The sequence below is a fragment of the Scyliorhinus torazame genome, chromosome 8 (assembly GCF_047496885.1).
Source record: "Scyliorhinus torazame isolate Kashiwa2021f chromosome 8, sScyTor2.1, whole genome shotgun sequence".
NCBI lineage: Eukaryota > Metazoa > Chordata > Chondrichthyes > Carcharhiniformes > Scyliorhinidae > Scyliorhinus > Scyliorhinus torazame.
Window position 1 is genome coordinate 212891058 of NC_092714.1, and position 72089 is coordinate 212963146.

At 49.7% G+C, this 72089-nt stretch overlaps 2 protein-coding genes across 2 annotated transcripts in view; one reads left to right on the forward strand and one right to left on the reverse strand.

Moving 5' to 3' along the window:
* Window positions 1-34640: 34640 nt before the first annotated feature.
* Window positions 34641-47337, forward strand: LOC140428902 (opsin-5-like). Its single transcript, XM_072515550.1, is given in 5 exon segments — window positions 34641-34812; window positions 35308-35343; window positions 35346-35469; window positions 36162-36289; window positions 46982-47337. Coding segments are annotated over 5 exon segments (816 nt in total).
* Window positions 47338-69487: 22150 nt separating this feature from the next.
* The window catches only part of slc9a8 (solute carrier family 9 member 8), a 111638-nt gene continuing 109036 nt past the window's right edge, over window positions 69488-72089 (reverse strand). Inside the window, exon 16 of the mRNA XM_072514757.1 lies at window positions 69488-72089. This exon is cut by the window's right edge and continues 4782 nt beyond it. The gene's annotated coding sequence lies outside the window, so the exon portion shown is untranslated.

Here is a 72089-nt window from a genome sequence, read left to right on the forward strand (position 1 = left end):
ACTGTACATAGAAAGTTTAAATAAAATAGCGTTGTACCATATACAACCCGTGTTGGCTCATCTGTGTGTCAGAACGCCCAACACCACAGACATGATGATTGCATGAGGCAATTTCAACTTCGTTATTTAAATGGACAATCCAAACTTGCAATTTGTTGGGGTTTGAAATTTTTTTTAAAAACATTTTTTTAAATTAAAGCTTTGCAAAGTTTTTCATAATAAATAGTAATAATCCTAACACAGCAAAATAGAGTGAACATTAACATAGTGCAAAAAGAGAATATACAATAGCAATTGACTAGACGTGACCACACGCGCCTCAGTCTTCCCACACCCTCCCAACGGAGCACTCACCCCCACACCCCTATGACGTTTTAATTTTCCCTGAGAAGTTATCGGACGGTATTATGCCCCCGCTCAACAGCAGCAGCTCTGTACACTTGTCAAAATTATTTACACACATAAGTAGGCACCTGTTCGTGGTGTTGTCCCTTGCTTCTCCCAGACGGAGTTCGCTGCCGTTGTTGTCTTGTGCGCAACTCTGCTTCTGCGGCCCTCCCGTCTTCCCTGTTTTCTCTGTTCCTGTGGATGTTAAGTTTGTTACCGTTTCCCTGCCTCCCCCCCTCCCTATCCCTGGCTCTCGTCTATTGTTCCCTGTCTCCTCCCTCTACCCCCCCTCTCCCCGCTTCTACCCCCCCCCCCCCCTCCCCCTGTGGTTCGCCTTTCCTTCCTTTTAGATTTAGCTGTCCCCCGCCCCCCCCCTCTCCCGGTCTATCTCTCCCTCTCATGCTTTGGCTACTTTCCCCTATTTCTTGGCTACCTGGCTATTCTTCTGTTTGTTTGTTGGCCACAAACAGGTCCCGGAACAATTGGGTGAATGGCTCCCACGTTCTGTGGAAGCCGTCGTCTGACCCTCGGATGGTGAATTTGATTTTCTCCATTTGGAGAGATTCCGAGAGGTCGGACAGCCAGTCTGCAGCTTTGGGTGGTGCTGCTGACCGCCAGTCGAACAGGATTCTATGGCGGGCGATCAGGGAGACAAAGGCAAGGGCGTCCGCCCTCCTCCCCAGGAATAGATCTGGCCCCGAAGACCGCCACTTTCGGGCATGGCTCCACCCTTACCCCCACCACCTTGGACATTGCCTCGAAGAAGGCTGTCCAGTACTCCACAAGTCTGGGGCATGATCAGAACATGTGGGCGTGGTTGGCTGGGCCTCCTTGGCACTGCTCACATCGGTCCTCCACCTCCGGGAAGAACTTACTCATACAGGTTCTTGTTAAGAGGGCTCTATGTACCACTTTTAGTTGCGTCAGGCTGAGCCTTGCGCACGTGAAGGTGGAGTTGACCCTATGCAGTGCTTCATTCCAGAGTCCCCACCCTATTTCGATCCCCAGGTCCTCCTCCCACTTCATTCTTGTTGCGTCTAGTACAGTGTCGGCCCCTTCTACTAGTCGGTCATACATGTCACTACAGTTTCCTTTATCGAATATGCTTGTGTCCAGTAACTCTTCCAGTTGTGTCTGTCGTGGTGGTTGTGGGTATGTCCCTGTCTCCTTTCGTAGGAAGTTTTTGAGTTGCAGGTACCTTAGCTCGTTCCCCCTGGCTAGCTGGAATTTCTCTGTCAGTTCGCCCAGTGTTGCGATCCTGCCATCCGTGTAAAGGTCCCTGACTGTCAGTGTCCTTCTGTCCTGTCCCCACCTTTTGAAGGTGGTGTCAGTCAGCGCTGGCGTGAACCTATGGTTGTTGCAGATGGGAGCGTTACCCGACATCCTGGTCAGGCCAAATTGTTGCCGCAGTTGGCTCCAGGACTGGAGGGTGGCTATTACCACCGGGCTGCTGGAGTATTTTTTGGGTGGGGATGGGAGCACCACCGTGGTGAGGGCCCGGAGAGAGGTCCCATGCAGGAGGCCTCTTCCGCGCGCACCCATTCGGCTCCTGGCTCCTTGATCCATCCCCTTATTCGCTCGGCCGTCGCCGCCCAGTAGTAGAATTGTAGGTTTGGAAGGGCTAGCCCCCCCCATGGATTTTGTTTTTTGTAAGACTTTCTTTGGGACCTTCTTTGGGATCCTAGCATTCCTCCGCCGCCCCCCCCCCCCCCCCCCCCCCCCCCCAATACGAACGCCATGATTAGTTTGTCTAGTGCTTTGAAAAAGGCCTTGGGGATGTAGATCGGGATGGATCTGAATAGGAAGAGGTAACTGGGCAGCACGTTCATTTTGATCGTCTGGACTCTCCCCGCGAGGGAGAGCGGGAGTGTGTTCCATCTTTGTAGGTCCTTTTTTACTTCCTCTGTCAGACTGGTGAGGTTCCATTTGTGGATCCCTTTCCAGTCATGGTCTATTTGGATCCCCAGGTAGAGGAATTTGTGTCGGGCTTGTTTAAGCGGCAGTCCCGTTAGGGCTGCCCCACCCACTTGTGGGTGTACCGGGAAGATCTCGCTTTTGCTCATGTTGAGTTTGTAGCCCGAGAAGGCGCCAAACTCTTGCAGGAGCATGATTATTCCGTCCATGCTGCTCTGTGGATCCGAAATGTAGAGGAGCAGCTCATCTGCATAGAGTGAGACTCTGTGCTCTCGGCCTCCCCTTCGGATCCCCCTCCAGCTTTTTGCTGCTCTGAGCGCGATTGCTAGGGTTCGATCGCTAGAGCGAACAGCAGCGGCGACAGTGGGCATCCTTGTCTGGTGCCCCTGTGCAGCTGGAAGTATCGGGAGTTGGTGTTGTTGGTCCGTATGCTCGCCATGGGAGCGTTGTATCGAGGATTTACCCAGGAGGTGAACCCCGTTCCAAGCCCAAACCGCTCCAGTACCTCTATGAGGTATTTCCATTCGACTCTGTCGAAGGCCTTTTCTGCATCAAGGGGGACGATCACCTCTGGTGTTCTCTCCCCGGAGGGGGTCATTATCATGTTCAGCAGGTGCCTGATGTTCGATGTAAGCTGTCTACCTTTGACAAAGCCCGCCTGGTCCTCTGCGACCACTTCAGGTACACAGTCTTCTAACCTTTTGGCTAGGATTTTGGCCAGTATTTTGGCGTCTACATTCAGCAGTGAGATGGGTCTGTATGACCCACATTTCGTTGGGTCTTTGTCTTTCTTAGGTATCAGCGAGATTGAGGCCTGTGCTAGCATGGGCGGCAGTGTGCCCCTAGCTAGCGAGTCTGCGAACATCTCCCGCAGGTGCGGGGCCAGTGCTGTCGCAAATTTTTTGTAGAGGTCCACCGGGAACCCATCGGGTCCCAGCGCCTTCCCCACCTGCATGGAGCTAATGCTGTCCATGATCTCTCCCAGTGCTAGTAGTGCTTCCAAGCCCCGTTTTCTGCCCTCCCCCACGACTGGAATGTCCAGTCCATCAAGGAACCGTTTCATCCCAGACTCCCCCACTGGGGGCTCTGAGGTGTACAGCCCTTGGTAGAAGGCCTTGAAGGTTTTGTTGATCTTTTCTGGTTCTGTTTCTAGCATGCCTCTAGTATCCTTGATTTGTGCAATTTCTCTGGAGGCTGCCTGTTTTCTCAGCTGGTATGCCAACAGGCGGCTGGCTTTGTCTCCGTGTTCGTATAGGGTCCCACGTGCCTGGCGGAGTTGGTGCACTGCTTTCCTGGTGGAGAGCAGGTCAAAGTTCCTTTGTAGCTCTTTCCTCTCCGCCAGGAGCTCTACGGTCGGGGCTTCGGAGTATTTACGGTCTACTCCAGTATGGAGTCGACCAGCTGCTGCCTAGCCACCCTTTCCTCCCTATCTCTTCGCGCTTTGAAAGCGTTGATTTTCCCTCTTAGTACGGCCTTTAGTGCTTCCCAGAACGTGGAGGGTGAGACCTCCCCGTTCTGGTTGTTCTCTGTGTACTCTGCTATGGCCCGTGATAACCTTTCGTTGAAGGCCTTGTCAGCTAGTAGGGCGACGTCCAACCTCCATGTGGGGCGTTGGGCCCTGCCCGTCTCCAGCCTCACGTCCATGTAGTGTGGAGCGTGGTCTGATATCACAATTGCGAAGTATTCCACCTTGTCTATCCCCGGAAGCACCGTTTTCCCCACCACAAAGAAGTCAATTCTGGTGTATACGTTGTGTACTGGGGAGAAGGAGAATTCCTTCTCCCTCGAGTGCGCGAACCTCCAGGGGTCCACCGCTCCCAGCTACTCCATAAAGTGACTGTGGTAGTATGTATTGGGGGTCATGTGGGACTGGAAGCCCTAATGTCATTGGCTGACAGATCCCGGGTCCTGGTTGGCCGTTGACCTCAAGCTCCGCCCTGAAGGCGAAGTATAAGAAGCCGGTGTCTTCCCCCGCATGCCAGTTTACTATCGGGCTGCTGGGGAACAGACACGCTTAATAAAGCCTCATTGACTTCACTATATTCGTCTCATGGAGTCTTTGTGCGCTACAGTGACTGAGTTGAAATGAAATGAAAATGAAAATCGCTTATTGTCACAAGTAGGCTTCAAATGGAGTTACTGTGAAAGGCCCCTAGTCGCCACATTCCGGCGCCTGTTCGGGGAGGCTGGTACGGGCTGGTCCGAGTTCCCTTGCCATGCTTGAGGTTTTCCCCGTTTTGGGGTTTGATCTGTCTGTCTTTGGATCCTGTACACAGTTGAAGTCCCCCCCATGATTAGTCGGTGTGTCGCTATGTCAGGGGTTTCTGCCATGGTCTTCTTGATGAAGCTCGTGTCGTCCCAGTTGGGTGCGTACACATTAACTAGTACTACCGGTGCCCATCCAGGGCCCCGCTGACCATGAAATACCGTCCCCCTGGGTCCGTAACCGTCTTTGTTGCCCTAAACATCGTCCTCTTGCCGATCAATATCGACACCCCCCCTGGCCCTTGTCCCATAGCAGGAATGGTAGGTTTGTCCCACCCAGCCCTTTCTTACCCGCAGTCGGTCCGCTCTCTCAGGTGTGTCTCTTGGAGGAAGACTATGTCGGCCCTCATATTTCTTCGGTGGGTGAGGACTCTGGATCTCTTCAATGGGCCGTTGAGTCCCCTTATGTTCCAGGTGACTATCCTGGTGGGGGCTTCTGCCCCCTCGCTCCTGTGGGATTAACCATACTTACCTAGTGGACGCGCCCCTGCCTTCCGGGGTTTCCCTTTGTTAGGGGGCCATCCAGGATGGCCGCTGTCACTGCTCTCTCCATTCGGTCGGGTCCCTGCGCTCCAGGGTTTCCCTTTGTCCCGGGGGCACCCGACATGGCCGCCCACTGTGCGTCCGCCATGCGGGTAGTCCCCTGCACTCTGGGGTCTCCCTTCGTCCAGAGACCGTACTGGGTGGGTGCTTGCAGCGATTCCTTGTTTCGAGCCCTTGTTTGTGGCACTTTGTAGCCCTATTCCTTTTCTAGCCTTGTTTGTCCCTCCATCCCTGTGTCGCCCCTCCCCGATCTCTCCCTCCCTGTGTTCCCCCCGGTCTCTCCCCTTTCCCCCCTCTCCCTTGTGCCCCTCCTTTGTCCCTCTTTCCCCTGTCCCTGTCCCAGTTTGCTCTCCCGTCTCTGTTGAGTGTTCCCCCCCACCTCCAGCCTGGCACCTTCCCCCCTGTTAGGGGCGTGCTGTGGCCCTGCTTTGTTGCATGCCCCCGGCGCTAGCTTTCCTGCTAGTACGGTGGCCCCCCTCTCGGGAGTTACTGTCTCGCTTCTCCCCTGCCCGGCCTCTGCGGTTTTCTGCCCACTCTTCCCCTATCCTACCCTGCACTCCTCTTGCTTGCTCTCCCTTCTCCGCTACTCTTGTTCCCTCGTGCTGGGGCCTGGCCTCCCACCTGAAACGGTCCCTCGGGCATTGGTTTGTTCTTTGTTCAGGGTGCGCGTGCCGTGATGGGGGCGGGGGGCCTGGCGTTGCCTCACCCCTCCCCTCCCCCCCCATCGGCGTGTTGTTGCCCCCTGCCAGGGGCCCCTCATTTCTACCTTCGCTGGTGGTTTTCCAGCCCGTGTTCCTCGACAAACTAGTTTGCTTCGGCAGGGGCTGTAAAGAAGTATTCTCTTTCTTCGTGTGTGACCCAGAGTTTCGCTGGGCACAGCATACTAAAATGCACATTGCTCTTGTGAAAAGCTGCTTTCGCTCTATTAAATTCGGCCCGTCTCCTGGCTAGGTCTGCCCCAATGTCCTCGTACACTCTAATGAGGTGTCCTTCCCATTTGCAGGTTCTGTTTTTCCTGGCCCAGCGTAGGATTGTTTCCCTATCTTGGTATTGGTGCAGTTTAGCTATAACTGCTCTCATGTGGTCCCCTGCTTTGGGCTTCGGGCGCAGCGACCAGTGTGCTCTGTCCATTTCTGGTGGGCTGGGAAAGGTTTTCTTCCCCACTAAGTTGCCCAGCATCTTGGCCACATATGCCGTGGGGTTTCTAACCTCGATCCCCTCTGGTAAGCCCACTATCCTGATAATTTGCCTCCTCGAGCGGTTTCCCTGGTCGTCCACTCTGCCCTTCAGGCTCCCGTGTGTTGTGCCCAGTCTCGCCACCTCCCTCTCCAGGGCCGTGATCCAGTCGCTCACGTCAGTCGCTGCTTTCTCCAGCTCCTTATTGGTCGCCTCTTGGCTTCCAGTTTCTTCCCTTGGGCGTCCAATTTCTCCTGTGCTCTGCCCAGGGCCTGCTGCACCTCCGTCAGGGCCTTGGCCATTGCTGCCTGCACTGCGGCCTCTATGTCTGCCTTGTTTACCTGCTGATGTTCCCTCAGCGCATCAGCAAAGGCTGCCTTCCAGTTCCAACTCCCCCCTGGCCCCGGGGGAGACGGCACCTGTCTGCCCAGCTCTTTTTGATGCGGCGATACTTCCGTTTTGCCGCTTTGTTCACTGATTGGCTCGTCTGAACTGGCTCGCCCATTGCCCCGTCTGCCTTTGGTGCCCCTTCTCCCTCTGCTTTGGCTCCCTTCTGGCATTTTTTCCCCTTTTTTCCCCCCCCCCCACCTTTTATTTATTTTTTCTCCCCCGCTTTCCCTTTTTCTTCTCCCCTCCCTTCTCTCCTTTACCACTTTATTTTTCCTCTTTTATAAAATTCTTCTCAGGTGAGCTTGTTTTGGGTGAGAACAAAAAAAGTGCAAAAAGAATTTTTTTAAAAGTTGAAAAAGTTTAAAAGTTTTCTTTTCAGAGTTTTGTTTTTGCAAAAGTTCTTTTTTCCTTCCTCTTCCCTCACTCACCCAGGTCGAGAGAGAGAGAGAGAGAGGCTTCTGGTCGGGAGTCCCTCTTTGTTCCTGCCTCGTGGTGGTCGCCTCCGGGAGGGGGGGGTCGTTCCCAGCTTCGTTCCCCGTTGCTGTCCCCGCTGCTCCGTCCGGGCCGCCGCTCGTCGCACCCTGCACTCTCCTGCTGGGGTGAGGGGGGGGTGGTGTCGGTCGCTCCTCCGTTCCTTCCCCCCTGCAGGTTCGGCCCCCGCTTCGGTCCTGGCCACCGCTTGTCCTGCCCTGCACTCTGCTCCGGGGTTTGAAATTGAGAGTACAGCAGCAAGTGCCATTGTCGAATGGAGTCCAGACGTTCAAAGGTTGTGCCTTGTTTTCATGACACCTCCTTGGATGTGCTACTGGGGGCTGTAAGGGCCCGCAGGATTAAAATGTTCATTACTGAGTGGAGGAAGAAATCTGCCGGTGAAACCAAGGAGATGTGGGTGGAGATTGCCCATGAAGTCAATTGCAGGAATGTGGTCCTGTTAATTTGATGTAATGGGCTACTTTACAGTATCTCTGTAGCTGGTGAACTGGGTTTTCCTGACCAGTTCTTTATGTCTCCTGGATTGACAGCAATGGAGGGGAGCCAAGACTGGAACGATTGGCATCATCGTCCTTTGTAATGGCGGTAGAGCAACCTAGTCAGCACCATCACATCAGTCAAGCACACCTTCCACCAACACAGGTACATTCACCTCAGTGGGGCTTAGCACACGTTTAGAGTATGCAGAACATCATAGAGCAGGTGAGAGAGGCAAAGTAAGCTGTGGTAGGTCCCCTCAGGAGGATGGAGGACAGGCACGGCCATGCCAGCTGCACAGAGATGCAAACCTTCGGGAGTCACAGCAGCGGTGGAAGATCTGTGCCCAAATGTTGCTATTGCTTGAGGCAGTGCAGAGTCTTGGGAAGAGTTTGGAGGGGTCCATCCATGACACATGTGTCGCCTTCGCTCAGGCATATGAGTGCATGAGCTCAACCAACCAGAGAGTGACCAACCTCCTGGTGAGCCAGATGTGGTATCAAGCTGTGTGGATGTAGGAGCAGTACACTGACAGGCACAGTTTGTGTACCACATTCTGTAGCATTTAACAGCCAGTGGTACTGATATCCCAGCTGGTGGTTGCCCCTCGAGTTCAAGGGCCACATGAAAGGGCTGACGCAGGTAGGAATAGGGTGGAGGGGCTGCCCCTCATGAGGTATGGTCAGCCTCTGACTGAGGCACCGTAAATGCAGGAAGGCCTAGTGGCTGCTGCAGGTGGGACAGCCTGTTGCCCGCACTGACATCACAATGCTGAGGCCGACTGCTATGGGGTTTTCAGCAATATCCACACACACAAGCGAGCAATCTGCCTCCTCCTCAGTCATTGGGGGAAGATCCCATTGGAGCAGCCTCAAGCGGAGGGTTGTCTCACTTAGCAGCTCAGGTGGATGTCATTTACTTTTAGAAATGATCAGTTAAGATGAATCAGTGTAATGAAAATGTGAGTGGTTGAATCTAGACTTGAGTGATTCTAATGATTGATGGCTATATGGCAGGGATGTGGGAGAGAGGCGCAGGGGTGGATTCTCTGCTGCTTGCTTCTGGTGGCAGATTCCCAATGCAGCGGTGAATTGTGTGTCGGTGGTGCCGATCCCGTTCCGTTGCTCCCGTTCCCTGGGGCCAGATACCTGCTTCTCCATGCCACCTTAAACATAAAGGAATAGAGAGATCTTAGAGTGTATGTCCACCGATCTCTATATGTATCAGCGCAGGTGAATAAGATGGCTAAAAAGGCAGACAGGATATTTTTCTTCATGAGCCGAGGCCTAGAAAACTCGAGCAGGGAGATTATTCTAGGACTATGCAAAATACGAGTTAGGGCAGAGTACTGCCAAGGCTGGAGAAATTTAGCTTCAAGGAAAGACTGGATATGTTGGTGTTGTTAGTGGAGGCTGAGGCAAAGATTTAATTAAGGTGTGAGGGCCCAAGGTTGAGGAAGGATTTAACTCGTTTAGCAGCGAGTTCAGGACTAGGGGATATAGATTTTAAGTAATTTGTGGACGGTTTAGAGGGGTGTTAAAGAGATGCTCATGTGGGTCTGGAACTCACTGCCTGAAAGGGTGGTAGAGGCAGAAACCCTTATCACACTTAAAAAGTACTTGGATTTTCACTTGAAGTGTCAGAGCCCACAAGGCTACGACTGAGAGCTGTAAATAGGGATAACAAGAATCAATATCAAACTGTGTTTCTAATAAAAATTGTTAGAAATGTCGTTCAAGTGCAAAATCTACAGCAACCATCTGGTCATTAAAGGTCCAGTCTACCCACACTAAAACAAAGTGAAATATTTAATTTGTTATTGATTCAGTGATTCCCACTTTGCTAACAGCATATCTATGGGCACATAACTCAACTATTAGTTATGTGCTTAATCATCACTTTATGTCTTTGGCAATTGGATTGAGTAATAAACTGGTTTTCCAATAAAATGACCGTTACTAGTATCCATCTCCAAATGAAATGTCCAATACAGGCGAGGAAGAAACACAAAAAACTTGCATTTATGGAGCATGTTTACATATTAATATGTCCGAAGATGCTTCACAGGTCATTGTTGCTGATGGTTAGGAAATACAGATAGTTTAAACAATTTGTATTTTGTGGACAGGCAATAGAAAATGGACAAGTTAGAAAAGGAGAGACACAAAGCATTCCAGTTTAAAAGGCTGACAATTAAAGGAGAAACACCAGGTGCAGGTGAGGAAGGACTTAGCTCCAGACAAGAACCTAGTGGGGAGATGTTTAAATCTATACAAGCCCTTCCAAAGTTTGAGGAAAAGGACGTGGAGGCATTCCTTATTTTGCTGGAAAAAGTAGCTCAGCAAATGAAATGGCAGAATTCATGAGGTTCGTGCATCATTGTCAGAAGAGATATCTACACAGTATGATGCAGTAAGAAAGCTATCATTAGTGTAAATGAGTTGGTTCCAGAGGCACACAGGCTAAAACTTTGGAATGCAAGGAAACAGCCTGGGCAGACCAATATTGAATTTGAGAGGTTAGAAGTAAAGTAATGTTGACCGTTGGATTTAGGTATTGAAGATGGAGACAACATATGATGCTCTTAGGGAAGTAATTCTCCTAAAAATATTTTTAAATTCACTTCGGTAGTTAGAACCCATGTTGAGGAACAGAGGATTAGACCAGCTAGCCAGGCAGCTGAGATGGCTGATGATTCGGAGGTGGTACATGGAATTATATTTTTCCCCGATACCCTGTTAAGCCTGAGAAGGGTACGGAGTGGAAAGGTGAAAAGAAGGCAAGTAGTCAGGGAAGAGAAGGAACAGTTTGGAATGTTCAGGAAATTTCTCCTCAGACCAGAAAGGAAAGGGCTGATAATGGAAGTGACAGCCAAAAGCCTACGTGTTTCTTCTGTAACAATGTGGTTCATATTTGAACACATTGCAGGAAACTACATGGGAAACCAATTGCAGTGGCAAGAAAGGTAGCACCAGAAAAGGAAATGGCTGTTAAAACTGTAGCAGTAGTACAGGGGAAACATGTTCCCTCAGAACCTACAAGAAAGGGGGATAGGGTTCAGAGTAGGTCAGAAAATTCTTTGATTACTGGTGAAGGAAGTCAGGCTATTAGAGGTTTTGCTTCGAAGGAAGATATGTTCCCTTACTCTTCCATCATGGTAAGTAGTCAATTCAAAATTCTGAGAGATACAGGGACAGATCAATCATTGATGGTGGCTGATGATGTAATTTGTACTCCGTATAGTTTTATGAAGGAAAAGGTAGCAGGGGTTTTAATGGAATTTATGAGCTTGATTTTTAGTGTAAAATTAACTTAAAAAGTGACTTTGTGTGGCACAGTGATTAGCACCGATGCCTTACGGCACCGAAGACCCTGGTTCGATCACATCCCCAGGTCACTGTCCATGTGCAGTTTGCACATTCTCCCCGTGTCTGCGTGAGTCTCACCCCCAAAACCCAAAAGGATGTGCAGGGTAGATGGATTGGCCAGACTAAAGTACCCCTTAATTGGAAAAAAAGAATTAGGTGCTCTGCCAGGGCCCCAGGTTCGATTCCCGGCTTGGGTCACTGTCTGTGCGGAGTCTGCACGTTCTCCCCATGTCTGCGTGGGTTTCCTCCAGGTGCTCCGATTTTCTCCCACAAGTCTTGAAAGGCGTGCTTGTTCGGTAATTTGGACATTCTGAATTCTCCCTCTGTGTACCCGAACAGGCGCCGGAATGTGGCGACTAGGGGCTTTTCACAGTAACTTCATTGCAGTGTTAATGTAAGCCTACTTATGACAATAAAGATTATTATTATTATGGAAAGTCCATTGTATTTATATTATATTAACATATAAGTTTACATTTATCTTCACACTAATTGTACCAATTTTCTGGATGGAAAAAGTAAAAAAAAGTATTTATTTTGGCCGAAAGGTGCGCGATAGCTTGGAGATGAATTGGTTTCAGGCAAACCATGGGGCATAGAACAGTTTCTCACTATCTGAATACTTGCGAAGGATATTAGGAATTTATCTGCTATTTTGATGTGGTTTTATTTTATATTTTCCTTCAAGTTATTCTAAAATTCAAGAGTGTATGATGAATATTACATTAAATGAGTGAATATATAAAGTATGCAATTACTTAAGTGCAGCACAAGTGCTCACAAGGGCAAGAACGTGATCAAAATTCTTATGCATTTTGTGTTTAGATAGCAGGTATTGCAAAAATGTTGGCCTTTTAAGTACTGGCAGTAGGCCCAAAATTCTATTCTACTAATAACTGGAATATGGGCCCTGTCAGTGTGGCAAAACTTACTTGCCAGCTGCATTGACACTTACCTCTGTTCTCCTAAGGTTGTTAGGATTATCAGTAAGACAATTCAGCTATGGGAGTTAACTTAAGGACATTTTCTCTGCCTCATGGCGCCGAGGTCTGATGTGTTGGGTGTTCTGGATCACAAACAGGTCACCAACACTGGAAGTGGTGCAACTCTATTTTATTATAAGGTTAACTCTATTAACATACTTGAACTGTGGGTAAATGCAATACCAGCTTTAACTGTTGACCTTTGCCTAGTCCTAACCAGGTGATGCACTCAGCACATGGTGAATGTCTGTGTTGCAGGCTGTGAGCTCTGTGCTTCGAGCTGGCTGCTACTAGAATGAGCGGGAACTCGCCAGTCCCCTGTCTTTATAGTGCGTGTGCTCTCACTGGTGATTGGCTGCGATGTTGTGTATGCTGATTGATCCCACTGCATGTCCATCAGTGTGTGTGTGTGTGTGTCTGCACCATAATATACTGGTGTATATTATGACATCCCCCCTTTTATATAAAGAACATGTGCCTGCGTGACAATAAATATCGTGTAGTGAATGTACCTGACTATGTGTGTACGTGTTATTTACATGACTATGTAGAGGCTAATCTATTTACACGGGAAGGTGCCTGGTGCAGAGAAATATGGTGTCACACCAACAACAAAATGAACATTATATACAAACTACTGGAATGATGAAACAGGATAACAGAACAGATCAAAGAGCCCAACATTGTAAAACCATAAGTCAAGTCTCTGAGGTGGGCGAAGAATTCTGGTTGACTGCCTCAAGGGTGGGTCAGGAGCCACCGGCTGAGGAACGGGCTGGGCCATGGCAGAGTGAGGAGGATGCAGAGTATTCGGAATCTCCACATAGCCCAGGTTGGGGACAACAGGAGGGCGTGGCACCGGTGGAGGATCACGTAGCGAGCGTGGAACGAGACAAAGGGCACGCCGATTGCGGCGGCGAATGGAACCATCTGGCAGACGAACCAGGAACGAGCGGGGAGACACCAGCCAAAGAACCACAGCAGTTGCAGACCAGCCACCCTCCGGGAGATGGATGCGGACGTTGTCATCCGGCGCCAGAGCAGGGAGATCAGTCGCCCGAGCGTCATGCGCCGCCTTGTGGTGTGCACGAGACTGTTGTATCCGCTGAAGGACTGGAACGTGGTCGAGGTCTGGGACGTGAATGGATGGCACCGTGGTCCTGAGGGTTCGACCCATGAGCAGCTGGGCTGGCAACAGGCCCATGGAGAGTGGGGCTGAACGATAGGCCAGCAAGGCGAGGTAGAAGTCGGATCCTGCATCGGCAGCCTTGCAGAGGAGCCGTTTGATGATGTGGACGCCCTTTTCCGCTTTGCCGTTGGATTGGGGGTACAGGGGACTGGATGTCACATGCACAAAGTTGTACCTGCTGGCAAAGTTGTACCATTCCTGGCTCGCGAAGCAGGTGCCATTGTCCGACATCACAGTGAGTGGGATGCTGTGACGAGCAAAGGTCTCCTTGCAGGCACGGATGACCGCCGATGATGTGATGTCGTGCAGGCGTACGACCTCCCGGTAGTTCGAAAAATAGTCTACAATCAGAACATAGTCCCTGCCGAGCGTATGGAACAGGTCAACGCCTACCTTAGACCAAGGGGACGTGACCAACTCATGGGGCTGTAGGGTCTCACGTGATTGGGCCGGCTGGAACCGCTGACAGGTGGGGCAGTTGGCGATGTCCTCATTGATGCCGGGCCAGTACACAGCCTCTCGGGCTCTCCGTTGGCACTTCTCCATGCCAAGATGGCCCTCGTGTAGCTGTCCAAAAACGAGCTGGCGCATGCTGTGCGGGATCACGATGCGGTCCAGCTTCCGGAGGACACCATCGACTACTGCCAGATCGTATTGTAGAACTGCGGGCATTGGCCCTTGAGCCACCCATCCGTCATGTGGCGCGTGACACGTTTTAGTAGGGGGTCAGCCGCAGTCTCGCGGAGAATGTGGATAAGGCGTTCATCCGTGGCCGGCAGATTGGAGGCCGTGAAGGCCACATGGGCGTCAACCTGGCAGACAAACACCACTGGGTCACACGGGGTGTTGACTGCCCTGGACAGAGCGTCGGCTATGATCAGGTCCTTGCCCGTGATGTATAGGAGCTGGAAATCGTAACGCCGGAGTTTAAGCAGAATGCACTGGAGGCGAGGGGTCATATCATTCAGGTCTTTTTGTATAATGTTGACCAGCGGGCGATGGTCGGTCTCGACAGTGAATTGGGGGAGGCCGTACACGTAATCCTGAAATTTGTCGACCCCAGTCAACAGGCCCAGACACTCCTTTTCGATCTGCACGTAGCGCTGTTCCGTGGGCGTCATGGCACGTGACGCATATGCAACGGGGGCCCATGATGAGGCCTCATCGCGTTGCAGGAGCACTGCCCCAATGCCGGATTGGCTGGCATCCGTTGAAATTTTTGTTTCCTTCGTGGGATCAAAAAATGCCAATACCGGGGCCGTGGTAAGCTTGGTCTTAAGCTCCTCCCATTCGCGCTCATGGGCGGGAAGCCATTGGAAGTCTGTTGTCTTCCTGACCAGGTTCCGGAGAGCTGTGGTATGGGAGGCGAGGTTGGGGATGAACTTCCCCAGGAAGTTGACCATGCCCAAAAATGGGAGTACCGCCTTCTTATCCGCTGGCTTCTGCATGGCTGTGATGGCTGCCACCTTGTCCGCATCCGGCCGCACACCCAACCGAGAGATGTGGTCCCCTAGGAACTTGAGTTCCGTCTGGCCGAAGGAACATTTGGCTCTGTTGAGGCGAAGGCCTTGGTCCCGTATTCGTTTGAAAACGCGCTGGAGGCGACTGATATGCCCCTGCGGGGTGGTGGACCAAATGATGATGTCATCAACATAGACGCGCACACCCTCAATGCCCTCCATCATTTGATCCATGATCCGGTGGAATAATTCTGATGCCGATATAATCCCAAACGGCATCCTGTTGTTGCAGTATCTGCCAAACGGGGTATTAAAGGTACATAGCTTTCTGCTGGACCTGCCTAGTAGAATTTGCCAGAATCCTTTCGAGGCGTCAAGTTTGGTGAAGGTGTTGGCCCGAGCCATCTCGCACGTGATCTCCTCGCGCTTGGGGATAGGGTAATGCTCCCTCATTATGTTGTGATTCAGATCCTTTGGGTCAATGCAGATCCAGAGCTCGCCGGAAGGCTTCTTTACGCACACCATGGAACTGACCCAATCGGTTGGTTCCGTCACTCTGGAGAGCACTCCTTGGTCCTGGAGGCCCTGCAGCTGCTGCTTGAGGCGGTCCTTGAGGGGTGCTGGGACCCTGCGAGGTGCACGAACCACAGGCGTGGCGTCTTGTTTGAGCAGGATTTTGTAAGTGTATGGAAACGTGCCCATGACTTCGAAAACGTCGCGGTGCTGGTCGATGATGGCATTGAGTTGCGCCCTGAAGTCCGCATCCTGGAAGGCAGATGTGTCCTCTGGAGAGAGAGAGTGTACTCGTTGAATGAGGTTTGGGAGTTTGCACGCCTGTGCGTCTAGCAGAGAGTCCTTCGAGGAGCCCACGATCTCGAAGGGAAGGATGGCTTTTAGCGAGTTGTGCGTCATTTCGAGTTGGCATGAACCAGTAGCAGGAATGACGTTGCCATTGTAGTCCACTAGTTGGCAGGTCGACGGAAGAATGGTTGGTTTAACCCCAAGGGTCTGAAAGTCTGACCACGCTAGGAGATTAGCGGAAGCACCAGTGTCCAGGCGGAATCGTATCTGGGATCGGTTGACCGTCAGGGTGGCACACCACTCGTCGTCTGGATCAATGCTGTGCACCGACAGCAGCTGGTGGTTTAGATTCGGGACAGCCTGTTCTTTGTTATAGCAGCGACTCGAAAAGGCTCCCTCGGGTCCTCTGTGTCACTGATCTGCGGGAAGTCGGAATCGGACTCGGTGAACGTGGGTTGAATTGCCCGAACGTTCCTGCGAGGCTGGCTGAAGCGATGCGAATTGGCAGGCTGAGCTGCTCAACAGCAGCCAGCATAGTGGCCAAGTCTGCCACATCGTAGGCATTGTCGCAATTTTGCAGGACATTGCCGCTTTAAATGGGCAGAGCCACAGTTGCCGCACGTCGTGACGTCAGTACGCTTGTTGCGCCACCGCGCATGTGCGGTGCAGTCCTGCATGGTGCGCGCCTGCGCATCATGTTCCTCCACGTCACCATCCCCTTGTTTGCCGCGTACCAGCACGGGAGGCCGTGAAAAGCGTGCGAAATGGCCGCCCTCATCCAGGCTGCAGCCTTGGAGGTGTTCAATTGTTTGGACCCGTTCCGCCTCGTGGGGACCTTGCCGCGCCGTTTCAGCCGCCTGTATGTGGGTGTACCGGCTGGTGGCATTTTCATGCAGGACACAGGTCTCGATGGCAGTCGCCAGGGTGAGTTGCTTAATTTTTAGAGCTGCTGACGCAGGGGGTCCGACAGAATACCAAATACGATCTGGGTGCGTATCATGGAGTCGGAGGTGGGCCCGTAGCCGCAGGACTGCGCAAGGATGCGGAGGTGTGTTAAAAAGGATTGGAAAGGCTCGTCCTTACCCTGCAAGCGCTGCTGGAACAGGTATCTTTCGAAGCTTTCATTGACCTCTATCCTGAAGTGGGTATCGAATTTGAGGAGAACCGTCTTGTACTTTGTCTTGTCTTTGTCGTCTGCAAATGTGAGGGAGTTGAAGATGTGGATGGCGTGTTGCCTGGCCGTGGAGAGGAGCAGAGCAATCTTCCTGGTGTCCGAGGCATTCTCCCTGTCCGTGGCTTCGAGGAAGAGCTGGAAGCGCTGTTTAAAAATCTTCCCATTGACCCCGAGATTGCCGGCGATGCGAAGCGGCGGCGGCGGGTTTATGTTCTCCATACTTCAGGAATGCTGATTAGTTGCAGGTGGGTCTCAGAGGTACTAGTATGCAACCACTCCTTGTACCATGATGTGTTGGGTGTTCTGGATCACAAACAGGTCACCAACACTGGAAGTGGTGCAACTCTATTTTATTATAAGGTTAACTCTATTAACATACTTGAACTGTGGGTAAATGCAATAGAAGCTTTAACTGTTGACCCTTGCCTAGTCCTAACCAGGTGATGCACTCAGCACATGGTGAATGTCTGTGTTGCAGGCTGTGAGCTCTGTGCTACGAGCTGGCTGCTACTAGAATGAGCGGGAACTCTCCTGTCCCCTGTCTTTATAGTGCGTGTGCTCTCACTGGTGATTGGCTGCGGTGTTGTCTATGCTGATTGGTCCCACTGCATGTCCATCAGTGTGTGTGTGTGTGTCTGCACCATAATATACTGGTGTATATTATGACAAGGTCTATGGTTCGATCCCTGCTCTGGGTCACTGTCAGTGTGGAGTTTGCACATTCTCTCCGTGTTTGCGTGGGTTTCGCCCCCACAACCCAAAAGATGTGCAGATAGGTGTATTGACCATGCTGAATTGCCCTTTAATTGGAAAAAATTAATTGGGTACACTAAATTTGTAAAAAAAACCTTAAGGATATTTTTCTCTTAAATTTGATTTCTCAAACATTTCCTCCTCACCCTTTCCTGGAATCTTCAATACTTTTCCAAGTGCATTATTTTTCTTTCCTTTACATAGTTATTCCAGACATGGCCTTTATCTATTTCTTGCCTTAATATATATTGTGTAACCCGATTCTGAAGCCACTGTATCATTCATTTTGTTCTAGTTTGAATCATTAACAAACTATGTGCAGAGTGTGTGCAGTGCATACTGTACTATACACAGATCTCAGCCCCTGGCTAGAGATCTGTTTGTTCAGTGTCTTTCTTTCAGGCAACTCCAAAAAGGACATTGGAGGGTTCAATATGGTGTGTAAAATGTGTACACTCATTCTATGTCGGGAGTGAGCAGTATTACATGTTGGTTAGACCACCCTCTCGCCGTCAATGGGCCCACAAACTGGCATTAGCCTCCCTTAGGAAATGGGCCCAATGTATGAATTAGGGTCCTTTATGAATTTTATGACGGACAGCAATGCTGCACTCTCTGTGGAGGAAACCTTTGAACAGAACATTAGAACATTAGAAATGAATACAGTGCAGAAGGAGGCCATTTGGCCCATCGAGTCTGCACCGACCCACTTAAGCCCTCACTTCCACCGTAACCCAATAACCCCTCCTAACATTTTTTTTTTGGTCACTAAGGGCAATTTATCATGGCCAATCCACCTAACCTGTCTTTGAACTGTGGGAGGAAACCGGAGCACCCAGAGGAAACCCACGCAGACACAGGGAGAATGTGCAGACTTCGCACAGAGTGACCCAGCGGGGAATCGAACCTGGGACCCTGGCACTGTGAAGCCACAGTGCTATCTGCTTGTGCTACCGTGCTGCCCACATTAGTTATTACAGTTATCAGCTATTACATCAGTTTTTGCAATCACCACTTTTTCCACTATCCCGATCTACGCCTCAGTACATATCTAATTCATTTGATTCCACTGCAAGTTCCTTTCTCCAATAATTTTTTCCCCGAACACCATACAAATTGGATAAAGTTTCCTCTAATTTATATGCGACTGTCCCTCGAAGGTGCAATGATAAAAATACTAAGGAGACTGGCAAGACTGCTTTGTTACTCTTGGGCACTATCTACGTATTTAAGAATCCACTATGGGTGTATCATAATCAAGACCAACAGTCACACCGAGGCACTTTGCCTAGTTCACTGCATAATGATCAAGAGCAGGAGCATCAGCAAAGTACAATCTCATCCTTGCTAGACTTGTAAAAACAGACACAAACTAAAATAATTTACTAGAAAATGATCAGCAATAGGACTCTGCTCCAGATAAGAGTTGGAAAATATTGGACAGTTAGGAAAACTAAAAGATACCCATGCGGCAGTTAGGAAAACTGCATTATTCGATTAACTTTATACAGCAGGGACTTCAGCCCTTAAAAGTACAAATCTACAGTGTACATTTCTTCTGTCACTGCATTCCGTGACATCTTTCCTTTAGTGAACAGTGATTTGGCTACTGTCAATCATTATACTTAAGGTCACAGAAGTTTTCAATCTCTAAGGGAACGTAAATCCGCCTTAACCACATGCCCTGAAGCAACTAACTTTAACATTCAAAGTCTGAGCAAAATCAGTATGGCATACAACCACACAAATGCATAGAATTTTAAAAGGTGCAGAAGGACATAATGGAAGCTGCCAGATAAGTAAACCATTTTTTATTTCCTGAATGTCTAGCCATGAGAAGATGGTGTCGCTACCTGGCTCCTCGCTTCCTGGCTGCACATTACAATTTTCAGTTACAGGGCAGCATGGTGGCCCAGTGGTTAGCCCTGCTGCCTCACGGCTCCAAGATCCCAGGTTCGATCCCGGCTCTGGGTCACTGTCCGTGTGGAGTTTGCACATTCTCCCCATGTTTGCGTGGGTTTCGCCCCCACAACCCAAAGATGTGCAGGATAGATGGATTGGCCATGCTAAATTGCCTCTTAATTGGTAAAAATGAATTGGGCACTCTAAATTTATCAAAAAATAAAAAAAACAATTGTCAGTTACTACCAGCCACAGCTTGCTTTCCTTTCATCTGTGTAGCGCACAAAGACTCCGTGAGACGAATAGAGTGAAGTCGATGAGGCTTTATTAAGCGTGTCTGTTCCCCCGCAGCTCGATAGTAAACTGGCCTGCGGGGGAAGACTCCGGCTTCTTATACTCCGCCTTCAGGGCGGAGCTAGAGGTCAACGGCCAACCAGGACCCGGAATCTGTCAGCCAATGACATTAGGGCTTCCAGTCCCACATGACCCCCAATACATACTACCACATTCACCCCTTGTCAAAAATGAACCCGGCGGGGTGACGCTTCATATGGTGGTAAGGGTTTACAGGGCTGGGCCTGGGAGGAGAAAAAAAAAACATTCACAAGGCAATACAGTATTGTACAATTTTGTCCTGTTGCAACTATTTACAGAGGGTATGGGAAGAAAAGCAAAATGTTCTTGTGAAAAGTCCATATTTAGTTTTAGATCGATGCCACGAGTCGGTCGGGTGGTCTGGTCGTCCGTGTCGATCGCCTCGGCCCCGGTGGTGGTGGTGCTTGTACCGGTGTTGTCGCCTCCAGGAGCCTTACGGTTTCAGCTTGGGCTTTATTCTTGGTCGGTGCTGAGGGGAGGGGAACCGATCCTCCTGGGAAGGGGGCGGTCGCGGGGTGCGGTGGTGGCAGGGAGGGGGGGGTTGGGTTGATGGTGTCGGGGGGGTGTGCGTGTTGCCGGCGGGCGCCAGATCCCGCAGGGAGACCGTGTCCTGTCGGCCGTCGGGGTACTCCACGTAGGCGTACTGGGGGTTCGCGTGGAGGAGGTGAACCCTTTCGACCAACGGGTCCGCCTTATGTGCCCGCACATGCTTTCGGAGCAGGATGGGTCCTGGGGCCACCAGCCAGGTCGGCAGCGACGTTCCAGAGGAGGACCTCCTAGGGAAAACAAGGAGACGCTCATGAGGCGTTTGATTAGTGCTCGTACATAATAACGACCGGATGGAGTGGAGAGCGTCTGGGAGGACCTCCTGCCACCGTGAAACTGGGAGGTCCCTGGACCGTAGGGCCAGTAGGACGGCCTTCCAGACCGTGCCGTTCTCCCTCTCTACTTGCCCGTTCCCCCGGGGGTTGTAGCTGGTCGTCCTGCTTGAGGCTATGCCCTTGCTGAGCAGGAACTGGCGCAGCTCGTCACTCATGAAAGAGGACCCCCTGTCGCTGTGGACGTAAGCGGGGTAACCGAACAGTGTGAAGATGCTGTTCAGGGCTTTAATGACTGTGGCCGCGGTCATGTCAGAACAGGGAATGGCAAAAGGGAAGCGGGAGTATTCGTCCACCACATTAAGAAAATATGCGTTGCGGTCGGTGGAGGGGAGGGGCCCTTTGAAATCGAGACTGAGGCGTTCAAAGGGGCGGGAAGCCTTAATCAGGTGCGCTCCATCTGGCCTCAAAAAAACGCGGCTTGCATTCCGCGCAGATGTGGCAGTCCCTTGTGACTGTACTGACCTCCTCTAAAGAGTATGGGAGATTGCGGGACTTGATGAAGTGGTAAAACCGAGTGACCCCCGGGTGGCAGAGGTCCTCGTGGAGGGTTTGGAGGCGGTTAATTTGTGCGTTGGCACATGTGCCGCGGGATAGGGCATCGGACGGCTCGTTCAGCTTTCCGGGACGATACAAAATCTCATAGTTGAAGGTGGAGAGCTCGATCCTCCACCTTAAGATCTTGTCGTTTTTGATTTTGCCCCGCTGTGCATTATCGAACATGAAGGCTACCGACTGTTGGTCCGTGAGGAGAGTGAATCTCCTGCCGGCCAGGTAATGCCTCCAATGTCGCACAGCTTCCACTATGGCTTGGGCTTCCTTTTCTACTGAAGAGTGGCGGATTTCTGAGGCGTGGAGGGTCCGGGAGAAAAAGGCCACGGGTCTGCCCGCTTGGTTAAGGGTGGCCGCTAGAGCTACGTCGGAGGCGTCGCTCTCGACCTGGAAGGGGAGGGACTCGTCGATGGCGCGCATCGTGGCCTTTGCGATATCCGCTTTGATGCGGCTGAAGGCCTGGCAAGCCTCTGTCGTCAGAGGGAAGGTCGTGGTCTGTATTAGGGGGCGGGCCTTGTCTGCGTACAAAGAACAAAGAACAAAGAAATGTACAGCACAGGAACAGGCCCTTCGGCCCTCCAAGCCCGTGCCGACCATACTGCCCGACTAAACTACAATCTTCTACACTTCCTGGGTCCGTATCCTTCTATTCCCATCCTATCCATATATTTGTCAAGATGCCCCTTAAATGTCCCTATCGTCCCTGCCTCCACTACCTCCTCCGGTAGTGAGTTCCAGGCACCCACTACCCTCTGCGTAAAAAACTTGCCTCGTACATCTACTCTAAACTTTGCCCCTCTCACCTTAAACCTATGCCCCCTAGTAATTGACCCCTCTACCCTGGGGAAAAGCCTCTGACTATCCAGAGGCTGGGGGACTGGGGGACCCACTGGGCGTAGTATGAAAAGAACCCCAAGCAGCGTTTCAGGGCTTTTGGGCAGTGCGGGAGGGGAAATTCCATGAGTGCGCGCATACGTTCGGGGTCGGGGCCTATTATCCCATTGAGCACTACGTAGCCCAGAATGGCTAGCCGATCGGTGCTAAAAACGCACTTGTCCTCGTTGTACGTGAGGTTCAAGGCTTTGGCAGTCTGGAGGAATTTTTGGAGGTTGGCGTCGTGGTCCTGCTGATCGTGGCCGCAGATGGTTACATTGTCGAGATACGGGAACGTGGCCCGCAACCCATGTTGATCAACCATTCGGTCCATCTCCCGTTGGAAGACCGAGACCCCGTTTGTGACGCCAAAAGGGACCCATAGGAAATGGTATAATCGCCCGTCTGCCTCGAAGGCTGTGTACTTGCGGTCACTTGGGCGGATGGGGAGCTGATGGTAGGCGGACTTGAGGTCCACGGTGGAGAAGACTTTATATTGGGCAATCCGGTTGACCATGTCGGATATGCGGGGGAGAGGGTACGCGTCTAGTTGTGTGTACCTGTTGATGGTCTGGCTATAGTCAATGACCATCCTTTGTTTCTCCCCTGTCTTCACTACTACCACCTGCGCTCTCCAGGGACTATTGCTGGCCTGGATTATGCCCTCCTTTAGTAGCCGCTGGACTTCAGACCGAATGAAGGTCCGGTCCTGGGCGCTGTACCGTCTGCTCCTAGTGGCGACGGGTTTGCAATCCGGGGTGAGGTTCGCAAACAAGGACAGGGGTTGCACCTTGAGGGTTGCGAGGCCGCAGATAGTGAGTGGGGGTATTGGGCCGCCGAATTTGAACGTAAGGCTCTGTAGATTGCATTGGAAATCTAATCCCAGCAAGGTGGGGGCACAGAGTTGGGGAAGGACGTTTAGTTTGTAGTTTTTGAACTCCCTCCCCTGTACCGTTAGGGTAACTATGCAGAATCCCTGGATCTGTACGGAGTGGGATCCTGCAGCTAGGGAAATCTTTTGTGCGCTGGGATAGGTGGTCAAGGAACAGCGTCTTACCGTGTCGGGGTGTATAAAGCTCTCCGTGCACCCGGAGTCGACTAGGCATGGCGTCTCGTGGCCGTTTATTAGCACCGTTGTCGTCGTTGTCTGGAGTGTCCGGGGCCGAGCTTGATCGAGCGTAATTGAAGCGAGACGTGGTTGTAGTAGTGGAGTGGGGTCCGTTGTTGCTGTCCAAGATGGCGTCGGGATGGACAAAATGGCCGCCCCCATACATCGCACGTGGCTGGGGGGTCACAAGATGGCGGCGGGGGTGGACAAAATGGCCGCCCCCACGCGTCGTACAGGTCTGGGGCGGTCCAAGATGGTGGCGCCCCTCCTCCCCTCGTGGTGGCCGGGACCCAAAATGGCGGCGTCTGCGGGTCGCACATCGGCGCCCCTCCTCCCCTCGTGGTGGCCGGGACCCAAAATGGCGGCGCCTGCGGGTCGCACATGGTGTGCTGGGGAGCGCTAGGACCGCGAGCGCTAGGACCGCGAGCACTAGGACTGCGAGCGCTAGGACCGCGCGGAGCTCCCTCACCGGGGACAGCGGTGGTCGGGGCCCAAGTAGGTGGCGCCGGCGGGTCAGGCGTGGGGCGCGGGGTGGGGGTTAGGGTGGCGTTAGGGACGCGCAAAACTCCCTCCTCTCCGTGGACTGTGTTGGCCGGGACCCAAAGCGGTAGCGCCAGCGGCGGGTCATACGTGGGCTGCGGGGAGGGGGGTTGGGGAGCGTAAGCGGCGTGCAGAGCTCCCAGTTCTCCCGGGACCACGGTGGTCGGGACCCAGAGCGGCTGCGCCTGCGGGTCGCACATGGCGTGCTGGGGGGGTTGGGGCGCGTAAACTGCTTGCAGGGCTCCCTGTGCTCCCGGGACAGCGGCGACCTCACGGGACTGGCACACAACCGCATAATGGCCCTTTTTCCCGCAGCTTTTGCAGATAGCTGCGCGGGCCGGGCAGCGCTGTCGGGGGTGTTTCGCCTGGCCGCAGAAATAACAGCGGGCGCCCCCGGTGCGACTCGGCGTTTGGACCGCGCAAGCCTGTGGGGTGTCCGGGGGGGGGGGGGTAGGGGGTTTGCCGCGACGGGTACGTACGGGGCCCAATGGGTTGCCGCGCGGTCGGGGCCGTAGGCGCGGGTATTACGCGCAGCCACGTCTAGGGAGGCTGCTAGGGCCCGTGCCTCTGAGAGTCCTAGCGACTCTTTTTCTAGAAGTCTTTGGCAGATTTGGGAGGATTGCATACCTGCCACAAAAGCATCGCGCATTAACATGTGCGTGTGCTCGTTTGCGTTCACCGACGGGCAGCTGCAGGCTCGTCCCAAAATCAGCAGCGCGGCGTAGAATTCGTCCATCGATTCTCCGGGAGCTTGCCGTCTCGTCGCGAGCTGGTAGTGAGCGTAGATTTGGTTAACTGGGCGGACATAGAGACTTTACAGTGCTGCGAACGCCGTCTGGAAATCCTCCGAGTCTTCGATGAGGGAGAAAATCTCCGTGCTCACCCTTGAGTGCAGGACCTGCAGTTTTTGGTCTTCTGTGACCCGGCCGGTGGTCGTTCTGAGGTAGGCCTCGAAGCAAGTCTGCCAGTGCTTGAAGGCTGCTGCCACGTTCACTGCGTGGGGGCTGATCCTCAGGCATTCCGGAATGATCCTGAGCTCCATAGTCCTTTTTAGGCACGCTTAATAAATTGTAGCGCACAAAGACTCCGTGAGACGAATAGAGTGAAGTCGATGAGGCTTTATTAAGCGTGTCTGTTCCCCCGCAGCTCGATAGTAAACTGGCCTGCGGGGGAAGACTCCGGCTTCTTATACTCCGCCTTCAGGGCGGAGCTAAAGGTCAACGGCCAACCAGGACCCGGGATCTGTCAGCCAATGACATTAGGGCTTCCAGTCCCACATGACCCTCAATACATATTACCACAATCTGTCCCTCCCCAGACTGGGGGGCACTTTCTGTCATCAGCTGTCACTCCCTGCGGCTGATTCTGCTCTTCACCAACCCTTCTTCTGTCCTGTTGCACAGAGGCAAACGGCTTCAGGGCTGTAACTGCTGATTGCCAGCATTTTACTAATGGGGCAGGTGGACCAGTCCTGCCACTGCCCCCTTTAGGTTTAAACGGTGTACATGAATCGCTTACCGACTTAGTTTTGTTTCTTAGTGGTACTGAACTGCAACATGTGTGGAAATGTCTGACCGCTTCTTGTTTAATGCTCAAATCTGTAAATGTTGGACAAATTCAGAACGGACCATCTCACAATGAGCACGCATTAACCTGAAATGAATTGACACAGGAGGTAATTGAGACAGAGATCAGTGTTTCTTTTAAAAGAGGAACAGATAAGCTTTGAAGTAGAGGCTGATACTGAGCTACAGGGAGATAACAGAGCATGGATTTGTTTATTCTTGAACGACGCCCAAATAACTTCTATAGTTCTTAACATTGACCTTCATATTACATTTATCATACAGCACTGGCCTTAGATCAGTCACTACATGGTGTGTTTTACAGCCATCAGTAAACTTGTGATGCTTTGGTCTATAGATCACATTCTCACAACCAGGAGAGAGCTCCATAGCTATACCTTTATGAAGGTGTGCTGAGCATTTACCTGATGTTAAGAAATGAGGTTAGATTTTTTTTTTAAATCCTGTTTGGTGCATTCTGTGCTATGAAAATGTCATTTTTGTAGTTAATAGCACTAGAATTTGCAACATACATTATTGTTAGAAGCTGAAAAATAGAGGGCAGATGTTTGTACTTCATTTTGCCCAGCTCTGGTGTCCACACTAATGTCTTTTATAGGTGTGTGAGTGAAACTGTGGTGACAGATACATGTTTGGTTTCCCCATGCATTAGTACCGCCAGGCATGCACCAGATCTATTGGTCAGTATATATTTAATCTTCTGGTGCTCTTCTAGCAGTTTGAGGGAGAACTTGGACTCAGTAATGGCTGTGTTTAGGTCCTTTGCAGCCTCATAAATGACGTTCAGGATGCATGCATACACTTCTAATGGGAGGTACACCAAAGACCATTTTAGTGAAGGGGTTTTCATGCACAAAACAACTTCAATGACAGTGTGCAGAGCAGGCAGATAATGGCATCAGTGTGGACTGCTGATCTGGAGCCCATGTTGCTATTTTCAAATGCCATACTTCAGCCCTGACTTCGGCTGAAGGACTGCACATCCACATGAGCACTATATAATGGGATCTTGAACTATTTACAGGTTTACGGCTAAATTATTTCTTCCGGATGCTGGTGCATTTGCATCCATTTTTGGAGCTTAGGAGGCCTAAAGTTTCAATGGTCTTCAGTAAGTGGTCTGGCTGGTGCATAGGTACTTTCTGTTGATTTAAAAGCTTGTACTGAAGCACGTTGCTTCCTGTCAGTGTTGCCTTGTAGGTTTTCCTATAGAAAAGAACAGAAGCTATGCAGAGTATGACAAACTGCTAGAAGAGGGAGGAGTAAGGGGATTGGAGGGCACTCATCAGGCTGCATATCCAGCAAGGACTCTTAGGGAACAATTCTCCTCTCTCAACATTAGCAATGATCAATGGTTGAGATTTTCTCATTTCACTAAAGCAGTCATGAATGTATAGTAAATGGGTCGGGCACATAAAAAGTTGATATTGGATTGTGTACAATACTGCCCACACAGTGATGTAAGAGAGCACATGACCTGCACCCAGAGTCAGTTGAGTGTTGGACAGAGCCGTGTGTACCAGCAAGCATGGAGACAGCTCCTAACTTGTACCTGTACTGTATATTTGGAAATAGCTCAACAAAAATCTACACATGACTATAAGGCCTTCTTCAGACCTGTCACCTGTAACCAACAACCTACAGCAGAATGAAACCTGCAAAATGTTACGTCCACAAAAACAGCCATAAAGCAAGGCAAGGACTGCACTGTCTTTGGCTGTCAATGCGGTTGTGCCGCTTTTATTCATTTGGCTCCTTCTAGGTGACTGCTGGTAGGTAACAAAAACAACATCTCACAATTTACTGTTACATAAAAGCGGTCACTGAGGCTTTTACATACCCATGCCAGCTTGGGGATTTTCATGAACTGAAACATATTCCATCACTGCAAGAGAGCCTGCAAGTCTCTATGAGCAGTGGTCTCATAGCTGGGCTTGCAGAGCAACAAGCAGAGATTTCATGATCTCGCCTGCTCTCACTTGCAGCTGCCACTGGGTAGATTGAGCTGTATTGGAGGCTGAGACATTGGCCATCAGGCACTGAATCATGGCTGGGTCCACAGGTGCATAAAATTAACTAATGCTTCCATGCCAGAAAGTATTGGTTCCAAGCCCCGGGCCAGGTTGGAGCTGAACTCCTATATGCCCCTTGATAGTGACAACAGGTTCCCTAGCAGGTCTGCTAAAGCACCGAGCATTTCTGTGTTCATACCTTCTGCAACAGAGCACGCCCATGACCTCACTCTGTGGGTAGCTGGCACATGCGCACTCCCCCTCCTCGCTGCAGCTTGCCTTTGCTCAGTGACTCATCGCATGAAGATCCCAACTCTATACAAGCCTCCTGCACTCAGTATGTGTAATGCTAGTATCTGAGCTGGTGACTGCGAGTGTCAGATCACTTGACAGTGCTTCTTCCTCAGAAGTGTGTTCTCCTTCTTGCCTTCCATCATAAAACTGCACTGGTTAGGGCGGCACAGTGGTGTAGTGGTTAGCACTACTGCCCACGGTGCTGAGGATCTGGATTTGATCCTGGCCTCGAGTCATTGTGTGGAGTTTGTATATTCTCTCCATGCCTGTGTGGGTTTCAACCCCACAACTCAAAGATGTGCAGGATAGGTGGATTGGTCACGCTTAATTCCCCTTAATTGGATAAAAAATGGTTGGGTACTCTAAATTAAAAAAAATAAATTTAAAAAAAGACTGCATTGGCTGACCATGTAGCAGATTTGTGTTTTCTGAAAGCATAAATGCACGAGGGGAAGATTGGGGGAGGAAAGATGGAGGGTGGAAGTATGTGGGTTGGCTGGAAAGCAAGGGGCTCATGGTGACACCATGGAGGCAGGATCCCCCAGGCATGACAGCAGTCAGAGGTCTGCTGGATCCCAGGACCCAGCCGGGTCTCAGTCTGATGCTGAGCCTGTGGAAGAGATCATCCCAGAGCTGATGGATACGATGGGTGCAGCGGGACATTCAGAGGGAGATGTCAGCGGTACACCAAAAGATCCATAGCCCTTGGAGGAGTCCCAGAGGCTACGGGCGCAGGAGATGTCGCTGGCAATGCGAGGCCAACACTACTAGGGTGGTGACCTCAGTAGGGAGCCTGGTGCATGACATCGGCACCATTAGTGAAGGTGTCGAAGGTGTTGCACAGTCGGTGACAGCCATGGCTGAGGGTTCAATAGAATGTCCACCTCGCTGGGGGATGTCACCCAATACCAGGCTGACCTTGATGAGGTTCTGTGGGACATGTCCTGCTCTCAGATGGAAATGGCAGAGGTGCTGCGGATCTGGTCTCCATCGCAGGTAGGCATGGCTGAGGTGCTGCGGAGCTTGTCCCAGTCACTGAGGAGCATCATCGAGGGCATCGACACGATGGTGCAGACCACGAGAACCGCCGGGGTTGGTAGAGCGAGATGATGCAGGGGCAGCCAGCGCTCCAGCCAGCTGCCCCTCCATCCCAAGGTGAACCCCAGGGCCCTATGGGCATTGACCAGGAGGAGGGGGTCCTGAGTGCCATCGCAGACCTGTCCCATGGAGTGGGAATGGTGTCCATCAGCTCACCCAAGTTCTGCCCCTCTGATGAGGCCGCTTCTCAGCCAGCACACGGGACATGTGCCGCCAACAAGTGAGCCCCCAGAGGATGCCGGCCACGGGCATCGAAGGCCACGGGACAAGGTAGACAGCCTCCACCTCAGATGTGCATCCTGGGGACGCACCTAGATGTAGTGGCACAGTGGGTTAGCCCTGCTGTCTCACGGCGCCGAGGTCCCAGGTTCAATCCTGGCTCTGGGTCACTGTCCGTGTGGAGTTTGCACATTCTCCCTGTGCTTGCGTGGGTTTCGCCCCCACAACCCAAACATGTGCAGGGTAGGTGGATTGGCCACGCTAAATTGCCCCTTATTTGGAAAAAAATAATTGGGTAGTCTAAATTTAAAAAAAAACACAGGGCAAAAATTATAGGGGAGTTGGAAAAAGTTTTCCTTTTCATTTCCTTTGAACTCTTTCATATATTTGCTTTAGACATTTTGCAAATGGGAAAATAGTTTGTTTCATTTTAGCGCCCTGTTATAGGTGGGAGATCCTGCAATAAAACCTCTGGCAATGTATGCCACCTGTTTTGGCAATTCTACTGTTGGACAGTGACTGTTCCTTGTTTCTGGTGAACATTGCTGTCTGAAAGCTACTATTGTAGTTGCAAATACATTCTATAACGCAGAACTACTGAACCTGCTCGATCTTCTTGCCCTGAAACTTTACAGCTTTATTCCAAGATTCAGAGAAAACAAATATTATTTCCTGCTGCTCCTTCACTGTCTTTTCGCCTGTTCTTGAACTCGCCATCACAGAAGCCTGGATTTTGTGGTCAGCAGTGAATGAATGCTGCTCATAGTCACATTGAGAAAAACTGCCCACATTTTAATGGACACCAGTGCGCAGACCTTCTTTTTACTGATCTCAGTTAGAAATTGGGCTTCTGCAGAGGATCTGTAACAGGGCAGGTGGCAGGAAGTGTGATTAGCCAATGAGATTGAAGAATTCTCACAGATGGCAAAGCAGGAAGCATAGGCTACAGAAAAGTTAAATTACATGAAACTGCATTGGGACATACAAATGGGATTGAGCGAGGAACCTAATTAGCAAAATACAAACTTTATATTTTTTCCAAACAAATCTACAATATTTGAATTAGTGGTTTTCAATATTTAGACCCGGAATTATTTAAGTGGGGAATGAGAGCCCACAGACCAGCTACCAGTGCTGCCCCACCTACTTGGGAAGACTGGTGTTGCTTTTGATGAGGCACCAATGAAGTGATGTCTGCTTCCAAGCTGGAGAACTTCTATCTCATGTCAGACTCCACATTTAGCCAATCCCTCTTTGTTTTCAGACCCACAAGTGTTGAAAGTCCAATCTGAAAATGGAAATTCTACAAAACATAAACTTTGCTCGTAAAACTACATTGGTGTTGCTTGCCCCTATGATGACTTGTGTCACACACACGGGAGGCAGTCTAGTTTGTGATATCATGTGTGTGGTGAGAATAAAGGTTCTGACCTGTTTTCTCGACTGTGGCATTACGTGTCTACAACTTACGTTTTAGACCAGTGCATAGACCACCTGGAGCACCTTCATGAAACTCACTTTGAGAATCATCGATTTAAATTTTCTTCTGTAAAATTAATTTTTCAAGGCCAGAGAACTTCTTCTGAAGTAATTATTACTTAGCACAGAATTAAAAGCACAATTACCTCTGATGGGAAACATCTTAAAATTTGCATCGATCTTTACAGTAAGGAGAGTGAGTAATTGATTTAAATTCAGACAAAATTGGTAATCTATGTACTGATTCCATTTCTTTGAAATCTTCCATGGGATGCGGGCATCACTGGCTAGGCCAACATTTTTGCGCATCGCAAATTACCATCGAACTGAGTGGCTTTCATGGCCATTTCAGAGAGCAGTTAAGAATCAACCGCATTACTGTGGCTCTGGAGACACATGTAGGTCAGGTCCGGTAAGGATGGCAGATTTCCTTCCCTAAAGAACATTATTGAACCAGACAGGTTTCTACAACAATCAATGATAGTTTCATGGTCACCATCTCTGAAACAAGATTTCAATTTTTGAGGATTGCGTTGCTCATACATTAGGTATTATTCGGGGCCTCACTTTTCCAGCAGTACCTGATACGGTAGCGTTCAACCAGCTAGTCATTCTTGTAGGAGAACATTTTAACACTACACCGCCGGCCGTTGTACAAAGATATTGGTTCAATACAGTGGAATGGTTTGAGTCAGTCATGTTATATTGCAAGTCACACTATGGATGCCAGTTGAGAACTATCGCCGAATATTACGATTCTGGGCCTGTTCTTACAGATATGCTTCGGGACCGTTTAATTTGTGGGATCAGCAATCATGAAATCCAGAAGTAGTTTTTGAGTGAAGAGTTCCTAACTTTCCAACAAGCATTGCAAACCTCTCTTTTCCAGGAAAGAGTGGCCCGGGGTGTACAAGAACGGCAGGGGAAGGAAGTTAATGCTTTGAGGCACCGCCCCCCCTCTCCTCCTTTCACCGACCAGGACGAGTCGCCGGCAAGCGCTCAGCCCCAGACCTTGTGACTTAAAGCCTCAAAGGACGCCCTCGCCAGATTCCGGCGAGGCTGGCAGCGCACCATGTGAGAGGTGTGGCCATAGGAGTCACCAGCCCTGCCGCCCGCATGCAGGACAGCATCCTGTCCGCTAGGGCCGTGCTGCCCATCGGTCCCGTGCCTGGACTCACCATATCGATGACCCTGAGGAGGCTGCTGATGAGTCGGACATGCAGCTCAACTGCCAGGCCGTGCCCCGTTTTGCTCCCATTCCAGAGCGTGTCATTGGACACCTTCTCCGCATACCGGTGCGGCTATCTCTGTGGCCCCCCTCAGCATGTTTGACCGCAACTGCCTCTGGGTGAGTGTATTGACCTTAACCAATTCGGTGGCCTGCCTTGCAAAGTATACTGGAGAACACCTGCCAGTCGTGGGCTCCACTCTCACCCCTGTGACCTACAAGCGTCAGTTGGTTCACCTTCCCTTTATTGTCGTGAAAGTGGACGGCTCCAGTCTATTAGGCCATGACTGGTTGCACCCCGACTGGCCACGTATTCTTCGAGTGGAAACAGGAAGGTTGCATGCAGAATTGAACAAATGTCCCTACATTTTTTGAACCAAGCTTGGGAAAGATAGCGGGGGCTATGGCGATAATACAGGCCGACCCACGGGACGGGCCTCAGTTTTTCCATGCCAGGCCAGTCCCCTATGCATTTCTATGACGGGTAGAGGCCAAATTGCAATGTTAGAGGATCTCGGGATATTCCAGCTAATTTGTTTCACCGACTGGATAGCCCCTGTGGTCCTGGTATTGAAGATGAATCAGACGGGGCAGCGCAGTGGCGCAATGGATAGCACTGCTGTCTCATGGCGCCGAGGTTCCAGGTTCAATCCCGGCCCTGGGTCACTGTGTGGAGTTTGCACGTTCTCCCCGTGCCTGTGTGGGTCTCAACCCCACAACCCAAAGATGTGCAAGGTAGGTGGATTGGCCACGCTAAATTGTCCCTTAATTGGAAAAAAAGATAACTGGATACTCTGAATTTATTTTTTAAAAATATGGATCGGACTATCTGCCTTTGCCGCAATTACGAATTAACCGTAAATACGTCATCCCGTTTGGACCGCTAGCCTCCTCCCGCCATCAAAAACCTTAACGCCACAAAGTGGCAGGAGGCTCAGCTTTTACGAAGCTTGACATGAGCATTGCTTATCTGCAACTCAAGTTGCAAAAAGCGTCAAGATAATTCATCACCATTAATACACATAAAGGTTTGTTCAAATATACCAGGCTTCCGTTTGGCATTTTGTCCTTCTGCGCCATCTTTCAGCATGTTATGGAGGGTATTCTATGCATTCTTCTCCATATGGTGGTTTATTTTGACAATGAGCTCATCACGGGAGTGGCAGAGGCCGAAAACTTGCAAAACTGAGAGGCCGTTCTGCGGCATTTCGCCAAGTACGGTGTCCGTCTCCACAAAGCCAAATGTGACTTTAATGCAAAGGAGGTAATTTAGTTGGGTTACCGGATTGACCACGAGGGCCTTCACCTCATGGTTGACAAGGGGCAGGCTATCAAGCTGGGTCCAGCGCTGGTGAATGCTACAGAGCTTCACTCTTTTCTGGGCCTCATTAATTACTACTGTACTTTTTGCTGAACCTAGCTACGATCCTGACCCCCCCTTCATTGGTTGCTACAGGCCTTGGGCATGGGGCAAAGAACAGGATGCAGCTTTTCAGCTTGTGAAGCAGACACTGGCTTCTTCCAAGGTCCTCACGCATTTTGATGCCACCAAGTCATTATTCCTGATGTGCGACGCGTTGCCAAATGGCATCGGTGCCATACTAACGTACCATATGGGCGACGACCTTCATCGGCCCATTGCCTACGCCTCCAGGATGCTGAGGGCTGCAGAGTGCAATTATGCGCAGATAGAAAAAGGGGGACTGGCGGTCGTTTTTGAAGTCAAGGGATTCCATCAGTATGTGTATGCACTGTCATTTTTATGTTGTTACTGATCACAAACTGTTACTTGGCCTGTTCAGGGAAGATAAAGCGGTTCTTCTGATCCTCGGCCGGCAGTCAACAACATGCCCTCCTTTTGGCAGCTTATCAATATTCCTTCAAACATAGACCCGGCTAGTTTATAGCAGATGTGGTTCCATTAAGTCGGCTTTGTTGGCCCATGATATCTGTCGACCCGTCCACGGCCGATGAAGTCGTGACGGTGCTCAACTTCATGGATACCCTACCTGTGATGGTTACCTGCATCCGGGACTGGATGCAATACGATCCGATCCTTGCGAAGGTATGCCATCTTTTGTTTCGACTGGTGAGCCACGCCAACAGTTTCCGGTTGAACTCAAAGCGTTCTCGACAAAGCTGTCGGAACTAACTGTTGAGGACGGGCCCCTCCTGTGGGGCATTAGGGTTGTCATTCTGGAAGAGGGCCAATCCCTCATTTTGAAGAATCTCCATGTGTCCATCCTGGGATTTCCCGGTAGCATCGCCTCTCTACCCTTGGTAATGGCCGGGGCGAACCTGGGTCCATGTTTACACGGATTTTGTGAGACCGTTTTTGTGATCGTGCTCCTCATTTCAGTGGACACACATTTTAAGCGGGTGGATGTTCACAAGATGGCATCCATCACCTCCCGTGCCACCATCAACCGCTTACATGCATCTTTCGCCACACATGATCCTGGTGACAGACAACAGGGCCTCATTTATGAGCGAGTTGTTTGCCGCTTTCGTCCGGATGAATGGAATCCGACATGTCCAAACGCCGCCATGTCATCCAACTTTGAATGGCATGGCTGAACACATTGTGCGAACGGTGAAGCTGGGTTTGAAAAAGCAGACTGCCCGGTTCAATGGACACCTGGCTGGCTCGTTTTCTCTTTTCGTATCACAGCACTCCTCATGCTGTTACAGGGGTTGCTCCAGCCGAGCTGTTGATGGGTCTCCAACTCCGTTGGGTTTATTGCTCCCCGACATCAGCACCAAAGTACGCCGCCGCTCACAAGAAAGAAAAGAGTTTGCCCCAGTGGGCATTGCTCCCTACGCTGCATCGCACCTGACCAAGTCATCAGCGTTCGCAACTTCGCTGAGAGTCCTCGTCGGCTTCCGGGCATCGTCGGGCATCAGACTGGTCTCGTTTCGTACCACGTCCGTGTGCAAGGCCAGTTGATGAAGCATGATCTTGATCATGTTCATGCCAGGCAGTCTGCTGCTCCATCCGGTCCTCATCGTCCCTTGTCATCGCTTAGGCTGACCGTTACGACATCGCCTCCACCCATTTCGGCCGGCTCCGCCACTGTTGCAGTCTTTGCACACAGTCCTGTCTTCTTCTCTCAGGGATACCAAGATGCCTGATGTATGTTTGTCAGATTCCGATATGGAGACCCAGACGTCCGAGATCCCCGACTCTGACGTTGTCATCCAGCCATCGCCTGGTGATTCTGCACAATGTCCAACCAACCGCAAAAGCCGTTCACCAGCTCGGTGCATGCCAGCTACTCTGGTTCCACCGCCAGGAGGTGATGTGCCCCAACCAAAACGCCTGCGTCAACCACCACTTGTCGAGACCGGGCCGGATTCTTCTGCTCTGTCTTCGCCATCGGTTCTTCGAACTTCTTCTTCACCTTCTCGTATTCTTCGTTATCTTCATCAGTCCCTGAGGGGGTCTTCGGACTTAGGGGTGGGAGAGGGGGAGTGACCCACACAGCGGACATGGGACAAGCTTACTCATATTCCCCCTGTGGCTCGAGGTGTATGAACTCCCCACTACTCGGGGCTGGGTTACGTTGTATATAAGGTCAGCCAGAATGTAATGACTGATGGAGAGAAAGGACCGGTGGCTTTCAACCGGGTCCCTTGTGTATATGCTACTGTGTTGATAAATAAGTTTATGTTTGTGACTCGACTGACTCCTTTTGCCGTTACTGAAGCTTTGTATGTATGAAGAGTAGGTGTTCCTACTGCAAAATGCTTGTAATATTAACTGTAGAACAATAATCATTGTATTTTCGCAGGTTTTTTATCCGTGTTTGGAAATAGCTCTCTCCTTTTACAGCATACCGGAAAAGACACACCTTTAAACCTGCTGAATATTTCATTATAAACTTAGCTATCAGTGACCTTGGAATGATGTTAACTGTATTACCACTGGCCATACCATCATATTTTGCACACAGGTAACTAAAATACACAAATTAATTCATACCAAATTCATTTTTAACATTTGAGGTTTTTTTGTTATTGAATCATCGGGTGTGGGCATTATTGGTTGGGCCAGCATTTGTTTCTCCTCCCTAACTGCCCTTGAAATGAGTAGTTTGCTCGGCTGTTTCAGATGACGTTTATATTGCATCCATCACATTTGCATCCACATTGCGGTGGACCGGGAGTCACATGTAAGCCATGTTTCCTTCCCACTTAAAGATGTCAATAGCCGGGATTCAGGAAGGCCACCCATGGGACAAGATGGGACAAGAATATTGCAGTGTCCCCACCCGTAACCTTCCAATCTGATTAGATGCCCCCTTAACACCAAATATACCATGGAGTTATGCATCAAATTCCTTTTGCTCTGGGTGGCAAAAAAATCTTCCAGTACAATCGTTTGATTCAGTTAATATTAAGGATCAATCATCAAGTTGAGTTCAACATTTTTGAATATTGTGAATAGAAGCACAAAGCATCTCCAACTTGAAATTCAAAAAGGAAGGTTGACAAATGTTTTAGATTAAAAAAGCTTAACACATATATCTCAGCAATGTGAAACATTTAAATAGGTTTCTCCTCCTCAATCGCAGATACAGAATTCTTTAACCTTATGCTTACTCCTACCAGATGACTACCAGATGACTAACTATCTTTATTCCAGATGGTTGTTTGGCCAAGGAACATGCATCTATTATGCTTTCTGCGGTATGTTGTTTGGTATCTGCAGCCTTACTAACCTGACAGTTTTGAGTGTTGTCTGCTGTTTGAAGGTCTGTTACTCCACATATGGTAGGTTCTAAACTCTCAGTATTTAGTATTTTTCATAGTTTTATGATACATGTTGAATTTCAAATACAATTTCATGAATATTTGCAATAATCAACCTGTTTGAGTTCTTTGAGCATGTAACCAGCAATGTGGATAATTGGAAACCTATGGATGCGGTATATCTAGACTTCCAGAAGGCGTTTGATAAGGTGCCGCATAAAAGACTGATCCAGAAGTTGAGATCGCAGGGGATTGGGGATAGAGTACGAGGTTGGATTGAGGATTGGCTGACTGACAGAAAGCAGAGTTTCGGGATAAATGGGTCCTTTTCTGGCTGGCAAACTGTAACTAGTAGGGTGCCACAGGGGTCAGTCCTCAGACCTCAACTGTTCACAAACTATTTTTATGATCTGCAAGCAGGGACAGAGTGTAACATAGCTAAATTTGCGGATTATATTAAAATAGGTGGAAAAGCAGGCAGTGAAGAGGAGATAAATATTTTAGAGACGGATATAGAAACGTTAGGAGATTGGGCCAACATTTTGCAGATGGAGTTTAATGTAGATAAGTGGGAAATTATCCATTTTGGCCAAAAAGAAATGGAAGAGCAAATTATTATCTAAATGGAAAGCAGATTCAAAATGCATCTGGGCAGAGGGATCTGGGTGTCTTTGTTCATGAATTGCAGAAAGTTGGTGTGGTAGTATGCATTAGGGGTCATGTGGGACTGTGAAGCCGTGATGTAATTGGCTGACAGATCCCGGGTCCTGGTTGGCTGTTGACCTCTAGCTCCGCCCTGAAGGCGGAGTATAAGAACCAGGAGTTCTCCCCCGCAGGCCAGTCTGCTACTGAACTGCGGGGAACAAGTCATGCTTAATAAAGCCTCATCGACTTCATCTCTATTCGTCTCTCGTGAGTCTTTGTGCGCTACAATTTATTAAGCGTGCTTAAAGGTCTATGGAGCTCAGGATCATCCCGGAATGCCTGAGGATCAGCCCCCATGCAGTGAACTCAGCAGCAGTTTTTAAACACTGGCAGACTTGTTTCGAGGCCTACCTCAGAACGGCCCCCGGCCGGGTCACAGAAGACCAGAAACTACAGGTCCTGCACTCGAGGGTAAGCCCGGAAATTTTCCCTCTCATCGAAGACGCAGAGGATTTCCAGACGGCGGTCGCAGCACTAAAGAGCATCTATGTTTGCCCAGTGAACCAGATCTACGCACGCTACCAACTCGCAACGAGACGGCAAAGTCCCGGAGAATCGATAGATAAATTCTACGCCGCGCTACTAATTTTGGGACGGGCCTGCAGCTGCCCGCCGGTAAACGCGATGGAACACACGGACATGTTAATGCGTGATGCTTTTGTGGCTGGTATGAACTCTTCCCAAATCCGCCAAAGACTTTTAGAAAAAGAGTCGCTAGGACTCTCAGAGGCACGGGCCCTTGCAGCCTCCCTGGATGTGGCCGCGTGAAACGCCCGCGCCTACGGCCACGACCGCGCAGCAGCCCCTAGGGCTCCGTGGACCCCCGGCGCGACAAACCCCCCCCTCCCCCCCACCCCACAGGCTTGCGCGGTTCAGACGCCAAGTCGTCCCGGGGGAGCCCGCTGCTATTTCTGCGGCCAGGCGAAACACCCCCGGCAGCGCTGCCCGGCCCGCGCAGCGATTTGTAAGAGCTGCGGGAAAAAGGGCCATTTCGCGGCTGTGTGCCGGTCCCGGGAGGTCGCCGCTGTCCCCGGAGAACAAGGAGTCCTGCGCGTTTCTAACGCTCCCCAACCCCCCCAGTGCCCTATGTACGACCCGCAGGCGCAGCAATTTTGGGTCCCGGCCACCGCTGTCCCCGGAGAACAAGGAGTCCTGCACGTTTCAAACGCTCCCCAACCCCCCCCCAGCGCCCCATGTGCGACCCGCAGGCGCCGCCATTTTGGGTCCCGGCCACCACGAGGGGAGGAGGGGCGCCGCCATCTTGGGACCCCCCAGCCCTGTGCGACGCATGGGGGCGGCCATTTTGTCCACCCCCGCCGCCATCTTGTGACCCCCCAGCCATGTGCGATGCATGGGGGCGGCCATTTTGTTCACCCCCGCCGCCATCTTGGACGGCAACAACGGACCCCAGTGTCGACGGCTCCACGGGGTTCGAGGAAGACGCTCAAGCACTACGATCACGTCTGCCCTCAATGACGCTGGACCAAGCACGGCCCCGGATGCTCCAGACGACGACAACAACGGTGCTGATAAACGGGCACGAGACACCATGCCTGCTCGACTCCGGGAGCACAGAAAGCTTCATCCACCCCGACACGGTAAGCCGCTGTTTTTTGACCATCCGTCCCAGTGCGCAAAAGATTTCCTTAGCTGCAGGATCCCACTCCGTACAGATTAAAGGGTTCTGCATAGTAACCCTAACGGTGCAAGGGAGGGAGTTTAAAAACTACAGGCTCTACGTCCTTCCCCAACTCTGCGCGCCCACATTACTGGGATTAGACTTCCAGTGCAATCTGCAGAGCCTGACCTTCCAATTCGGCGGCCCAATACCCCCACTCACTATCTGCGGCCTCACAACCCTCAAGGTTGAGCCCCCATCCTTGTTTGCAAACCTCACCTCGGATCGCCACTAGGAGCAGACGGTACAGCGCCCAGGACCGGACATTCATCCGGTCCGAAGTCCAGCAGCTACTGAAGGAAGGCATAATCCAGGCCAGCAACAGTCCCTGGAGAGCACAGGTGGTAGTAGTAGAGACAGGGGAGAAGCAAAGGATGGTCATAGACTATAGCCAGACCATCAACAGGTACACACAACTAGATGCGTACCCTCTCCCCCGCATATCCGACATGGTCAATCGGATTGCCCAATATAAGGTCTTCTCCACCGTGGACCTCAAGTCCGCCTTCCATCAGCTCCCCATCCGCCCAAGTGACCACAAGTACACAGCCTTCGAGGCAGACGGGCGATTATACCACTTCCTAAGGGTCCCATTTGGCGTCACAAACGGGGTCTCGGTCTTCCAACGAGAGATGGACCGAATGGTTGATCAACACGGGTTGCAGGCCACGTTCCCATATCTCGACAACGTAACCATCTGCGGCCACGATCAGCAGGACCACGACGCCAACCTCCAAAAATTCCTCCAGACCGCTAAAGCCTTGAACCTCACATACAACGAGGACAAGTGCGTTTTTAGCACAAACCGGCTAGCCATCTTGGGATATGTAGTGCGTGTAGCGCACAAAGACTCCGTGAGACGAATAGAGTGAAGTCGATGAGGCTTTATTAAGCGTGTCTGTTCCCCCGCAGCTCGATAGTAGAATGGCCTGCGGGGGAGGACTCCAGCTTCTTATACTCCGCCTTCAGGGCGGAGCTAGAGGTCAACGGCCAACCAGGACCCGGGATCTGTCAGCCAATGACATTAGGGCTTCCAGTCCCACATGACCCCTAATACATACTACCACAGTGCGCAATGGGATAATAGGCCCCGACCCCTAACGCATGCGCCCCCTCATGGAATTTCCCCTCCCGCACTGCTCAAAAGCCCTAAAATGGTGCCTGGGGTTCTTTTCATATTACGCCCAGTGGATCCCCCAGTACGCAGACAAGGCCCGCCCCCTAATACAGACCACGACCTTCCCTCTGTCGACAGAGGCTTGCCAGGCCTTCAGCCGCATCAAAGCGGATATAGCAAAGGCCACGATGCGCGCCATTGACGAGTCCCTCCCCTTCCAGGTCGAGAGCGACGCCTCCGATGTAGCTCTAGCGGCTACCCTTAACCAAGCGGGCAGGCCCGTGGCCTTTTTCTCCCGAACCCTCCACGCTTCAGAAATCCGCCACTCCTCAGTGGAAAAGGAAGCCCAAGCCATAGTGGAAGCTGTGCGACATTGGAGTCATTACCTGGCCGGCAGGAGATTCACTCTCCTCACGGACCAACGGTCGGTAGCCTTCATGTTCGATAATGCACAGCGGGGCAAAATTTAAAACGACAAGATCTTAAGGTGGAGGATCGAGCTCTCCACCTTCAACTATGAGATCCTGTACCGTCCCGGAAAGCTGAACGAGCCGTCCGATGTTCTATCCCGCGGCACATGTGCCAACACACAAATTAACCGCCTCCAAACCCTCCACGAGGACCTCTGCCACCCGGGGGTCACTCGGTTCTACCACTTTATAAAGTCCCGCAACCTCCCCTACTCTGTGGAGGAGGTCCGTACAGTCACAAGGAACTGCCACATCTGCGCAGAGTGCAAACCGCACTTTTTCAGGCCGGATGGTGCGCACCTGATCAAGGCTTCCCGTCCCTTTGAACGCCTTAGTCTGGATTTCAAAGGGCCCCTCCCCTCCACCGACTGCAACACATACTTCCTGAATGTGGTGGACGAGTACTCCCGTTTCCCCTTCGCCATCCCCTGCCCTGACATGACAGCGGCCACAGTCATTAAAGCCCTTAACACCATATTCACACTGTTCGGTTGCCCCGCATACGTCACAGCGACAGGGGGTGACGAGCTGCGCCAGTTCCTGCTCAGCAACGGTATAGCCTCGAGCAGGACGACCAGCTACAACCCCCGGGGGAACGGGCAAGTAGAGAGGGAGAACGGCACGGTCTGGAAGACCGTCCTACTGGCCCTACAGTCCAGGGACCTCCCAGTTTCACGGTGGCAGGAGGTCCTCCCGGACGCTCTCCACTCCATCCGGTCGCTACTGTGTACTAGCACTAACCAAACGCCTCATGAGCGCCTCCTTGTCTTCCCCAGGAAGTCCTCCTCTGGAACGTCGCTGCCGACCTGGCTGGCGGTCCCAGGACCCATCTTGCTCCGAAAACATGTGCGGGCGCACAAGTCGGACCCGTTGGTCGAGAGGGTTCGCCTCCTCCACGCGAACCCGCAGTACGCTTATGTGGAGTACCCCGACGGCCGACAGGACACGGTCTCCCTGCGAGATCTGGCGCCCGCCGGCAACACGCACACCCCCCCGACACCAATCACCCCCTCCCTGCCACCGGCGCACCCCGCGAGCGCCCCCTTCCCGGGAGGATCGGTCCTCCTCCCAGGTCCGACCAGAAGTGAAGCTGAAGCAGAAACCGTAAGGCTCCCGGAGACGACAACATTGGAACAAGCACCACCACCGGGGCCAAGGCGATCGACGAGGACGACCAGACCGCCTGACCGACTCGTGGCATCGATGTAACACTACAATGTTGTGGACTTTAACGAGAACTCTTTCTTTTTCCCCCTTTTTACTGTAAATAGTTCAAAACAAAAAAAACCTCTGTACATACTGTGATGATATGCAAACGTTTTCCTCCCAGGACCAGCCTTGTAAACCCTTACCACCATGCGAAGCACCACCCCGCCGGGTTCATTTTTAACAAGGGGTGAATGTGGTAGTATGCATTAGGGGTCATGTGGGACTGTGAAGCCGTGATGTCATTGGCTGACAGATCCCGGGTCCTGGTTGGCTGTTGACTTCTAGCTCTGCCCTGAAGGCGGAGTATAAGAACCAGGAGTTCTCCCCCGCAGGCCAGCCTGCTACTGAACTGCGGGGAACAAGTCACGCTTAATAAAGCCTCATCGACTTCATCTCTATTCATCTCTCGTGAGTCTTTGTGTGCTACAATTGGTATGCAGATTCAGCGTGTAATTAAAAAGGCAAATGGAATGTTAGCGTTTATTGCATAAGGATTGGAGTATAAAAGTAGAAGTGTTGTTGCGGCGGCATGTGGCGCAGTGGGTAGCACTGGGACTGTGCCACTGAGGACCCGGGTTCGAATCCCAGCCCTGGGTCAATGTCCGTGTGGAGTTTGCACATTCTCCCCCGTGTCTGCATGGGTTTCACCCCACAACCCAAATATGTGCAGGTTAGGTGGATTGGCCACGCTAAATTGCCCCTTAATTGAAAAAAAAATAATTGGGTACTGTAAATTTATTTAAAAAAAAGAAGTGTTGCAATTGTATAGGATGTTGAGTGTGAAGTTGGGGATCAGAACTGTGACATTTCCTGTAGATTACAGCAGGCTAGGGTTGAATTTAACTGTAGATAAGTATTCTGAAATTTAGCTTTTCTGGGGGATGATGGAATATCTAAATAGTACATTCCCTGCGGGAAATAAAGAGGTGGGGAAAAGCCCTTAGCTGATTAAATTGTGTGGGCTATTTGTGGTAGTCACCACTGTTGTATTATATTGTATATACTGCACTGCATACTAGGGTATTATGGTAACGCCCCTGTACTACAGGTGCGGGGGTAGATCCCTGCCTGCTGGCTCCGCCCAGTAGGCGGAGTATGAATGTGTGTGCTCTCCGAACTGCAGCCATTTAGGCAGCAGCTGTAAGAGACCACACATCTCTGTGTAATAAAGCCTCGATTACGCTCTACTCTTGTCTCGTCGTAATTGATAGTGCATCAACACAGAGATTTACAAAGATGGATCTCCACATCAAGCCGGATCGCCTGCAGCTGCATCCTCAAGCAGACAACGCCAAAAAGGACTTTGCACATTGGCTAGCTTGCTTTGAAGCATACATCGGATCTGCGACAGACCCAATCCCAGAAGCACAGAAGTTCCAGATTCTGTACATGCGGCTGAGCTCCGATGTCTTTCCCCTCATCCAAGACGGGCCTACCTATGCAGAGGCCATGGCACTACTGAAGGAGAACTACGCTCAGCAGACCAACAAGATCTACGCCAGGCACCTCCTGTCCACGCGGCACCAACTTCCCAGTCAGTCTGTGGAAGATTTCTGGCGTGCCCTGCTCGCCCTAGTGAGAGACTGTGATTGCCAGGCCATTTCGGCCGCTGAACATTCTAACCTGCTAATGAGAGACGCGTTCATTACAGGCATAGGGTCGGCCTACATCCGCCAGTGCCAGAAGGGGCTACGCTTGACCTCGCGGCGACCAAGAAACTAGCGCTCTCGCTCACAGTCGCCTCACACAACGTACCGGCATATGCCCCAGACCGCACGCCCCACCCCTCCTGGGCATCGTGGACCAAGCCAGCGGCCACCCCATCGTAGACCCCATCAGCGACCGCCCCCAGCCAACCAACCCCGGGGGACCCAAGTGCTACTTCTGCGGACAGACGAAAAACTCCCGGCAGCGCTGACCGGCGTGAAGCGCGCTCTGCAAGGCCTGCGGCAAGAAAGGACATTTCGCTGCAGTGTGCCAGGCCCGCTCAATCGCCGCTATTGTCCCTGCACCCACTGCGTGCGGCCAGTGGGCGCCGCCATCTTCCTCGCCGCAGACCACGTGCGGCCAGTGGGCGCCGCCATCTTGCTCCCCTCACAACCTGTGCGGCCCGTGGGCGCCACCATCTTGCTTGCCTCACAACCAATGGGCGGAGCCATCATGCCTGCCCCAGGAAACGTGCGGCCCGAGGGCACCGCCATCTTGACTGCCTCAGGACACGTGTGGCCCGTGGGCGCCGCCATCTTCCCCGCCTCAGGACCCCTGCCCGTCGGGCACCTCATCGGGCCGCTCATCGCCTGCAACCGCCGATGACTTGCCTTGTCTCACCTCCGTCACGATCGACCAGTCCCGACCGCACAACCTCGCGATCGCGTCAACAAAGGTGAAGGTCGACGAGCATGAGATATCCTGCCTTCTGGACTCTGGGAGCACTGAGAACTTCATCCACCCTGATAAGGTAAGGCACTGCTCCCTCGCGGTGCATCCCATTAACCAAATAATCTCCCTGGCCTCCGGATCCCACTCCATGGCGATCCGGGGGTACTGCATCGCCACCCTCACAATCCAGGGCGTAGAGTTCAGCGGCTTCCAGCTCTACGTCCTCCCCAACCTCTGCGCTGCCTTGCTACTCAGCCCGGACTTCCAGTGCAACCTACAGAGCCTAACCCTGAAATTTGGCGGGCCCCTACCACCCCTTACAGTATGTGGCCTCACGACCCTTAAGGTCGACCCGCCTTCTTTGTTTGCAAACCTCACCCCGGATTGCAAACCCGTCGCCACCAGGAGCAGACGAGACAGCGCCCAGGACAGGACCTTCAGAGGTCCAGCGGTTCAGCAGCAGCCCCTGGAGAGCCCAAGTGGTAGTGGTGAAAACGGGGGAAAAAAACAGGATGGTCGTTGACTACAGTCAGACCATCAATTGGTACACGCAGCTCGACGCGTACCCCCTCCCACGCATATCTGATATGGTCAATCAGATTGCACAGTACCGGGTCTTCTCGACAGTGGACCTGAAATCTGCCTACCACCAGCTCCTCATTCGCAAGGCGGACCGCCCATACACCGCGTTAGAAGCGGACGGCCGCCTTTACCATTTCCTTAGGGTTCCCTTCGGCGTCACTAACGGGGTCTCGGTCTTCCAACGGGAGATGGACCGAATGGTTGACCGGTACGGACTGCGGGCCACTTTCCCGTACCTGGATAACATCACCATCTGCGGCCACGGCCAGCAGGACCACGGCGTTAACCTTTCCAAATTTCTCCACACCGCATAACTCCTCAACCTAACCTACAACAAGGAGAAGTGTGTGTTCAGCACAAACCGGTTAGCCATCCTTGGCTATGTGGTTCAGAATGGAGTTCTCGGACCCGCCCGATCGCATGCGCCCCCTCAGGGATCTCCCCCTTCCCCACTGCCCTAAGGCCGTCAAACGATGCCTGGGGTTCTTTTCGTACTACGCCCAGTGGGTCCCTAACTATGCAGACAAGGCCCGCCCACTCATCCACTCCACCAGTTTCCCACTGACGGCCGAGGCTCACCAGGCCTTCAACCGTATCAAGGCCGACATCGCCAAGGCCGCGATGCACGCGGTCGACGAGACGCTCCCCTTCCAAGTCGAGAGCGATGCATCAGACGTCGCTCTGGCCGCCACCCTCAACCAAGCAGGCAGGCCTGTGGCATTCAGTTCCCGCACCCTCCATGCCTCTGAAATCCGGCACTCCTCCGTCAAAAAGGAGGCCCACGCTATCGTTGAAGCTGTGCGGCACTGGAAGCATTACCTGCACGGCAGGAGATTCACTCTCCTCACAGACCAACGGTCGGTTGCCTTCATGTTTAACAACACACAGCGGGGTAAGATCAAAAATGATAAGATCTTGTGGTGGAGGATCGAGCTCTCCACCTTTAATTACGAGATTTTGTATCGCCCCGGTAAGCTCAACGAGCCCCACGATGCCCTGTCCCGAGGTACATGTGCCAGCGCACAAGTGGACCGACTCCAGACCCTGCAAGACGATCTCTGTCACCCAGGGGTCACCGGCTTTTATCACTTTATTAAGGCCCGCAATCTGCCCTACTCCATTGAGGAAGTCATGGCTGTCACCAGAGACTGCCAGGTCTGCGCGGAGTGTAAACCACATTTCTACTGGCCAGACCGTGCGCGCCTGTTGAAGGCCTCCCGCCCCTTTGAACGCCTCAGCGTGGATTTCAAAGGGCCCCTCCCCTCCACCGACCGCAACACGTATTTTCAAAATGTGGTCGACGAATATTCCAGGTTCCCCTTCGCCGTCCCATGCCCCGATATGATGTCTGCCACCGACATCAAAGCCCTCAACACAATCTTTGCTCTGTTCGGTTTCGCTGCCTACGTCCACAGCGACCGGGGATCCTCATTTATGAGCGATGAGCTGCACCAGTACCTGCTCAACACGGGCATTGCCTCGAGCAGGACGACCTGCTACAACCCCCGGGGAAACGGGCAGGTGGAGCGGGAGAATGGGACGGTCTGGAAGGCCGTCCAGCTGGCCCTACGGTCCAGAAATCGTCCAGCCTCCTGCCGGCAGGAGGTCCTCCCAGACGCACTTCACTCCATTCGGTAGCTCCTGTGCACCACGACTAATGAAACCCCCCCCATGAACGCCTCTTTGCCTTCCCCAGGAAGTCCACCTCCGGTGTTTCGCTCCCAACGTGGCTGGCAGCTCCAGGACCAATTCTCCTCCGCAAGCACATGCGGCTCCACGAGGCGGACTCGTTGGTTGAGAGGGTACAGGTTCTCCAGGCAAACCCGGTGTACGCCTACGTAACGTACCCCGACGGCCGCCAACACACAGTCTCCCTCAGGGACCTGGCACTAGCTGGGCCCCCCCCCCCTCCCCCTCTGTCCCGGCGCCACCCTCCCCCCAGCGCACCCCACCACAGCCCCCGCTCCAGGACAATCCGTCCTCCCCTTGTTCGCACCCGGGGATGAAGAGGATGGCGACACGCTCCCGGAGTCACCGATGACCGAGCCGACGCCTGACTCGCCACCAGCACTGCGGCGCTCTCAATGACGGATCAAGGCGCCCGACCGTCTAAATTTGTAGCCTTCTCTGAAATTTTAGTGACAGCCTGTATGTAAATAGTTTTCCACCACCCCCGCTGGACTCATTTTTAACAGGGTGTGAATGTGGTAGTCACCACTGTTGTATTATATTGTATATACTGCACATAAGGGTATTGCAGTAACGCCCCTGTATTACAGGTACGGGGGTAGATCCCTGCCTGCTGGCTCCGCCCAGTAGGCGGAGTATAAATGTGTGTGCTCTCCGAACTGCAGCCATTTCGGCAGCAGCTGTAGGAGGCCACGCATCTCTGTGTAATAAAGCCTCGATTACTCTCTACTCTCGTCTCGTCGTAATTGATACTGCATCACTATTTGAAAGGAATGAGTTTTGACAATCTTTCAATGTGCTGCAGTGTTTTTGTGCATCATGTTGTAATTAGTACTTCCTGTTTGATTCTAATGAACTGTTTTTATATTTTTATTCTACAACAGGCAACCCATTTACATCAGAATATGCACATCTCCTGACGACAAGTAGTTGGGCATATGCTTCTATATTTGCCATTTCTCCTCTCGCAAATTGGGGTCATTATGGACCGGAGCCTTACGGAACTGCCTGCTGCATAGATTGGAAAGCACCCAATACAGATTCCAATGCTATGTCCTATATCATTGCACTCTTTGTGTTTTGCTACATCTTCCCCTGTGGTATAATCACGACATCATACACTCTCATCCTGCTAACTGTAAAAGGATCAAGAAGAGCAGTGCAACAGCATGTATCCCCACAAACAAACTCAAGCTATGCTCACAATCTAATTGTAAAGGTGCGTCTGGAAATACCATAAAGCAAAGAAGAGAATAACTTGACTAGAAACTCTTAGCCTTTGGTGGCGTAAAGTCAGTCTTCGATGGACTAGTGGTGGTGGTGTGGGGGAGGTATTTGGGACTCAAGCTTTTTCAGCTCAATGCCTTTATTTTATGCACAGTGCTTGGGGAACTGCATTGGAATTGCAGTCGACCAGCCATGGTGGCAGCATTTGATGGTCGAAGCCTCAACCTCCACTGTAGCACAAGCAGAATCTTGGCTTAGTGTTGCCATGCAAGCTCAAACTGCTGCTTCATGGTTGCAAATGCAGTGTTTGAAGGGGTTTGCAGGGTGTACAGGAGTCTGTCCTCCAGCAAATTACTCAAATTACTCAAATTGCTAATGCACTGCCCGAGGTGAGTGCCAGTGGCTTCCTGGAGCACAAAGAATTCAGGATCTCCCCTTTGTCCACCACTGCCACTCTGACAGTGCCCTTGCTATTGCCGGTCAGCCTGGCAGACCAAATTGTGCTGCCCATGCTGAGATGTCACAGTCCAAACCTGGACTTGAGGCCACCTTGCAAGGCTGCCAGCAGATTCTCCCACTGAAAGTCAGCAGCCTTCCAGCAGCCAAGCTGCAGCCACTGTTGTAGTGCTGTGTAAGAGCGCTAGGACAGGCAAGGACACACAGACGACAGGCACTAAGGAAATGTGCAAGGGTGATTGATTAATGTTTGGGTGCAAGATGTTGTTTATGATTTAAAAATCTGCTTTGGAATGCTCAATTTGTCATTTAGCTTTGCATTTTGGGCAAATGGATACCATGAAGGTCAGTGACACGGGGAAAGGGGGGTGTGGGACTGCTGGTGAATGGGGAATTGGGTTGTGTTTACTCGTATCAAAGTTATATAAGACAACCATGGGCGGCCTGGCCAGAACTGGGCTGTGCTGCTTGCCTTCTCCCTTCCTCTTCCTCCTCCAGTTCCTTAACTGGTCAGCAGGTGGCAAACGCTGTGCCCTCATGATAGTGAAGTTGTGCACATGAAGCAGACCACACACACTCTTCTGAGCATATTGCTGAGATCCTTCAGAGTGATCTAGACAGCAGAAGCATTGTTTTAGCAAGCCATTGTCATGCCCTGTCACATTTCATATGAGCATATGAATTAGAAGCAGGAATGGGTCATTCTGCCCCACCATTCAATAAGATCATGGCTAATCTGATTGTAACCTCAACACCACATTTCTGCCCATCCCGATAACCTTTCACGCCCTTGTTAATCAAGAACCTTCTGGCTCTGCTTTAAAAATATTCAAAGACTCTGCTGATTTGTTATGCTGTAGGTGTGGCATAAGCGGCTTCCTTGTGGTGCACTTGACAAAGGAAGGTTCAGACGTGGAGATAACTTCAACACGTTTATTAAACTATTTACACTTCTATTACTCGAGTTCGACACTACTGCTAATCCTTCTATAGCTACCCAGATTGACTAACCAGTTGCTGCAATCCACGTGGTAGGAGTGATATTGAATCAACCATGTGTCTGTTCTCACTGACCGTCTCCACTGGAAAGCGGCAGATCATGTGTGTGGTGTCCTTTATATATGGGTTGGTGTAATGCCCCCCTGTGGTCGTGTCACCTCTGTGTGTATCGTGAATGTCCATTGGTCGTGTCCTATCCAACTGATCTATTGGTTGAGTGTGTGTGTGTGATGTCTCTGGTGCTCCCTCTAGCGTCTAGCTAGCCTAGCTGTATTTACATTGATGCACATCACCACATCCTCCCTTTTTTATATGTTACATATTTTGTGTACACTTTAAGAAAATTGAACAAAAAACAGGTAGAGACTTCCGGTGGCATGGGCGAGCAGGGCAGCCGCAATAACAAGAGCTCCCGCCAGTGGCCGCGATTCGCGGCGATTTCGGGGAAATCCCCGAGTCCGCACGCACTCCCCGACTATCGTCGGCCTTTGGGGCTGCCACGAGCGGGTGTCGGGCGGCGGGGGCTGAGGCGCCGGGCCTGGCAGGTCAGAGCAGCGGGGGCGGAGCTACGAGGAGGCCGAGGCGGCAGGCCCAAGGCCAGGGCACTATGTAGGGAGGGTGCTCCACGTCGAATGGCTCCCACCAAGGAAGAAGTAAGAAGGTTGAAGCCTGGTCCCAGGTGAATGTAGAGGAGAAAGAAAGAAGATTTAAGGAAGTTTGGTGAAAGTTTTTTTTTCCAAAAAAGAAGAATGTCAGCTTAATGAAGGGCAGGAGGGTGAAGGGGGAGAGAGGAGAAAAGAAAGAAGATAAAAAACAATAAGCCGCTAAAGGATGCGAAAAGCAGCGTCGAAGAAAGTATGAAACGCGGGTTCGCCGTCGAAGGAGAAGACGAGCAAAAGCAAAAGTGTTGACAGGATGGCGGAAGCCGAACTGCAAGGCGGGGCCGCACTACTTACAGTGGAGAAGATGACCGAGGTGATGGTGGTGGAGCTGGAAAAACGTTTGGTGAGGCACAGGGAGGTCCTGAGGAAAGAGATGGCGGTCGTGTTGAGGTCATTGTTGGAGGAGGCAATCGGCCCGATGAGGGTGGAGGAGGCAAAGGCATTGGCCAAGGTGAGAGAGCAGGGCGAGAAGATGAAGGAGGTGGAGGAGGCCGTGACACGACACAGCGACCAGGTCACCTCGATGGGGGACGGGCTGCGGAGGGTGGTGGAGGTTAACAGAGGACTCCGAGCAAAGCTGGAAGACTTGGAAAACCGCTCAAGGCGGCACAATTTGAGAATTGTGGGCTTGCCCGAAGGGACAGAGGGCCCAAGGCCAACGCAATACTTCGCTAAGAAGTTGGCGGAGCTGATGGGGGAGGGTGAGAGCCCCACCCTGTACGAGCTAGACCAAGCTCATCGGTCATTAAGGCCGAAGCCCAAAGTGAACGAGCCGCCAAGGGCAGAAATTATCTGCTTCCATAAGTTTTGCATGAAGGAGAAAGTATTAAGCTGGGCGAAGCAGAAGCGTGAGGTGCTGTGGGATGGTACTGCGGTTCGGATCTACCAGGACTGGACGGTGGAGTTGGCAAAAAGACGAGCGGCGTTTGGGCGAGTGAAGGCAGCTTTGTACAAGAAGGGGGTGCGATTTGGTGTGGTGTACCCGGCGAAGTTGAGAGTAACATATAACGCCAAAGACTTTTATTTTGAGACAGCGGAGGCGGCTGAGGCGTTCGTGAGGGCAGAAGGCTTGGGACAGACGTGAAGAGCGGAACTGGAAGAGAGACTGTGGACTGTGTTTGAGCGGCTGGAAAATGTACAAATGTTGCAACTTTCTTTTTACTGATTTGTATTGAAATTTACTTCTCTTTGTATTGTTACAGAGTTCAAGTTAATGGCGTTCTGCGACGGTTAAATGTTGTGTTAGTGAATTGTAGGGATTGGATTATTGGGTTTGTTTTGGTGTTTCTTTCTCTGGGACTGGGCGGAAGGGGGCGAGAGGTCTTGGCGGGGGGAGCCACCTGCGCTAGCTAACTAAAGTCAGTTAGTGAACGGGGGTGAGGTGAGAGGAGGACTGCGGACGTTGGACCCTGGATAGCAGGCTTCAATGGGCCTACGAGGCGAGCAAGAGGGGGTGGAGGGATGGATGTTGGGGGATGTTTTTGTAGGGGGTTTCTTGGGAGGGGGGGTGGGAAGGGGTTCGATGTTAACAATGGACAGGGGCGGGTCAGGCTTATGGGGCAGGGCCCGGTGGTATGGTGATGGTGGATAAGAAAGGTGGAGGGGGGGGTGAGAGACCCCCAGTAAGGATAATCACATGGAACGTGAGAGGGCTAGGAGGTCCGGTCAAGAGGTCAAGGGTGCTTGAACATCTTAAAAGTTTGAAAGCCGATGTAGCAATGCTGCAGGAGACTCACTTGAGGGTGAAGGACCAGGTGAGACTTAAAAAGGGCTGGGTTAGCCAAGTGTTTCACTCCGGATTTGATGGAAGGGCTCGGGGTGTAAGCGGTGCTGGTCAGCAAAAGGGTACGCTTCCAGATGGAGAAGGTGGTGGCAGATCAGGGGGGTAGATGTGATTGTGACAGGGGCACTGGAGGGGAGATTAGTGGCGCTGTTCAGTGTATACGGTCCCAATTGGGACGATGTGGGATTTGCGAGGAAGGTGTTTGGGGCTATTCCTGACTTGGATACGCATGAGCTGATTGTGGGGGGGGGACTGGAACTTGGTGCAAGAGCCAAGGTTGGACAGATCACGGCCGCGCTCGCTGGTCCCATCAGGGGGGGGGAAGGCACTGGCTGGGCTAATGGTGGAAATGGGAGTGGTGGACTCTTGGAGGTTCCTGCACCCAAGGGAACGGGAGTATTCGTTTTTCTCAGCAGTCCATAAGGTATACTCGCGGATCGACTTTTTTGTGGTGAGGAAGGCTTTGCTGGCTGGAGTCAAGTGGTCGGAATACTCTGCAATTGCAGTGTCAGATCACGCTCCACATTGGGTGGATATGGTGCTAGAGAAGGGGGCAGCGCAGAGACCGGGGTGGAAACTGGATGTGGGGCTTTTGGGGAACCAAGTATTCTGTGAGAAAATTGAAAAGATAATTAAGGAACGTGTAGGTTTCAATTGTACGGGTGAGGTGTCGAAGGCAGTCGTCTGGGAGGCTCTAAAGGCGGTGGTGAGAGGGGAGGTCATTTCGTTTAAGGCCAGGGTGGATAAAGAGGAGAGGTTGGAGCGGCAAGTTTCCAAGTTTCCGTCCAAGCCACACATCACCCTCACTTGGAGCTATTGTTGTTCCTTCAGTGTCTCTGGGTCAAAAGGAGGTAGGCAGAAAGTGGGTAATTATAGGCCAGTTAGTTTAACTTCGGTAGTAGGGAAGATGCTGGAATCTATCATCAAGGAAGAAATAGCGAGGTATCTAGATGGAAATTGTCCCATTGGACAGACGCAGCATGGGTTCATAAAGGGCACGTCGTGCCTTACTAATTTGGTGGAATTTTTTGAGGACATTACCAGTGCGGTAGACAACGGGGAGCCAATGGATGTGGTATATCTGGATTTCCAGAAAGTTTTTGACAAGATGTCACACAGAAGGTTTCTGCATAAGATAATGATGCATGGCGTCAAGGATAAAGTAGTAGCATGGATAGAGGATTGCTTAATTAATAGAAAGCAAAGAGTGGGGATTAACGGGTGTTTCTCTGGTTGGCAATCATTAGCTAATGGTGTCCCTCAGGGATCAGTGTTGGGCCCACAATTGTTCACAATTTATATAGATGATTTGGAGTTGGGGACCAAGTGCAATGTGTCCAAGTTTGCAGACAACACTAAGATGAGTGGTAAAGCAAAAAGTGCAGAGTATACTGGAAGTCTGCAGAGGGATTTGGATAGTTTAAGTGAATGGGCTAGGGTCTGGCAGATGGAATACAATGTTGACAAATGTGAGGTTATCCATTTTGGTAGGAATAACAGCAAAAGGGATTATTATTTAAATGATAAAATCTTAAAACATGCTGTAGTGCAGAGGGACCTGGGAGTCCTAGTGCATGAGTCGCAACAAGTTAATTTACATGTGCAACAGGTAATTACGGCGGCGAATGGAGTTTTGTCCTTCAATGCTTGAGGGATGGAGTTTAAGACTAGGGAGGATATGCTGCAATTGTATAAGGTGTTAGTGAGGCCACACCTGGAGTATTGTGTTCAGTTTTAGTCTCCTGACCTGAGAAAGGTCGTACTGGCACTGGAAGGTGTGCAGAGGAGATTCACTAGGTTAATCCCAAAGTTGAGGGGGTTGGATTACGAGGAGAGGTTGGGTAGACTGGAACTGGACTCATTGGAATTTAGAAGGATGCGGGGGGATCTTCTAGAAACATATAAAATTATGAAGGGAATAAATAGGATAGATGCGGGCAGGTTGTTTCCATTGGCGGGTGAAAGCAGAACTAGGGGGCATAGCCTCAAAATAAGGGGAAGTAGATTTAGGACTGAGTTGAGGAGGAACTTCTTCACCCAAAGGGTTGTGAATCTATGGAATTCCCTGCCCAGTGAAGCAGTTGAGACTCCTTCATTAAATGTTTTCAAGATAAAAATTGATAGTTTTTTGAAGAATAAAGGAATAAACGGTTATGGCGTTCGGGTGGGAAAGTGGAGCTGAGTTTACAAAAGATCAGCCATGATCTCAATGAATGGCGGAGCAGACTCGAAGGGCCAGATGGCCTATTCCTGCTCCTAGTTCTGATGTTCTTAAAATCCTGGAAATGTCTTCCTGATTGCACTGGGGGTGTACTTACACCAAATGGACTGCAGTAGTTTAGAACATGGCTGGCTTACTACCACCTCCTCAAGGATAATTAGGGATAGGTGACAAATGCTGGCATTTGGAACAAAGGGATTGGGGTCCACAAAAGATTAGAGTCAGAGGATTAGAATTCACAGGAAATTCACTGGAGTTGGGTAGTTTAATCCCTGGGAACAGGGATAAGAAAGGGGAAAAAACAGCAGTAATGACCATTAACCATTTGAGATCTAGATAACAGAGAAATAAATAAGGAAATAATCTGTCTTTAAATCACCGCCTATAATAGATTGCTAGTGCCCGGTGGGGAGTGTAATTATGCTGAAAATTAGAACATTGTAATAGGACAGGAATAGACCATATGACCCCTCAAGCATTCAATAAGATAATGGCTGACCTTGACTAAAACTCCTTCCCCCTCTCGTTTTCCATCACTGTGACTCCCTTATGGTTCAAAAATCCGTCTATCTCAGCCTTAAAAATATTCAAGGCAGTAGAGAATCCCAGAGATTCTGAAACCTCTGAGAGAAGAACTTCCTCATCATCTTTGTAGTAAGAGGGAAGCCCCTTAATTCTGAAACTATGAGCCCAAGTTTTAGCTTTCCCACAACATCATCTCAACATCTACCTTGACAATCTTCCTGTTATATTTTTCAATAATTCGTCTAAACGCCAATAAGTACAGAACCAACCTGCTCAGCCTTTTCTCACAAGGCTACGCCTTCATTCTGTTTTGTTACCCGTGTGGCAGGTAACATGTGCTACTCAAACCTTGGTTAGTGATGAGGTATTCTGAATCTCAATGAAGACTCAAATTCGTCCAGTAGTAACAAAAGATTTATTGAGTAACTATAACAATAATTGCATGAGTTCTTTACTTTAACTTTGATACTAGTGATAAGGTTAACAAGATCTAACCACGGTAACTGTATGCAACTCCACTAGCCATCTGAACTAGTCTGTTATTGCCCTGGTCATAGTGCACCCAAGAGAGAGAGACCCAATGTGGCTGCCTTTCATACCCCTGTTGGTCCAGCCCTCTAGTGATCATGTGGTGCTACTGATTACACATTAACTCCTTGTGTACATGCACATATAGAGATCACTACACATTCCAAGAATCAACCTTGTGAATCTTCTCAAGACTGCCTCCAATGCAGATATATCTCTATTTAAATAAGACCAAAATTGTAATGGTGATCTGACCAACACTCTTATCTTTAAGTGCTTTAACTGTGTCAGCACTTAATGAATTTGTCCACAGATGAATAGCCATAATTTATTGGTATTTACAAAAGTATGCTTTAAAAACCCTGTGCTGCTACCAATAATTACACATTGTTTAATATAGACTGGTACCCTTTACAGGACCAAATAAATATTTGAGCTCCATGCACTCTTACAGTTCAATCGGTGTATTATCCTGGTCCAAGACATAACAGCAGTTTTATACCACCACAAAGTACCTGAAGTATGCATATCATGCCTGACAATGAAATTAGTTTTTAAAAAATTTAGAATACCTAATCCATTTTTTTTCCAAATAAGGGGCAATTTAGTGTGACCAATCCGCTTACCCTGACACGGGGAGAATGTGCAAACTCCACACGGACAGTGACCCAGAGCCAGGATCAAACCTGGGACCTCAGCGGCGTGAGGCAGCAGTGCTAATCACTGCACCACCGTGCTGCCCCTGGAAATGAGTTTTTAATGTCCTGTGCACCAATATGTTTCTGACATGTTACTTACATATTGAATTTCAATTTCTCTCATCTTTTTTGATGGCGAGTTCTTTGGTACAAATGAAAAACAAAACACAGAATAGGGAAAGACTATCGCTATCAACCAAAACGACTGACTGGAATGGTAACTCCAACCTGCCCGGTTAAACACATCATCCAGAACGTGCTGCAAAAAGAGCCTAAAATTCATGACGCATGCTGTTATTAATGCATCAGAAACAATGGTAATTTGTGGTCAGGACAAGTTGTAAGTAAGTTCGGAGCCACCAGAAATTGCTGGACACTTTCCTGTTAACTAGACAAAAGTCAGAGCTCACTTTGTAATTCTAACTTCACCTTGATTTCTTTTGCAAGATACGGTACGCGCATACGACACTTGTAATTTAGCATTCAAAACTGAAATGTGTAACATAAAATGAGGTGTCAAGAAATTGATGCCTCTGTGCTGTAAAAATGAATTAACCCCACCACAGAAAGTTACAGCTGTTATTTCACTGAGTAAGGATTTTAGTGGGATTGTGCTTCCAATGGTCATCTACTCTTTAAAGCAGCTAGCAATGAAATGCTCTGCACATCAAACGTGCAACTAATGCCCAGTTGAGCATTATCAATTTGCACTTCCAGCAATTTGCAGCAAGAGAGTGATTGCTGATGGGTGGGCAAAGAAAAATCCAACCTCAGATCTCAGCCTGAGATTTCCCAAATTCAGTCCATTATTCCCAGGAACCTTTGAAGTAGACAGTATATATGGGTTGCTCAACCACCCTGTAATTTCAGAAGTTGCAGGCCTTGAGGGAAGTCCTTCATGTAACATAGCTGTCAACAGGATTAGATAGTAGACTGCCAGTGTTAGCAAGCTGCCAAGGGCATCAATTTATTCAGCAATCAGCTGCCAGCTGGCTTCCACTCAGTGATGCAAAGTGGTCCGGTCATTATGTGGTCAAGGGTGCTAATTAGATATCTGCTGAAAGAAAATAAAATATTGGCAATTATAAAATCTTCCACGCATTCAATTCAAGAAATTCCCCAGGTGATTATTTCACCGAGAGCTGGTGGCCATGTTATTTTTTTTCTGTTGCTTTCAGTACACAATGGGATCTTCACCTTCACTGATTTTCCTTTGCTACTAATTCACAACCATTTTTGAGAGTGATTTCCTTCTTGTAGCCTAATTACATGATGCAGGTTTACTTTCTCTGCTTTCCTCTATTTGTATTGGGGGCAATTCAGTGAAGCAAAAAAATACCACATTCACACATCACTAGTAATACCAAATACCATAAAGCCATTGGAATCACCGGCCTTTCCTTTTAAAGTGTAATTTTAAAAAATCTCAGGCATTTAACTTTAAAAAAAATATATATTTTATTAAAGTTTTTCACACACAATTTTTTCCCCTTACACATCAAACAAAAAGAAAAGTTAACAGTACAAGTAACATGATAACTACAATCTACTAATGACTAACCAACTAACATAAAATGAAACTTCCCCCCCCCCCCTCCCCCCTGGGTTGCTGCTGCTGGTCATCTATCTTCCCTCTAACGTTCCGCTAGGTAGTCGAGGAACGGTTGCCACCGTCTGGTGAACCCTTGAGCCGATCCTCTCAGCGTAAACTTAATCTGCTCCAGTTTTATGAACCCCGCCATATCGTTTATCCAGGCCTCCAGTCCGGGGGGTTTCGCTTCCTTCCACATGAGTAAAATCCTACGCCGGGCTACTAGGGACGCAAAGGCCACGACATCGGCCTCTTTCGCCTCCTGCACTCCCGGCTCATCCGCAACTCCAAATAAAGCTAACCCCCAGCCTGGTTTGACCCGGACCTTCACCACCTTCGAGATCACTCCCGTCACTCCCCTCCAATACCCCTCCAGTGCCGGGCACAGCCAAAACATATGCGTGTGGTTTGCTGGGCTTCCGCCGCACCTCCCACACTTGCCCTCCACCCCAAAGAACCTGCTCAACCTTGCTCCAGTTGTGTGCTCTATGCAGCACCTTAAATTGAATCAGGCTAAGCCTGGCACACGAGGAAGAGGAATTTACCCTGCTTAGGGCATCAGCCCACAAACCCTCCTCTATCTCCTTCCCGAGCTCTTCTTCCCATTTTCCTTTCAGTTCGCCCACCAGCTCCTCCCCCTCTTCTCTCATCTCTCGGTATATCTCTGACACCTTGCCGTCCCCGACCCACACCCCCGAAAGCATTCTATCCTGGATCCCCTGTGTCGGGAGCAATGGAAGTTCCCTCACCTGTTGTCTTGTGAACGCCCTCACCTGCATATACCTAAAGAAATTTCCCCGGAGCAGCTTATACTTTTCCTCCAAGGCTCCCAAGCTCGCAAACGTCCCGTCTATAAATAAATCTCCCACCCTCCTAATTCCCAACTGGTGCCAGCTCTGGAATCCTCCATCCATCCTCCCTGGGGCAAACCTATGGTTGTTCCTAATTGGGGACCCCACCAAGGCTCCCAGCACACCTCTCTGTCGCCTCCATTGCCCCCATATATTTAATGTTGCCGCCACCAGTGGGTTCGTGGTAAATCTTTTTGGTGAGAACGGTAGTGGCGCCGTCACCAGCGCCTCTAGACTCGTCCCTTTACAGGACTTCCTCTCTAATCTTTTCCATGCCGCTCCCTCTCCCTCTATCATCCATTTACGGATCATCGCCACATTGGCGGCCCAGTAGTAGTCGCCCAAATTCGGTAGCGCCAGTCCCCCTCTGTCTCTACTACGTTGCAAGAACCCCCTCCTTACCCTCGGAACTTTCCCTGCCCACATGAAGCTCGTGATGCTCCTGTCTACCTTTTTAAAGAAGGCCTTAGTGATCAGTATAGGGAGACACTGGAACACAAATGGGAACCTCGGGAGGACCATCATCTTAATTGCCTGCACTCTGCCCGCCAGTGACAGCGGCTGTATGTCCCACCTCTTGAAGTCCTCTTCCATTTGTTCCACCAGTCGTGTCAGATTAAGTCTGTGCAAGGTTCCCCAGCTCCTGGCTATCTGAATCCCCTGGTATCGAAAGTTTCTTTCCACTCTCCTTAAAGGCAGGCCATCTATCTCTCTACTCTGGTCCCCAGGGTGTATCACAAAAAGTTCACTCTTTCCCATGTTGAGCCTATATCCTGAGAAATCTCCGAACTCCCTCAATATCTGCATGACCTCTGTCATCCCCCCCACTGGGTCCGTCACATACAGCAGTAGGTCATCCGCGTAGAGTGACACTCGGTGTTCCTCTCCCCCTCTAATCACCCCTCTCCATTTTCTGGAGTCTCTCAGCGCCATGGCCAGTGGTTCAATTGCCAACGCGAACAGTAATGGAGATAGCGGGCATCCCTGTCTTGTTCCCCTATATAGTCGGAAATACTCCGATCTTTGCCGGCCCGTGATCACACTTGCCGTTGGGGCCCCATAGAGGAGTTTGACCCAGCTAACAAATCCGTCCCCGAACCCGAACCTCCTCAGCACCACCCATAGATGCTCCCCTCCACCCTATCAAATGCCTTCTCTGCATCCATTGCCGCCACTATCTCTGCCTCCCCCTCTGCTGGGGGCATCATTATCACCCCTAATAGCCGTCGCACGTTGACATTTAGTTGTCTCCCCTTTACGAATCCTGTCTGGTCTTCGTGCACCACCCCCGGGACACAGTCCTCTATCCTCGTTGCCAGCACCTTTGCTAGCAATTTGGCGTCCATATTTAGTAGTGAAATAGGCCTATAGGACCCGCACTGCAGCGGATCTTAATCCGGCTTCAAAATTAGCGATATCGTCGCCTCCGACATTGTCGGGGGTAGAGTCCCCCTTTTCCCTGGCCTCGTTAAAAGTCCTCACCAACAGCAGGGCCAGCAAGTCCACATATTTTCTATAAAATTCCACCGGGAACCCATCCGGTCCCGGGGCCTTCCCTGCCTGCATGTTCCTCAGCCCCTTGGTAACCTCGTCCACCCCAATTGGTGCCCCCAGGCATTCCACCTCCTGCTCCTCCACCCTCGGGAACCTTAATTGGTCCAAAAACTGCCGCATCTCCTCTTCCCTCCGGGGGTTGGGACCTATAAAGTCTTTCGTAAAAGGTCTTAAACACCTTGTTTATCTTCCCTGCTCTCCGCACCGTAGCTCCCTTTTCATCTCTAATTCCCCCTATCTCCCTCGCCGCTGTCCTCTTTCGCAGCTGATGGGCCAACAGGTGACTAGCCTTTTCCCCATATTCATATCTCATCCTGTGCCTTCCTCCACTGCACCTCCGCCCTCCTAGTGGTCAGAAGGTCGAACTCCGTCTGGAGTCGTCGTCTCTCCCTATATAGTCCCTCCTCCGGGGCCTCCGCATATTCTTTATCCACCCTTAAAATCTCCCCCAGTAATCTTTCCCTTTCCTTGGCCTCTATTTTCCCTTTGATGGAGATCAGCTCTCCTCTGACCACTGCCTTTAGTGCTTCCCATACTACTCCCACTCGGACCTCCCCGTCGTCATTGGCCTCCAGGTATCTCTCGATACATCCCCGCACCCTTCCACAGACTCCCTCATCCGCCAACAATCCCACATCTAATCGCCAGAGTGCATGCTGCTCCCTCTCCTCTCCTAGTTCCAGGTCCACCCAATGTGGGGCATGATCTGAGACAGCTATGGCTGAGTACTCAGTTTCTTCCACCCTCGAGATCAACGACCTTCCCAAAACAAAAAAATCTATCCGGGAGTACACCTTGTGAACATGGGAGAAGGAGGAGAACTCCTTGGTCTTCGGTCTAACAAAGCGCCATGGATCCACTCCCCCCATTTGGTCCATAAACCCCTTGAGCACCTTGGCTGCTGCCGGCCTTCTTCCGGTCCTAGATCTAGATCTATCTAACCCTGGGTCCAGCACGGTGTTGAAGTCTCCCCCCATTATCAAGTTTCCTACCTCCAGGTCCGGAATACGTCCCAGCATCCGCTTCATGAATCCCGCGTCATCCCAATTCGGGGCATATACGTTAACCAACACGACCTCCGTTCCCTCCAATCTGCCACTCACCATCACATATCTGCCTCCACTATCTGCTACAATGCTCCTAGCTTCGAATGATACCCGTTTCCCCACCAGTATGGCCACCCCTCTATTCTTTGCATCCAGCCCTGAATGGAACACCTGTCCCACCCATCCTTTCCTTAACCTAATTTGGTCCGCCACCTTCAGGTGCGTCTCCTGAAGCATAGCCACGTCTGCCCTCAGTCCTTTCAAGTGCGCGAACACTCGGGCCCTTTTAATCGGTCCATTTAGGCCTCTCACGTTCCACGTGATCAGCCACACTGGGGGCCTACCTGCCCCCTTCCCCTGTCGACTAGCCATCACCCTCTCTAGGCCAGTCCCACGACCCGGTTCCGCGCTCCCACCCGTTTCCCAGGTGGCGCATTCCAGCCCCGACCACCCTTTCTTTAGCCAGTTCCTCTTTGATTTCTGCAGCAGCAACCCAGTTATCCTCTCTCCTCCTCCTCCCTCCTCCTCCTCCTCCTCCTCCTCCCCCCCCCTGCTAGATCCCCATCTAGCGTGATTGCTCCCCCCATATTACTTCCGAAAGTCAGCTGACTTCAACTGACCCCGGCTTCTCCCGCTCACCCCTTGCCCCCCCCCCATGTGGGGAACTCCCATCTACCTTGCGCCTATCTTCCCGCCATCACCTTTCTGGCGCGGGAACAAGGACAGTAGGCCCCATGTTCTCTGTAGTTGTCCCGCCCCTTGTGGCGCAGCTCCCTCTACCGCCCCACTCCCATTCCTCATCCCCCGCCTATGTCTCTTCTTTCCCCCCACCGACGCCCACATTTCTTAGTGTCCCCCCCCTTCCCAATTTACATCCCAATATACATCGACAGTGTCCTTTCCCCTCTGAGATCAGTCCCTCAGTTCCGATCCAGTTTCTCGGCTTTAATAAAGGTCCATGCTTCTTCCGCCGTTTCGAAGTAGTGATGTCTCTCCTGGTACGTGACCCATAGTCGCGCCAGCTGCAGCACACCGAACTTCACCTTCTTCTTGTGTAGCACCTCCTTGGCTCGATTAAAACTCGCCCTCCTTCTCGCCACCTCCGCACTCCAATCCTGGTACACCCGTACCACCGCATTCTCCCATCTACTACTCCGTACCTTTTTGGCCCATCTCAGAACCACTTCTCTATCATTGAAGCTATGAAATCGCACGATTGTCACCCTAGGTGGTTCTCCCGCCTTTGGTCTCCTCGCAGGGACCCGATGAGCCCCTTCCACTTCCAAGGGGCCCGAAGGGGCCTCAGCTCCCATCAGCGCGCTTAGCATCGTGCTCACGTAAGCCCCGCAGTCCGCTCCTTCCACTCCCTCGGGGAGACCCAGGATCCGAAGGTTCTTCCTTCGTGCTCTATTTTCTAGGGCCTCAATCCTTTCAATGCACTTTTTGTGGAGCGCCTCGTGCGTCTGTGTTTTGACCGCCAGGCCCAGGATCTCGTCTTCATTATCCGTCACCTTCTGCTCCACCACGCGGAGCTCCGTCTCCTGGGTCCGTTGTGCCTCCTTAAGCCCCTCAATTGTCTGTAGCATCGGGGTCAGCACCTCCTTCTTAAGTAGCTCCACACACAGTCTTAAAAACTGCATCAAATAACTGTGACATAGTATAGCTGAAATTACTACATTGATAACAAGCTAGTGTAGCCACCTAAAATGGCTGATTCCCGATTAGAATGGTCAAACCACGATCTAAAATGGCGAACGAAAGAGGCTGATGGGAAAATCAGCCAACAGGACTCAAACGGACAGCTGCAGGTAAAACAGTGTATTCGCCTCTGGGGAAGTCAGTCCAGACCGATACCTGCAGCCATCAACATCACAACAACCCAGCCATCTGCATATTAAGCAGCCATCCCTGGGAACAATTGCTACACATTAGCAACACAACGCCGATCCAGACCTTTCGGCGCCAGCAGGGGCTGAGACAAAGAAAGGTGGACGACCACCCCCCGATCAAGGAATCGCCCCATTATTGGAGCATATTGAACAAAGTGATTGGGACCAAGTCCAATCACTTGGAACCAGGGTCAAGGTCCGCCCAGAGAGGCAGGAAGCCCCTCGGGACTATAAAAATAGGGGCCAAGTTCAGATCGACCCTTCTTCTCCTGCTCGCAACCTTCGAGACCCTTTGACAAAGACAACTGTAAGTGTTACTCCAGCGATCGCTACCTGATAGGCGCTCCTGACTATGACTCGAGACAACCTTTTGAATCCCGCAGGCCAGAACCAATTCGATAGACCATTCGTTTCCCTGACCTGGTGGGCCATTTCCAAAGTTAAGTATTGGCCTTTAGTGGTAGGTAGTAGTCTAGAAGTAGGATTATTGTATAAGTATTTATTGCTGTATATAATAAATGATTGTTGATTTAACTTTTACTAAGCGGTGTGCTACATTATTAATCATTACTTGAGCTTGAACCATGTGGCAGTATCAGAAAGATACCTGGCGACTCGTGAGCAAAGCTAACAGAATTAGAGCTAATAAAACTAAGGCTAATAAGAGCAACAATAGTAAATAAATTTTAATCTTTATTTTAAAAGATTCATGGATCATAATTAGAATTTGTTCAGAATGAGCCAGTGCAGTGCAGGAGCAAATACTCCAATCAACAAGATACATCAGCTGCCAATTACTCTATTTCTCAGAGTCTCACTCAGTTTTAAAAATAAAAGTTAACTTTCTCTGACAAAATCAAATAAGTTATTGGCATAAGTTCATATGCGTCAAGACCAGTGAGTACAAGTCAAATACCAGTGGCATTGTCTGGCAGTGATGCAAATGTTACTTGGCACTTGTCAGCCTAAGTCTAGATATTGTCCAGGACTTGTTGCATTTGGACATGGACTGCTTCAGTACCTGAGGGGTCACGAATGGTGCTGAACATTGTGCAAACATCAGCAAACATGCCCACTTCTGACCTTAATGGAAGGAAGGTCATTGATGAAGCAACTGAAGATGTTTGGGCCGAGGACACTATCCCTGAGGAACTCCTGCAATTATGTCCTGGAGCTGAAATGATTAACCTTCAAACATCGCAAACATCTTCCTTTGTGCTATGTGTGACTACAACCAGTGTCGGATTTTGCCCCGATTCACATTTCAGCTTTGCTTGGGGTGCTTGATGTCAAACGTGGTCAAATGCTGCCTTGAAGTCAAGGGCAGTCACTCTCAACTCACCCCTGGAGTTCAGCACTTTGATGCTAACATTGAACAGGGTTCAATAGTTATTCCAGTTGGAGTGGATTTAGCACCTGCTTCTTGCCCTGTCCGTAGTGAGGATCATGGCACTGTGGGTGAGAGCTGCCCATGAGCAGAGAACTGAAGAATAAATGTTCATTCCAAGAACTGGTAGTTTCTCATGTGACAATGTTTATCTGCCATCAAAAAGTACCCTGCTTGACTGCAGCTAGAAATAAGACTCCAGTGCATAGATGGCTAGCACTAAGTTTTCCAGTTCCAGTTTGAAGCAAATCTTTCCATCTGTCATTGATGCCAGCTGGACCAATGTCCTTAAACACATTCTTGGCTGGTCAGGCATATTCCACAGTGTGAGGGGAGATGCAGCAGAGAAGGCGTTCCTTCTCTGTACGCATACCTGCTGCATTAATATTCCCATAATGTATTTGGAGGTTGCATAAACATGTTGGCTTTCCATAAGAAAAGACATGGGGATAGACCTATAATAATTCATGGAAAAAAAACCTCGAGTTCAAAAGTAAAAACAAGCAAGAGATAACCCAAGAGCAAGCAATTTATACGTTTATGCCTGAAGTGACTTAAGGAGGTTTGAAAAGAAGTTTAATTTGTCTTCTGACCCTGGCCTCCCTCCTTAAAAAATGCAACATCTGTATCTTACACTGGGCATTGGGAATCAAGAATGATGGAAGTGGCATATACATTTTAGAGTAGCTCTCAAAAGCATCAATAATTTCAGCAGTAATATTCCTGTCTATTACAGCAAAGGCTATTTCAGTAAATATGTTTGTAATTTGATCATTCAAATAAACAGTTGGATATACAGGATCATATTGAATCTGCTAGCTTTTAAGAGCTTTTAACAATGACAAATGTTCCCTGCAATAGATTAGCTTGACAACATATGAACTATATTGGCCCATAATTTCCTGGCTCCACAGCATCGGATTTGGGGGGGGTAACCCAAAGGTGTGCCGTGGAATCCCGCCCGGAAGTTCTCAGGTTCTCTTGGCCAATTGCACTGCACTGAGAACCATCCGACAAAGCGATTTAAATCACTAACTACGGATGGTTCTGCCAGCTTTACACTAATAGTTACTCAGAAAAAGTTAGAAGAAATAAAACCACTTCGAGCCCCCGTTTAAATACCCAGACCAATTCCCTCATGGGACTCCCCGTAGACCCCTGACCTCTATCTACACGGGACTCCCTCCACCCACCCAGACTGTCATCCTTGACCTTTCACCCCCCCACAGCTCCCGCTGTCTGATCCCCCCCCCCCCACGACATGCGAACAACACCCAACCTCCCAGACCCCCAATCACCCAAATAACATCCACTAACCTTAGACACTGGCCTTCTCCCTGGCCTGACAATTACTGCCCCTTTAAATCCACCTGCTTTACAGTACTGTAGTAAAAAATGGGGTGTAGCCTCCTTGAATCGATGCTGAACGACATTGGGGCCTGCGGGGTATGTTTTGTTGCGGGCCCCCCAAACAGTTCTGGCCATTGGAGGCTTCACTGCAGCTTCCAACATCAGCTAATATTAAAGTCTTGTAATTCCAGCAGGACACCACTTTCTGACACTAGTTGAAATTTATGGCCCTATACTACAAGGCTAAAATGTTCATTTGTCATTTATAACTTGTATTATAACTTCGGATTTTAATTATTAAATTGTATGTATTATTTTGTGTTATGATCGAGAGAGGGAGCAGTGCCGATTTAAATTGTCATACATGTATCAAGAAAATAAAGGATAAATAATTGACTAGGATTATACTGCAATGTAATTAGACAATTGCAAATTCTGCCAGATTTTTTAAAGCAGTTTAATATTTATGTGGAATAGTACTTGAGGGGTGTCCAGTGTTAAAAGTAAGAGACACACACACACACACACACACACACACACACAAAGAAATAGCGAAGCAGAATCAGGAGAATACAAAGATATAGTAATGATATTGAGAAAGCAAATTAAAACAGCAATTCATGAAGACCAAAGGTCCTATTTGGGAAATTGTGAAGGTACACCTTGGTATAATTTACAAACTAATTGCAAAAAATAGGTTTTCTAACAAACCAAATATTTACAGGTTAAGACCAACCCAACTAGTCACCATATGAACCCATAAGACATAGGAGCAGAATTAGGCCACTTGGCCCATCGAGTCTACTCCGCCATTCAATCATGGCTGTTATTTTCTCATCCCCATTCTCCTGCCTTCTCCCCATAACATCTGATCCCCTTATTAATCAAGAACCTATCTATCTCTGCCTGAAAGACACTCAGTAAATTGGCCTCCACAGCCTTCTGCGGCAAAGAGTTCCACAGAATCACCACTCTCTGGCTGAAGAAATTCCTCTTCATCTCTGTTTCAAAGGATCATCCCTTTAGTCTGAGATGGTGTTCTCTGGTTCTAGTTTTTCCTACAAGTGGAAACATCCTCTCCACATCCACTCTATCAAGGCCAACCAGTATCTTGTAAGTTTCAATAAGATCCTCTCTCATCCTTCTAAACTCCCAACGAGTACAGACCCAGAGTCCTCAAACATTCCTCATACGACAAGCTCTTCATTCCAGGACCCAAATAGCATTTACTTTTAAATCAACTTTTTATATATTGACCTTGGCATTTAGCTTATATTTTGGCTGGGCACCATTTACTGGCAGTGGGAATCAATCATCAATGTCAATGGGATTTCCCATTGTAACCACTCAACACTGCCTGGGAAACCAGCAGGTGGGGTTGTACTGCCAGCAGGAAAAGAGAATCGCAATGACCGTAGAGTTCCACTCATTGTGAGGAACTCTCCTGTGGATTAGTCCCCAAACAGTCAAGTAGTGTATACTGATAGAAAGAAACTGTATTTCTAAAATATTTTGCATGCCCTCGGGACATCCTAAAATGCTTCACATCTATGGAAGTACTTTTGAAGTGTAGCCGCTATTGTAATACAGCAGCCAATTTCTGGACAGCTAACTTCCACACTCAGCAATGTAATGATGACCAGATAATTTGTTCTTGTGATGTTGAGGCAGAAACATTGACCAAGAGTTCAGGGATAAATCCTCTGCTCTTCAAAAGACTGCCATAGGAATCCTAGCAAAACAAAAGTCAATGGCATCAGCAGAAAGGTATCCACTGATTGGAGTCATACTTATCACTAAGCGAGATGGTTGTTGTTGTGTTTTTAAGTTAATGGATCCCTGGAGTTGGAGTTATATAAATAAACAATCTGAATCTTCCCTTCGAAATTGCCTCGATTGTCAATCAGAAAACTAGTAGCAGGCAACGGAGTGTGAAATTGAATGTAAACAATCCAGTTCAAAGCATTCAGCCTCCTAGCCATACACACAGATTTATATACTTTAAAGGGCATTGAAATTGACAGTATGAAAACCACTTAAGGTCTCCACCACTTTAAAGGGACTATTTAAAGGGATTGAGTGGAGGGCTAAAAGGGGTGCCGGTGGGGGGCTTAATGGCGGTTTTGAGGGGGACCCTTGCCAGAAATTAGGCTAGGGGAAGTATTGCAGCAGCCTTTTGAGATCAGAGTTTTAAAAACGGCGCTCCAATCGGAGGTGCGAGACCTGCCTGAGACTTTAGGTCCCGCCTCTCACTTCCCAGTGTGTCATAGAATGGCAAGGAAATGCTGATTCGGCTAAAATGAAATTTCAAGTGCCACAGTATGGCACATCAGGGTTGCTCTAAGCATCAGCAGAAATCACTCTGGTTTTCTCACTGGCGGGAGCATTTCGTCACAATGCTGGGGAATCACGCCCAATATTTCAAGTCCAATATGACTCTTCTTCAGAACTGGAGAGAGGAAGAAATTTGATGGGAATTATGCGAGGAGGCGGGGGCGAGGGGCAGGTGATCCAAAACAAAAGGTCAGAGCAGGAGAGATTAAATTACAAATGATGTGGTAATGATCGTAATAAAGGGAGCAATTCTCAGGCCACAAATCCCGCTGTCAGAATTCTGGGAGGCCCAAAACAGGATTTGCGCCGGGTGCCAATTAGTTTCCGATGCTCCCAGACTGCTTCAGCTGCTGTGATCTGGTTCATGCCTTCTCCAGGTGTGAACCAGATTAGAATATTAAAAGTAATATTTTAATATTCAAAATCAGCTTTAATCCAAATTTTCCCAGCTCCCTCTATTCACCTACTTGCTGCCGCAACTTGAAGCCAGTATGAATCACTACTGGTCTCCACAAACTGAGACCAGATGTGATGACCATGCAGGGGAGCTTCAAGGTCACTGTAACCCTTGGGTGGTCGAGGTATGGCAGGGCATTGCCCCCTGGCACTATGAATCAAGGGGCAGGGCCTGAAGAGGGCATGGCGTGAAGGGAGACCAATTATCATAGAATTTACAGTGCAGGGGGCCATTCGGCCCATCGGGTCTGCACCGGCCCCTGGAAAAAGCACCCTACTTAAGCCCACGCATCGACCCTATCCCCGTAATCATTTGGACACTAAGGGGCAATTTAGCATGGCCAATCCACCTAACCTGCACATCTTGGGACAGTGGGAGGAAACCAGAGCACCTGCAGGAAACGCACACAGACACGGAGAGAAAGTACAAACCCCACAGTCACCTGAGGCTGGAATTGAACCTGGGACCCTGGAGCTGTGAGGCAGCAGTGCTAACCACTGTACCACCATGTCACCCTTGTGGGTCCCCGATGCCAACAATCCTTGGAGGGTGGGGTAAAGATACTGGTGATCCTGGGGGGAGGTGAGGGAAAAGGGGGAATGATGCCAGCAATGATGGGTGGTGGGGAGGGATGCAGAAGCCCTGATGGTGGCGGTGGGAATTGGATGTAGCGGGCACTAAAGCCCCAATGCCACTGAAGGTGGTGGGGTGGGCCTTGACTGCCACTTTGGGAAAGGGTGCCCAATCTGCGAAGCTGGGCATGCTGGCATGTTTAGGCTCTGCCCCCCTCAATACTGATGCAAAACACGCCTCCCTCTAAAAAAAACTTGTGATCTGGATCATGTTGATCCACCAGGCAGGAATCGCACCGTGCCTCCCACCTGAGACCATACTGGAAATGTTTTGGGAGAATTGCACCCAAAGTCCAACACTTCGGTCCAGCGTTGGTGTTAATAGCAGAATAAAGGTCAGCACTGTCTGGAAAAAAAGTGGCAGAATGAGTTAATAGCAAAGAAGGCTGTATAGTGCCAAATCAGAAGTTGAAGTGCTATTCCATCAGTTTGCATTGATTTCTCTAGAACATTGTGGAAGGCCTTGGACAGAAATGTCAGCACAAGAGCAAGGTGGTGAATTGAAATAGCAAGTGACAAGGTGATCAGGGTCATGCTTATTGACTGAGCAAAGGTATTCTGTAAAGCAGACACCCAGTCTGCGTTTCATCTCCTCAGTGTGGAGAAGACCGTAATGTGAGCAGTGAACAGAGTATACTAAATTTAAAGAAGGTCAAGCAAATTGCTGCTTCACCTGGTTGATTATTCATTTACAAATCCTTTCAACACATGCCAATGGCTGGTAGTAAGAGCAGGAAAGATTCCTGGTCAGCCATGTGATGAAAAGGAAGTTGGAGTCTCTCCCGTCACTATCCAAAGCTCCAGATTACAATAACCATGTAAAAATTGATGTTGCCACAAACAACTTGGATTCCAGGTGAACTGTAATGCGTGTAATTCGCTTACAACAATCTTGAATGCTGCAATTTAGGTGCTAGTAGAGGGGAAACTTTTGTAAAACAGTATTAATCTCGAAGGTCCTTGAAAGAGTTTGATTCTTCCTTATTATAACTAGTGATGTTTTACCTGTTTAAATTTACAGTAGAGAATTTAAAAATCATAACGCACCAACTTTTATTATAAACTTTCAGCGAGATGAATGGCATTAGGACAGATGAACCATGTCGAAAACACTGATACAGAACTGATGGACCAAATAAGTCTATTCTTAATCAGCATTTTATAGTTCTACACAAAAATGAAAATCAGAAAGGCAATGAATTAGTAATGTAAAGATTTATTTTAAATTATGTCCCCATATTCAACATCATGTGAAATGTGAAAATACAGTATAAATATACAAAAACATGAAAGGGTTTTCTTGTGTAAACAAAACATGAGACTGTAAATTTTGCACTCGCAGGCCTAATCTTAGAGATGCGCATTATTCAACGTTATGAAATAATCACAATGCTGTACATCGATGGGATACGGCTGAAAAATAAAATGTCGATAGTGCTCGACCAGCATCTCTATTACAAATTATATTCATTCATACAAGCTATCTTTTTTCGATTTTTTCGAATTTGCAACATCAGCCAGAAGGAGCATAGCAATATGGCAACTGCCGCAATGGCAGCTCAGTTTCCAGCTTGTCCTGACGTTTAATCTGTGTAGAATGTTGTAAGCAGCTGCTTGTACTCTAATGGATTAGATGGCGCACGCCCCCTCAGGCATAAAGCAGGATACAACCCAGAAGTCAGGTGGCCACAGAGGTTGCAATTCCAACCAAATCAAAAGGAAAACAGTCTAGATATTTTACACTTGTAAATACCTCACGCTATGCAAAACCATTGTGAAAATACCTTTTTCTGGTCCCAGCAAAAAGCTTCCACTTAGATAACGTGGTAACACTTCAAATCAATAGTGCTCAACTACTTCAGTACTATTATCGTTAGATGTACCAGGAAGCGAAGTGACGAGTTCAAAATGATTTACTAAGGCAAGGTGAAGATCTACAACCAGCTTTATGAAGATGCTCGTCAGAAGAAAATTTTAAAGTTCAGCAGCTATTTTGTTTTATAAAACCCAAAACATTAAATTATAAAATATTGTTTTGCTATTCCAGTTTTTTCCAGTTCATCACAAAATACTTTTAAAAATCATGTGGATGCAATTCCAATATTAATGACGATAAACCGATCCGCGCAAAATTATTTCATTTAAACCAAATGGTGATGGGTGGAAAAAAGAAACAAGTGCTGGAAATGAATAATACATTTGTCAGCATGAAGAAAGAAAGAAAAAAGACAAGTTGTGTGTTAGGTGAGAGTTTTGGTTAATAAGTAACTTTCTATAAATTCTGCTTTTTTGACTTATGCAATGTACATGCAAAAGATAGAAAATATGGCAGTGGAAATAGTTCTTAGAAGGGTTAATGCAATCTGTCTGTATCAGGAAGAATGTTGAGAAACATAAGCATGAGAGAGATCATGCATGGAATATGCTGCTTTTTGAGAATTTATATTTAATTCAGGTAGTTGTAAATGAACACATCCATTTAACATTTTTCTTTTAGCAATATCTCCTAGTTATTGCTTCCATTCAGAATCTTTCATTCTTTTTCACTTTTTTATACATGGGACTCCACGTTTTTGTGGATTTGCTTTCAATCACAAAAAGATGCTAGTCAGTTCAACCACAAAACTCATCATGGCAATACAAGTAGTCTTCATAGCTGAGGTAGTGAATTATCAAAATGTTTCCATGCCTTTACAAGCCTGCACCATCATACAATTCCTCATAATAGATGGTATTATAATATATAGGTTAAGTGAGTGGGCAAAACCTTGGTAAATGGAGTAAAATGTGGGAAAATTTGAACTTGTCCATGTTGGCAGGAAGAATAAAAAAAGCAGCATATTATTTAAACGGAGAGAGGTTGCAGAGTTCTGAGGCAAAGAGGGATCTGGGTGCCCTTGCACATGAATCACAAAAATGTTAGTATGCAGGTACAGCAGGTAATTGGGAAAGGGAAATGGAATGTTTTCATTTATTTCAAGAATGGAATCTAAAAGTAGTGATGTTTTGCTAAGGTGGTATAGGTTATTGGTGAGAGCACATCTAGAGTACTGTGTACAATTTTGGTCTCTTTATTTACGAAAGGACAGAATTGCACTAGAAGCAATTACAGAGGTTTCACTTCACTGATTCCTGTATCCAGTGGAGTTTAGAAGAACGAGTGATGATCATAAGATCCTGAGTGGACTTGATAGGATCAATGTTAAAAAGATGCTTTCTCCTTGTGGGAGAGACTACAGAACAGAGTTTAAAAATAAGAAGTCTCCATTTAAAATGGAGATGAGGAGAAATAGCTTATCTCAGAGGGTCATGAGTCTCTTCCCCAGAGAGCAGTGGAGGCAGGGTCATCGATTATTTTTAAGGCTGAATTAGATAAGATTCCTGATTGACAAGGGAGTCAAAGGTGACATGAAGTAAAGTGAAGTTGAGGCTGCAATCAGATCAGTTATGATGTTATTGAATGGGAAGCAGGCTCAAGAGGCCACTCCTGCTCCTTACTCATGTGTTCGTATGCAAGTTCCAATGTTAAACATGGTTAAATACGAAGGAAACACATAGCAGATTGATAAACCAAAGTGATATCTAATCTTATTCTAACGTATTTGATCTGAAATGAAGCAGATTTAGAATTTTAATTTCTAGGTGTTTTGCTAAAATTGGTACAAATTAATTCAAATTACCCAAATATTCCACAATTCTCCGGACGGTTTCATATGTTGTAGGAAATTAAATTTCACATTAACATTGGAGGTATTACATTACAGTGGCACGATTGTTCTATTTATATTATGACACAAGAATG